At 47.6% G+C, this 72089-nt stretch overlaps 2 protein-coding genes across 2 annotated transcripts in view; both read left to right on the plus strand.

Annotated features, from left to right (window-relative positions):
* The first annotated feature begins 11247 nt into the window (after nt 1–11247).
* On the plus strand, nt 11248–53676 carry odad2 (outer dynein arm docking complex subunit 2). The gene is made up of 22 exons (XM_030349709.1): nt 11248–11352; nt 12174–12418; nt 13086–13243; nt 13906–14116; nt 14773–14879; nt 15769–15905; nt 16590–16709; nt 20690–20913; nt 21665–21790; nt 23070–23213; nt 23601–23736; nt 30416–30562; nt 30977–31186; nt 32317–32550; nt 32676–32786; nt 32912–33066; nt 38124–38304; nt 38659–38720; nt 41629–41743; nt 45815–46003; nt 46274–46495; nt 53524–53676. Exons 2-22 carry the CDS (start codon nt 12192–12194, stop codon nt 53635–53637), a joined length of 3330 nt encoding a protein of 1109 aa, XP_030205569.1. The 5' UTR covers nt 11248–11352; nt 12174–12191; the 3' UTR covers nt 53638–53676.
* Nucleotides 53677–61338: 7662 nt separating this feature from the next.
* The window catches only part of mkxa (mohawk homeobox a), a 26158-nt gene continuing 15407 nt past the window's right edge, over nt 61339–72089 (plus strand). Inside the window, exons 1-6 of the mRNA XM_030349530.1 lie at nt 61339–61660; nt 62413–62678; nt 64739–64898; nt 67707–67860; nt 70425–70508; nt 70800–71156. Of these exons, the coding sequence (XP_030205390.1) occupies nt 62506–62678; nt 64739–64898; nt 67707–67860; nt 70425–70508; nt 70800–71156 (928 nt within the window). The 5' untranslated portion in view covers nt 61339–61660; nt 62413–62505. The remainder of the gene's footprint in view (nt 61661–62412; nt 62679–64738; nt 64899–67706; nt 67861–70424; nt 70509–70799; nt 71157–72089) is intronic.

Consider the following 72089-nt stretch of genomic DNA (forward strand, 5'->3'; position numbering starts at 1 on the left):
GGGTCTCTCGCTCTCCCGACGCGCACACCACAATCACTCTGATTTACGGGGCTGAATTACAACGTCTGGACCAATATCCCGGTTGGCGCTTGACGACGTGATAGGTCCGGCCTCCGTCACCACATGACAAATTGCGTATGTCCTCGCCATGGCCATCGAGAGACAAGAAAAGGGGGGCAGGAAGGCAGGGAGAGGGAGCAAGACGAAGACGGGATCGAGACTCGTGCTGAGGCCCGAGATGTCTCATAAAGGGTCTTATTTCTGTTCTGGTCTCTCAAGACTCTCATTCAGTCTCTATGTCTCTCGCTCTCTTTCTTTTTGTCCCGACTTGTTCCACCGTGCGGCCGCTGCCTAGCCTTTCATGTGGCGACCCGGTCCATCAACGTGGCTTTACGGCAGGAGCCAGCCAGCCAGCCAGCCGGTCTGGTACCCGCTCTGTTATCCTCATCCCTGGTTACTGCCCTTCAGGGGTAAGACAGAGAGAGAGAGGGAGGGAGGGGTGCATCGTAGATTGACCCTGCTCTGGGGCCAAGGCGTTTCAGCCCACTCTCCGCCTGCTCATTAGTCCAGCCATTGCCTCATGTCTGCAAGGCAAAGGTTACCCTCGTACCTTGAGCTGGGTTCCTTAATCACTGGTGCTTTCAGAGCGAGCGAGAGAGAGAGAAAAAGCGAAACACTAAATGAAGGAAGGAAGGAAGGAAAGAAAGAAGGGGGGGAAAAATGTGGCTGAGTGGAGTGAGCGAAAGGTGACCAAGGGATGCCCTTGTGTTTTGTTTTGCACCCTGATGAGAATCCTAACAAGCCTAAGAGCCATGGGAAGGTCAGTCATCAACACGAGGTGGAGTTTGTGTACACACTGCTTGCAGGGGCGCGTAGGGTCAACTCCACGTGTGTGTGTGTGTGTGTGTGTGTGTGTGTGTGTGTGTGTGTTCGGATCAGAGTGTCCTCACTGGTTGGGATTCTGCTGACATGTTTGGAGGTAATGCAGGGCCACGGGCCGAGCCAGTGCACACCGTGTGTTTTCTTAAACTCTCGCTGTGCCCCTCCACCGGTGAGTCTCGCTGGCCCCACACCAGGGCTGTTTTAATTACACGTCTTGGGGCTGTCGTTTCAGAGTCAGGGGGGCTGAGGAGTTCACAACCCCCCACCCCCCGCTAGTGTGTGCTACAAATTAGCGCACGTCTCTCTCTCCGGTGCCATGGCTTCCTCAAGTTTTGACTAGCGAGCACTAAGAAAAACGATATGAAAACAAAAACGGCTCTCTAGAAACAACTTCTCACCAAAACCGGGTATCGCCGGGGCTGGGCTGTTTTTACAACAACGTTGCATTCTCTGTAACACACTGTGTTATCCCGACTTAATTCACATGGGGGCTTCGTCCCTTTATCGGGGGGAGAAAAACAACCAAGACATGGAAATGTAAGTAGCAGAATAGCTTTGCCTCCACTAAGCATACACACCTCAGGGGGAATGTGGCGGTGGCTCCAGCTGGGGGATGAGTGAGGGACCAGGAGCGCCGTAGTGAAAGTGAATATCCGTCGTTGTCAGGCAGCGACCCTTGTTTTTCTGCACGGCACCGGCCCTTCGCTAGACACGTTGACCCCGCATAATGACGGTAAGTGGATTACAAGAAGGCCCCCGGTCACTGGTCGTTAGCAATGAGTCCGCTAGAGTTACGTCCATGTGGCAGGGGGCCCCACCGCAAGGGACAGGGCCCCGCTGAAACCGTCCAGATACATGAGACCACGCTTTATCCGCTCAGAAAACCTCTGATGAGCTGAAGGATGTCTGCCACTGGGACCTACTAAAAAGTACTTAGTGCTTGATCAAAGATTGGTACAAGACATGGGTATTTCCTGGGTTGAAGGCCTTGTATAGAGTGGCGTGTAATGAATAAATTGTCAGCCCACAGCTTGTGTTTAAAGTTTTTTTGAATAATATTGAAGGTTTTTTTTTAGTTACATTAGGGTTACTGTGCTTTTCCAGCTTTGCACTTAAAACTGTAACTGGGTTTGCTATAGCAATTATCCCCAAGGAAACGCAGATATCATCTTTATTGCTGTTTTTTATTATACATGTGGTTATGTTGGTTTGTTGGAAATTACAGAACACGCATTCATAGTGGTTTTCTTGCTTTTTAAATCCCTTCCACCAAGTTTAATTTATTCTGTGTAACTAAGCACTCAGTAATCTTCTATGGTGTAACCTATTTGGCAGACGGAAGACGGCTATCTCTGTAAAAGGTGAGTTGCTAACGTGATGACTCATATGTACAGCCATGACGAGCAAGAATGTTTTACTCATCCCACTATACATTACATACTTTCAGAATCCTGGACAGGGAACCAATTCAACCTTCCTGGCCGTTGGCTGCTTATTAAATTGCAGACTGTAGATTTGCGGATTTAGATAATAAGCCGGATTTCCTGTGGCTTCACAAGCCTTCATACGGTTAGGATCTGATTCTCTTCAACCTTGCCTCTAAGCAAACAACTGACACAGACATAAATTGCTGTCTGGACAGCTAATGAGCATAGCATGCTAGCAGAACAGTCGACAGCTTTCTAGCATGTAAGGAAGGAACTATCCATTCCAGGACATCGTCATTTCCCAGCCCATCAAGGCCTTGCAAAAACCATGACGGCTTCAATTGCTATTCTTCTGTATTTTGTTATTTTACGCCAAAGAGCACTTGGCACGTCTGTGGATAAAGTGCATAGCGCTGACCTGCGCTAGGCCTGATCATGGTGAACCCTGACGCATCCTTTAACTTTTTCATAGAGCCGTTGATGTTATTTTCCACTGCCTTATTTTGGCAGGTGGTCATACTCCCCCTTGCATTGAATGTCACACACACACACACACACACACACACACACACACACACACACACACACACACACACACACACACACACACAGCGGCAAGGGTGTGTGCGTGTGGACGCTCAAACGCTCTCTGTTTTTAATAAGTCCAATAAGCTAATCAGACGCCCGGCCAGATGACCTGGCGAGTCAGCACGTCTGGGAAGTAGAGATGAACCACAGGATGAGTCAAGAAAGAGTGGTCAAGATTTAAAAACAACAAGAACCAGGGGCCACAAAGAGAGGGAAAAGGACAGAGAGAGTAGAAAGTAAAAGGGATGTGGCCGCAACACTGTTTGAAGTGTGTCACATCCCTCTACAAGGTGATATCATGTCCAATAAACAACCAGAGGCTTTGCTTGGACAAGTATCTGGTCTGCTGAGAAGATTATGGGTGGACAAGGCTGTACCAAACCCTGGCCAGGCTAGGTGGACCGCCGGATCCCAGGGGAAAGCAAGAGGTGAGCCATGGTTGGGGGTGGGTGGGTTCCAGTGGGGTATGGTCCGTTCCACACCACGCGTTAAACTGTCAAAGTGCTCATGACTCACATGAAGGGAGCCACGAGGCCCGGGCCCTAACACAAACAAACCATGAAGCTCCTCACCTTTGCCAACTCATAACAGTTAGTTTAACACTGAAGTGTGAGGGTTTTCGGAGCTCTTGAGGTGTCGGGCGAGACCGGGGCTTGCTGCTAGGGTCACGGTACAAGCACAGGGCTCTGAAAAAAGTAACGGTTAAAATCGACATATTGACAAAAAAAATTATCTCAAAACGCGAGGTGGGGAAGGAGCTGCTTTGGGGCCTCGTTAGTCCAAAGACGGCGAGTTGTTGCAGCAGTGAGCCCCCATGTGTTAGCAGGTGTTGATGAGTTAGGGGCATTACCTCGGCGGCCTGGAGAGCCCTCAGACTTGGCCATGACTCAACAGGTCTTAATGAGTGATGTTCCACAGGGGCAGCCCCCGCCGCTGACCCAGAGCCAGGAAGGCAGCGAGCCCCCCCCGCCCCCTACCTCCGCCGTCACCACCACCATCCCCACTTTAACTTTGCTTTAACCTACGTGGTGAAGGGTGGGAATGTCTACACCCAGACGGCTCTGCAGGGCCCCAAGAGAGTCTAGGGGCCCGGGCTGTGAAGACTGGCCCCAGACTCCTGCTTCCTCTCCTGGAAGCTGAGGGAACCGAGAGGAGGGAAGCACGCAGACGTGCAGACGGGAACAATTGGTGCTCGGCCCTTTGTGCAATGGGGACGACATGGTTAGGGTTGGAACGCCACCACGGCCGCCCTCCCAGCATTCACAGGGTTTGTGGAGCGGAGTCTTGAAAGTGCAGAGTTGACTTCTCCCGAGGGCAGCTGTCGGCTGGTTTAGGTACTGAGCAGGCTTCTGCTTGGTGTGTTTGGTCGTATCGCTTGGTTGATGGGATTTAAGAGGATCTAGACAAATCCGTGTCAGGGCATACACATGTGTATGTAGTATGTGTGTAATACGATGTGTAATCGTGTCCTCATTTGATTCCTGCTCCCCAGTTACCCCTAAAACCGTGTAGCTATTTCTACTGTATCTTTCCTTCCTAATCCCTTTTCCTGAAGGAGAAAAAAAGTTTAGAAACCTGTTGAATTATATGTACACTTTAATATCTTGGTGTTGGGTGCTCATTTGGCCAGACTCTTTGTAAGTGATACTTATTAAGATAAATAACATATAAGAAAATTGAAATTAATGGATTTCACTTGGTGCCGTCTCATTGCAGGATGCCAAAAAGGTTATGGCTGGGTTGAGTTATATTCCCTCTGTTAATTACTTCCCGTTTCATGGTTAAAAGGTCTTTACCACACAGGTGTAATAGGGTGAACACAGGTGTATCTCGTGATGCTAATTATGTGCTCTGGCATGCCTACAGACCCATAATTAGCTTAATGAGCTACACCTGTGTTCGCCCCTACTATAAGACCTCTGTGATAAAGAGCTATTCACGCACGTTTACTCGCTGTTTCAGAATGAATAAGAAAAAGGTTATGTAAAAAGAACAACTGTTAAATGTTAAGACGTGAATTGTTTGTATGTATCAGACATGAACAATGGTATGGCATATCAAAATAAATATGAAAAATAAAGTTTGATTTTAAATGAAGAAAGATGTAGCAGGCACAGAAAGTAACAAAAGACGAATGTGTCGATCGTTAATCAAGAGGAAAACCAGAGTCCTGCAGACAGGAGGAATCTGTAAAAAAGAACCGTCGCAAAGAACTTTATAAATTGCATTTGTCTGTTCACAGCGAAGCCATGTATTCTTGTGCACGTGTTGCTGTACAAAGACTCAATGTTTCCAAGGAGTTATCCTCCTCCCCTACCCCTCTACACCCCTCTCTCTCTCGCTCTCTCGCTCCCTCTCTATCTCCCTCTGACTGTGATGCTGCTACCTTGTGCCAAGTGCTGGAGTAGCCCCACCACAAGCTCTCAACTAGCATCTCAAGTGATGACGATGGGAAGAGAGAAGTGACCCCTATATACAGCGCAGTCTCTCTCTCTCTCTCTCTCTCTCTCTCTCTCTCTCTCTCTCTCTCTCTCTCTCTCTCTCTCTCTCTCACATATCTATAAATATATATAATCGTACATTCCCCTTCTATCTGCCTCCTGTCTCCAACTTGTTTGGTTTCAACCGTTGAATGTCCATCTTACCTTGCTTTCAACCCTCACCCCCCACATAGGCCCACTTAAGAATTTGAGCCCCTCTTTCTCTCTCTCTCTCTCTCTCTCTCTCCCTTCCCCCTTGCGGTTATTTTTCATCTTCCTGCCCTGTTTCCCATCTTCTCTGCTTTATTCCATCTCTTGCCGAGACCTTCTGTCATTCCTGTCCATGCAGAGATGAGTGTCCGTGTTTGTGTGCGTGTGTGTTTGCGTTTTGGAGTGTGTGCTCCGCCGAAGAGGTTTTTCTACAAAAGCAAAAGTCAAACTGCATTAGGGCTCTCTCTCTCCACGCGTGAGCAGTGGTGAGGCGGAGCCGAACACAGACAGCCCCACCGACCACAGTTTGAAAATAATAATTACACTGTTGGAGACGGAGCTCTAGGGGAGACAGGGAGCAGGGGTGGAGCTCTCTCCGCTCGATGGGGGAGTGAGGTGCTGGTATAGAAGGGATATGCTGCTATCTATGGCCAGACTTCATGGGGATGATGTGTGTTTGTGTGTGTGAGTGTTTAAAGTAGGAATCGGACTTCTCAGATCCTCATCAATCACTTGCTATGTCATGTAACACTTTCCAAGTAAAAGGAAATGGCTTAGACTGTTGACACTTTCACTGAACTAAAACAATTAAATGTTGTTTCTTTTTCTTTTGACAGCAAATCTTTGTAATGTGTAGCATTTTTAAACACATGGGGCATTCAAAAAAGGTCTGTGTGGATGTATATTTTTTCTACATTGCTTAGATTATGGGTTTCAAAATGTGTGTGCATTGGAATGTTGAAGTTTATTATATTCTATATGAGGTAGGGGATATATGTTCTGGTTACATGAGTATTTTCAGCATTCTGGGGGAATTCACAGAAACCCTTGTAAAATGCCTGCATGATTTTTGCAACAACATCCCAGACCCAGTGCTCACAGTAGCAACCCACATGGGCAAAACGTGTTCCAATGCATTTCGATCCTAGCTCTGTCACCCGTTTTCCCATAAATCCTCATGGCTATAAATCTTGTTTAACTTCTAAATTTGACAAGCACCACACATGCTCCAAAAAAAGCATTGGTGACCGGTTTTACCAACTTGAAATGCATACAGGCTATTTGGAGACCGCAATTGCAGGTTAAAGTCCATTTGAGGCCGGTGCACTGATGTTCATTGTTACAGAGAAAATACATTTTCAACAGTATCGGGTTTTGTTTGCGGAGGCCGTTTTAGAAATATATATATCATGTCATGTTAGTCTTAATTCCCAGATGGTCTTGTAATGAATACTTCGTTATACATGCAGTGTCAGGAGAGTTTGGCGCCGCTCATGGTACGAGACAACTTTATGTCGAAATAATGGTGCAGCCTTTGGGTGACCGTGATTGCCCAAATGTATATCTTCATTAATGCAATGAGATCACTTAAGAAAGTAAGCTTTTGCGTAGATGTTCTCCTTAAAGATTTCTTTGAATTTTTTGGCACTGCACTCTTTGCTTTACTTATCGCTGCTCGCAGACCGGGGAACCCGATTACTCACTTGTATTTGCCTAATCACAGAACTTACTGAGAATGACCAAATGCTCTGCCTGCTTCCTATAAACTGACATAGCTTAATCAGTTGCGGCTCCTCCGAGGACTCTCAGACATGACTACTGGATTCCCTCTCTCTCTCTCTCTCTCTCTCTCTCTCTCTCTCTCTCTCTCTCTCTCTCTCTCTCTCTCTCTCTCTCTCTCTCTCTCTCACTTCCTTAATGAAAACCCATGGGATGTTATGGTTTATGGCCAGGTGACATGCGGTCATAGTTTATGTTGTGTTGTCCAAGTTATTTTCTTGTATTGGTTTTATATATTAAAACGATTCCTATGAGTCTGTGACGGATCAGTTGCTGGCAGGTGCTCAGTACGATGACCAGTGTAACCCGTGTCTCTCTCCAGTCCATTTTACAATGTTTTTTCTTCTTCCGGCTCTAACCCAGCCCGACCATAAACGGAGCCAAACCATGTTTGACATGAAGCCTGCAATAACACCAGAGGTCTCTCTGGAGAAAGTGAATATGGTTGAAATGAAAATCAGCGGGAGATACACTCATAACCGGATTTCGTCTGAGAGAACTCGGGCACATAAAGAGCCAACTATAGTCCTCTGCATGGCTCCTCTTCACTGGTCCAGTGCTACTCACGCATGTTTCGGTGTGTAATATATGTTTTACTTCGGCTTGTTAATGGCGTGTTATACGCCTTCAGCGATTCACCCACCAGGGTGAATGGATGTGATTATAATGCTGGTGTTTCTGAAGGCCGTCTTGGCCTACATGTGTCTTCAGCATGTTGTCTTCCACACGGCCCCGTCGACGCTGTCACAACAGTGTCTGAGCGTCGGCATGGCTACGGCTTTTGTTTATTATGCAGTATTGAGTTCTCGTCCGACGGTATCTAAGACCCAGCAGATGCTGTGTGTGTCTGCGTGTGAGACCACAGAGCATGTGTTTGTTTTACTTCTGTAAAAGACCCCGGCAGTGTAGACTGTTTTATTTAAGTCGTTTTAACGAACAGCAATTAGGCTTACTAATGAGACCTCGGGTTAGATATATTAGGACCCTCATTCATCCTGCTTTCTCTTGCCTTTTCCTTCCGTCTACAATTTCCTCCAGACTTTCTTTTTTGGGTTTATTGCACGCAGGCCGTCCCTCTCACTCTGCTTCATTTTTATCTGCTCCCTCCCTATTTTCTGAAACACACACACACACACACACACACACACACACACACACACACACACACACACACACACACACACACACACACACACACACACAAAAACCTGCATACGTACACTTACTAAGAAACAGACACGCACACACACCTGCACACTCTTTCCTAGAGACATGCACACACAACCCCCCCCCCCCCCACACACACACACACACACACACACACACACACATCCCCCTATCAGGCGTTGCACTCTGTTATCCGATGCACTGGTGTGCTGGCTCTGTACCACCCCCTCCTCCCTCTCTTGCACTGTACCCCATTGCGGCTCTTTGGCTTCTCGGAGCTACTTAATTTAGACAGCTCCCTTCCCGCTGTTCCAAATAAAACACCTGGAAGCAAGCAGAGTCTAGGAGCCGCGTCAATTTGGCCCTGTGAAAACAACAACATCCAAAATGATCTCTCTTAAGATGAGATATCGCTTCCCGTCCTCCCTGGAGGGAGGCTTATTCGCAGATTTATTCACACACCACCGCATCCCTCCCCCCCAATCACCACACACCCCACACACACACATGCACACAACACACACACACGCGCACAAACGCACACACAAATGCATCACTGCTGACTTCTTTATACAATTCCTCCCCACCCCACACCACCACCACTCACACACACACAAGCACACACACACATACACACACACAATGCATCACTGCTGTCTTATTCACACACCAGCCCCCCAAAGCCCTCTTCTTTGCTCTTGGAACTAAATAATTCCACCTGCTGCGTCACCATTCAGTCCCGCGTCGAGGACGAGGCGACATCAACGTCGGACGGCGCCCCTGGGTGGCAGCGTGCAGGGGAGCGAGGCAAGGGGCGAGAGGCAGAAACCAGCCTTTTCATTGGCCGCGGGATATACTTCTACTCTCTCCGACCCTCTCTTACTTACGTGAGTGTTTGTCGTTCCAGTCAGTCAGAGGGGCCGCGCCACACGCAAGCAGCTGCCAAACAATATGTTAAAATGGCACCGGATTGATTTGCACAAATTGCAGCAGGATTCTTTCTGTCAGGGTTGAGGGGAAACGGGGGAGTTGGATTGGAATGTGTGTGTGTGTGTGTGTCAGTGCGTGTGACTGTGTTAGTGTGTGTGTGTATGTGTCATTGTGTGTGTGTGTGTGGTTGTGTGTGTGCGTGTGTGTGTCTGAAGGCTAAAGTGGCAGTGATGATGGTGGGCAGTTCAATTGAAATGAGAACATGTCTCAAGCCGGGGCTATAAATTATACGTCTGTGCCGAGTTTGACCTCTAGGGCGGCCGAAACCCCTTCACTCCCCCGTGTACTTTGGAGCGCCGTAACGGTTTTCTACAATTTTCTACTAGGACTCCATCTGCTGGGTCCAGACAACGCCTGCTAGACACCGGAGGCACCATTCAGGTCTCCACAACGCAGGGTTCAATTGGGATGGTGATCAACCATCAGAAAATGAAACGTTCTCAATTGCAACAGATAAAGTAAAGGGTCACACACAAGCAGACACACACACACGTCCCTTCCAGCCCATGAGTTTGCCATGATGTAACAATTGGACACATAGCCATTTCTTTCTGCACATACACACGGACACGCACGCACGCACACACACACACACACACACACACACACACACACACACACACACACACACACACACACACACACACACACACACACGAGCACACACACACACGAGCACAAGCACACACGAGCACAAGCACACTCTTAAGTGTATAGGATCATGTGCATCTTTTCCAGGATACTCTGATTTGAACCCAGGTGACAGCAGCGTTTCTCCTCCTCCTTCTATCTCTGGAGGAGGATTTCAGAAAACATTCCACCTCCATTTTCTGAATGGCCCTCTGAAAACATTTGCCCACACTTCTGCCCGCCACCTTTGCATGACTTCTACACTGCCTCAACCCCGCAGGCGTGACATCCAGAAGACCAGGAGACTCGATGAGTACGAACAAAGGGCCACCCTTCACACCCAGCCAGGTCCTGTCTCCTTCAGGATTACTGTCTGTTTTGTAAAGACAGTTCCTCAAAACTGAACTACTGAACTACAAACCCAACCCCTTAGTGTTCTTTCTATAGATCTGTCTGAGACTCCTTGAATTCTTAGAGATATTTTCTCATAAATGTTTTGAAGGTAATTTAGCTATCTATCAATCATAGATAATAATTGGACATGTACTGTATATATTTTATCTTTATTTGTATTGTTTTTTTTATATTATTATTATAAAGGATATGAATTGGAACCTTTGTTTCTCCACAAAAAGTTGATTTGCATTAGATTGATTAGGTTTGAACTGAATGAACTTATTTGCGTGTGTATGTCTAAACAGAGAAAATCCAAACCCAAATAGAGCATTTTCAGTACCCAATGTTTGTCTGTAAAAAGTTGCCAAACCAATAGTCAAAGAGGAAATATGCTCTCAAATATGTGGTCGTGCGGACACTCTAAAAGGAAAGCATAGTAGCTACAGTGATTTTGTTATTCAAACATTTTATTTGATACTATTTAGTTCTGGGGCATTTGGCTCCAGCAAGCCGCCTCCATGAATAGATTGCAACTTTATTTAATCACTGTATTGCAGAGATATATAAAAGCTAATATGTTTCATTTTCTATTACATGTTTTTTTATCTGATGAAAGCACGTCCAAATTATATCCCCCACGTCGTGGTGAGTCTCTTCGTGTCCTAGTTTTGGATTGTCGGTGCCGTTAAAGTATATATAATCTTTTACTACTTACGGCACCGACAATCCAAAACCAAAGTGGAATTTAGATGGAAAAAGTGTGTAGTTCAAAAGGTGAGCAGCTTTTACTACTTCGCCACCGAGAGAGTTTGTTATGTACGATCATTCAAAAACCCCATGTTATTTCCCATAGACATTTGACAGATGGAACTGGAGCCTCGGAGGCGGGACTTATTCTTCAGAGTTCTGTTGACTGTATCATAGCAACCGGTAGCGTTTGGTTTCTATAGCAACTACAGCCCAGCTGGTTGGTAGCATAGCTGTTAGCAGCATTTGCATCAAAGGACAACTTGAAATACCAGGTAACTTTAAATCAAAGATTACGTTCGTAATAACACTTTGTAGAGCAATGTGAGTTGGTTAAGACAAGATTCATACTTTTACACAGCCAATGCGTCTTTTACCGTCCCAAACTAAAGGTATAAATTAATGTCACACCGTTAGAGATTCACTAAAGACATTAACGTCCGTTAGTAATACAAAGTGTTTTGAATTCGTCGTTATCAAAACGTAAGTTTACCATCTAAATATCCAAAATGTGATGTATTATTACATAGGCCTTTATTAAAAAAACATGCTTAAACATTGCTTTGAGTTTAAATAGTCTAACTTCTCAGAGCCAGTCTTTGGTGAGTTATTATGAATGAACGTTAGCGGCTGTAGCACTAGTGAGGCAGACCTCGCGCCGTGGTGAACGCGACACGTCCAGAGGTCTCTGCCTCTGTTGCTCTGTCGGTCACTACTGCGTTCCTGTATAGAGGATGCTGCAGTTTCAAGACCGACGTCCTAGGACCGCATTTTTAGGGGGGGGTTAAATCTACTTTCTGTCCATGTACATTGTAGTTATAAAGGTTTGTTTCACACAGATACTACTGACACCGCAGCCTCCTCTATTGCAGTTAAAAACTTCTCCTGTTGGTTCTGTCTCACAAGATGGCTCCCAGTGTGACGTTACACATTTCCTATGCTTAGGGTACTTTAGGAATGTAATGGAAGAAACATATTCAAGCAAACCAATGATAACACATATAATAAGACTAACAATAATGCTTATTTTACTATGTAATTGTTGATTGGTTCTCATTTTGCTGTTATCATCCGCATGGCTCATTTGCGGTTCCAGAGAAGTCCAACCGATGCGATGGGGGCATCACTGACCAGGGCCGCTCAGTGGACCACGGCCAGCTCTGGTAGTACTGGCAAACTGGAGATCACTCCAATCAATGAGTCGTTGTTGAAAGACATCCTGCACTTTGTGGAGCAGTTTGGCCTCAGGCATCCACAGGAGGCAGCTCACGTGTTTGAAGAGCCACTGCAGTGGACTTGCACCTTAGTGGCATCTGATTTCAATACCGACTACGACATCAGGTTTGTCTAATCATCAGGCAGGCTGCAGGCACAAGTCTGCTTTCAGTATTATCGGTGTGTGCGCAGGCCCTGTTGTTAGTAGTTTGGTGTGTTTGGGCATGTGGTTTCTGAACTCAGTATACACTGTTTAGATGCACCGTATAACGTTTTTTTATGTTTTATTTTCAGTTGGTCGCTAGGTAACCAATTAATCGCATACCTACAAGTAGATTCATTCAATATAATATAATACAATGAATTATATGTTCTATAATTGTTAAATATTTAATAGAATAGATCCAATTATGTTCTAGGATGTTATTATGTTTATTATGATGTTATTGGAAAGAACATATTATATTATGTTCTTTCCAAACAGCACACACGCACACACACACAGCGATCTCCACACAAATAAGGTTGATAGCGTAACAGCAACTAGATACATTTTAGATTTGAATTACACGTTCTAAAATCATTCAATATTTAATAAAACATGATACAATGAATCGTATGTTCTATAATCATTACAATAAATCGAATAATCCAGTCTGTCCAAGGTTCGCACAGGCACACAAAGCCTCGGAACCCACAGATAACTGCCAACAGGGGATCGGAGCCATGCGGCCTTCGTCGCAGATCTCCACCACGCTCGTTTCACAATGCCGTGTTTCATCCCGTTTTCCAGCCATGCAGATGTACGGTCCCAGGAAAACGACGGCAAAGGTCACCCCCTGCTCCGCCTCTCCCCCCCGACCGTAGCAGTGGGGAGCTTCAGCCAGCTCTCTAAGCTGGTGCAGCTGGCCGGGGATAGGGGGCTGACGGAGGTCGTAGCCTGTCTGGAAGGTATGGCAAGAGGCAACCGCAAGGACCAGATTTGAATCCCATTTGCATCCCTAAGCAGGGCCGCCGCCAGCGTACTTCCATACAACCCACAGACTTAATTTGTTTGTCCTGCTCGTTATCCTGTGCTTCTATCCAATTACGCTGCCGTGAGATTATTTTTTGTTCTAATTGTTTGCAGAGATAAACTTGCCATAGGGGCACATGCCAAAGCCGGTTAGGTTGAGGATAGATATATTTGGCTAACCCAACATAATATGACTGGGAGGAGGGAGGGGAGGGAGGGGAGGAATGGTAGAACATGCGCCTCGTTGTCCCGATTGGCTGAGGAGGTTTTGAGGAAAGAGTTGGATGATTTAGTTTTAGAAACGGAAACGCCACATTATACAGAGGCTCTGGTGTGTCTTCCTCCGAGACCCCAATGTGATCCGTGTAATGCGCTATATAAATTTCATTTATTATTATTATTATTACCTGTTGTTTACTCTAGAGGAGCCTAATGTTCTTTTCCACACATTGAAGACCCTACACCACCTTTATTCTGGCTTGATGGGGGGGCGGAGACACACAAGGGAGTCATAAATAGAGCTTTTGGTTAATGTATAATAATAACAACAACAACTGCAAATAAAATGGCACTTGCAATTGGCATCCTATTTTAAAAGCAAACCGAGATCTGGTGGTGAAAGTCCTGGGTTCCAGCCTCGCCACGGTCCTGGAAGGAGGCGCAGACACGTCGGCGCCGGAGCTGGTGGAGAAGCTGAAGGCAGAGGGCCCAGAGCAGGCCCAGGACTCTGAGGTCAAGGTGCAGCTCTTCCTCCTGCTCCAACAGCTAGACAACCAGCTCATCAGCAAGGCCCTCACAGACTTCTCCAAGTGAGTGCCTTGTGCCCGGTTCCCAATGCCCAGGGCCCAGTGGCCAGTTGCCCAGGGCCCGGGACAACAGTGCCTTCCCGGCTGCACTAGGCACGGTTCCTTCCCAGACCAGAAGATCTGGAAAATTAGGAATTGTTTATTTCAGGCCAAGAGTTATGTTGTGTACTAAGACACAGGAGTTGAAAGAATGTTGGAGTGAAGATTATTCATTTTCTTGGTGAAATTGTAAATTGGTAGATTAATGTAGGATTGGATTGTTTTGATTTGGCTACATTTTAGGAAAGTCTGAATTCAACAAAACAAAGCGGAAAACATTCCTGTCATTTTGCTGGAATTCGTAACTTATGTCTGGGTACAGGTAAATGTCTGCATAATCATAAACTCTGCTTCTAATAAGGAAAGAAATAACAAAGACAAGAGTGAGTCACAAAAGGTTTTTGAAACTTTAACTTAAAGTAAACCCAAGTCGACAATCCACATCTTTTGAATCTTCCTGATCATACTGACCAGCTTCCACTCCGAGAGTGTGTGTTTGCTTCTGATTAAGTCAGGACAGCTACATGACAGATAAAACGAGGAGAAAAAATATATCCCTGTATGTTTTGTTTTGACATTTTTTTCTGTCTCGCTCTCGCTCTCTCGCTCTCCTGCCACAGAGAAGTGGGAGTCAGACCGTGGGCTGTGAAGAATGAGGTGGAGCTGTTGAAAGGCTTCTGCAGCGAGGGAAACAAGCGAGTGTTGAAGTCTGTTCGATACACATCAGGTTTGAATTAGCCCTGTGCGCGTGTGTGTGTGTGTGTTTGTGTGTGTGTGTGTGTGTGTGTGTGTGTGTGTGTGTGTGTGTGTGTGTGTGTGTGTGTGTGTGTGTGTGTGTGTGTGTGTGTGTGTGTGTGTGTCGCACTTACTCGTGAGAGAAGCAATCACTATTCGGGCTTTTACTCAATATTCCAGAAAAAAGAACTGCCCAGTCGCACTTTTGACAAGAAGGAAAAATAAAGGACCACCAATGTCATTACATTTGTCGGATTGGAGTTTCTCGACCCATGAATCAATTCAATATTAACATCTTAGCTGATTTGCAATAGCAGAATAGTTATTCGCTCAGGGCATTGGACCACACACACACAGCTCAGGTGATCAGAAGCAAGCCTTTCTATTATTGAGAGAAATCAAAAAAAGCCTTCTATACTCCAAATCTGAAATACCAGGGCAACCGTGAAATATGACTGTGTCGTGATGCGGCCCTGATTTTTCGAAGGTGATTTATGCGGGGAAATGAAATCACGGCAGCTCTAAACTGGACTCTTGTATGTAGGCCCGGGACTGTACAGGAGGGGTGATCTGTCAATGTCCTTGGCAGAACCTGAGTTTTGCCATGACGGCTGCACTTATTGAACTCATTTGACGTATTATATCTATCAACGACAACTAGAAACCCAGGCAATAGTTCCATCCAGTCCCAACACACATACATTGAACAGACGCGGAGAGACACCCAGACAGAAAACCCAGACACCCAAAACACTATGTGAGGGACAAATCCCTCTTTGACCCGAATTCTAGAAACACAAGATAAACCAACGGAATAGGACTGTGAAGTATCTTTCCGAGAAGCATGACTCCCTTATCGTGATGATTTCTTCTATGCACAGATTATGAATTTTCCAATGGCTGTCGCAGCCCGCCGTGGAGGCAGGTGCACGGGGAGATTTGTTACCTGGTGGTGGAGCCCTGCGATAAGGATCCTCTCCACGTCACCTGCAGCAAGGCCGGAGTCTTCCTCAACCAGGTAAGACAGGAGATTTGGTTTTGATTTAAGATAAAAAAACAAACGTCATCGGGACACTGAATCATTTTAATTGCACATAAATGCTGAACTTGTGTTTGGAATATGCCTTGGATTGGGATAACTTAGTGTATAAGGGCAGGCTTTTTCACATGCCAGGATGGTATGATGCTATCGGGCCTGACACTGCCAAATTAAAACCCACCAGGCAATATAGTAACATATTAAGTCATATTTGGTTTGACAAGTACACATTCTCTCTCAATGTGTACCTGATGTGAGAGGCCATGTTGTGAGCTGTGGCAATCTTCCATTCTTCCAAAAGGGATATGTTGACAAACCGCATAGTTCCACATTGTTACAGTTCTAACAGTTCTTCACCTGTAGTGGTTCAGCCGAGGACACAAAACACTTATTGGTTTCCAAAAGGGTTACATTTTGACACAACACCACCTCAGGCTTCTCATGAAAATATTGTAGCGGTTTCACCTGTTTGGGTGAACAGACGTTTCTTCTTTCCTAGCTCTTAGTGGTTATTATAGTTCTCTTTTGAGTTCTCTCGCTGAGAATTCTGCGAAGGGACATGTGGGCTACATTAACGGAGGTTTGTTGTGTTGCAGAGATGATTTGAATGGATCTGACCACGTCTCTCCCTCTCTCTCTACCTCACTCTCCCGTGTTGACCAGGGTTTAAAACAGGCGGCGGAGACGGAGGACATCTACACCAAGACGAGTGACACATACGCAGACCTGTCGATGCTGCTGAAGAGCCGCTCCCCTCACTTTGCTGAGAACTTCAACAGTCAGGTAACGGAGTCTCACGGTAGACAAGGATACAGTTTCTCTCTCCCTCTCCCTCTCTGTCCGTCTATCTCTCTGTCTCTCTGTCTTTCTGTCTCTCTCTCTGTGTCTCTCTCTCTCTCTCTCTCTCTCTCTCTCACTCTCTCACTCTCTCACTCACTCTCTCGCTCACTCTCTCTCTCGCTGTCTCTCACTGTCATGTATTTTTCTAAGCGGTTGACGTTTGGCTCCAGCGAGCATGGAAGATGGCTCTGTTGAATAACCTCTTTGTTCCATACATAAGCGAGACTTCCAAACTCTCTAGACCTCTGATATACATTGATTCCATGAGTCATGCGAATATGTACGTGTGTGTGTGTGTGTGTGTGTGTGTGTGTGTGTGTGTGTGTGTGTGTGTGTGTGTGTGTGTGTGTGTGTGTGTGTGTGTGTGTGTGTGTGTGTGTGTGTGAATGTGTGCATGTGTGGGTGGGCGGGTGAAATCAGTGTTTGCACGTTGTTTCTCACCAGTGAGCTAGTGTCTGGATGTGTGCTGAAGAAAAAAAAAAAGCTTTCCGACGATTCCTCCTCAAGTCACATACCCCCCTCCCCATCTCCACCACTACTTTGTTCAACGCAAAAAATACACAGAGAAACATACATTCACACACACACACACACACACACACACACACACACACACACACACACACACACACACACACACACACACACACACACACACACACACACACACAAACACATAAACAGACATGCTGCCATGTGCAAAGACACTGAAATGCGGTTGATTCATTCAGTGGTGCTATTTCCTGCCCGAGCGATTCAATGACATAACAAATCAGCTGCCTAATTTCTGCCAGCTGTACTTGAAACCAAAACATAAATAAAGTATCTGTTAATCATTTGAAAATATGAACATGTTATTTCTCTTGCGTGCCGCAGTGTTTGTTGGAAGGCCGAGGCTCGACCCGAGCTCATCAACTGAGAGCGGGAAGCGGTGGCTTTTCAGCTGCCTTTCACAACAAGAACAGAAGCTTCTTCTATTTCTTGGCTTTTGGATGTCTCTGTGTCTACATATCATTTTCATCTCATCATCCTTTTAACCAAATCGTCTGTGGGGTGATGTCATACTACCAATATTTTGCTGTTTGCAGCTTTATAGATACTGAAGGTACGATTTAAGAATCGTATAGAGAAAGCTAGAGCAGAAAAGATCCCTTGCTCCCTACATTTCTCTGCCATTGAGAAAGGTTGCAATTCGCCCACCTGTGATTGACGGGAAAGATTGATTCCCCTAACCAATCACAGATGAGATGACCTGATTGGTCAGAAATGGGCCAGGAGCCGTTTTCAAGCTATAGGCTCTTACAAAGGGCACATAAAAAAAAAAAAGAGATATTCTCACAGCGCATTTCACTCACTAATGGCTGACGGATGGCTGTGCCATTTCTAACAAATTTCACTCAAGTAATAGCTCCTAAATCTTACCTACAGCACCTTTAAACGGCCATTACTTTCTAACCATTTAAAATAATAACATCATACTGGTCCCCATATGCTCTACTCAATGGGAAATGGGTTTCTATGATATGTGTCAAATTGTGGTCAGCCTGTGTGATTTCTTTACAGTAGGTGATAGAACACAGTGTGCCAGAGAGTGCCAGGGGCGGGTTTTGAGTGGCGGGCGGGCTGAGTGAAGGATTTTTACTAAGCCAGCGATTGGTGCCAAGCTTGAGAGAGAGTGAGAGAGAGCGAGAGGGAGCGAAAGAGAGAGAGAGAGACGTCCAGGCTTTTATGTTTTACGAGTCCGGTGTGAAGAGTGATGCCATGAAGCCCAGTCCTTTAAAGATGATGGACAGAGGCAGTAAAATAAACACTGTGGAGGAGTTTGCTCAGGGATAAATCATGGAAAGTGCCCATCTCCTCCGCTCCTTTGATGTGTCCATGGCTACACTCCGGAGTGGGCGTGCCCCAAAACATGCTCCTAACACTGCGCTTCATGCTTATTACAGGTTTAATAATTTATTTCTTAGCTCAAACATGACACATTTCCATGATGGGACAATCTTTTTAAAATTATTTTATCACTTTTGTAGTTCAGAATGGCCGAGACGTAAAGAGCACAGAAAGAAAGGCATACATTATTGCCTAGATCGTGCATCGCTGAGGCGTGAAATCGTTGCAGGTGCTACTTGATGGAGTAGAAGCTGCTTTGTGATTTGAGTTATTATTCAAGACGGTTTGGTTAGCAGGACCTGTCTGTCAGAAATGCAATCCTGCGAGGATCGGTTTGCGGTTCTCTGATTGCAAAGCAGCAGGTCCCCCCCCCCCCCCCCGGTGCTCAGCCAAAGAAAACACACCTAATCTCCCAAAGATATCTGTGTTTTCCAATGCGAGGAAGCACTTTTAAAAACTTTATTAGGACAGACAGGCTCAATCAAGCGACGTTCGGGCAGAAAGTTAAATGAATATGGTCTGCCTTTCTTATTCCCGTCATCGCCGCTCAGCCGAGATTGTTTGCGCCTTGCCACAGACAGCCACTTTATGGCGGGATGGCTGCAGATTTGCCGTGCAGTTCTTTCCGACCCACAGCTGTGGATCAGGTCATTAGATATAAGGCTGCCCGGGACACATGTAAATATTTAGACGCTGCTTTTTTTTTTCTCCCTTTTTGGTTCAGTAGCGGATGGAAAAATAAATTTAAACAAATGAGAAAAATGAATAAAGTGATGGATGATTGAATGTGGCCTGTGATGAAAATACTTGTTACTGAGAACCATGTGCAGAGCTGTGGGCGTGCCTCGCCGCGCCGCCCCTCTGCGCGCACACACCAGTGCCTGCTGGCTCCATCGGTGTGTTGCCGAAGCTGCGGGAGAGAGGCACCTGTGATGGGGAGCGTTGCTGCGGAGGGCCCGGAGCACATGGCCGATGTCCATTTAATCTATAATGGAGTTAAAGAAGTCTGGATGCTTTAATACGAATCAGAACGTGGTGCTTTTAAGGCGAATAAATTGGCCTGTGTGTTGCCAACAGCGGCACTTTATGTTATATGAAAAACAAGCCTTTTTGGAGAAGTGACGTGGCGTGCCTTGGCTACACCAACACCGAGAACTGAGTCCCGTCCATCAATGACAGTCCGAGCTATTTTGCGCCTAGCAGGTGTCTCTGATTTAAAAACCTCCATGCCTCCAAACCATTGACGTGCATCTCATTGGCCAACACATGCAGGTTGTAAAGTCAGACAGAGAGACCTTCAAACTACCATTTAGAGCCCCCCCCCTCTCCTCAAAAAAAAACAACCGCGCTGATTAACAATGACACAACCGCTCCACTCCAGCCGTGCCAAGCCGTGAGGTATTCGGGTGGAGGATTGCTAAGGAACAATACCCTTTTCTTGATAGCGTGTGGGCCAATTAACTGAGGGGTACCTCTCCTGTTCAAAAAAACTAAAAACTCTAGGAATATGTTTTTTGTTACAATGGGCTTTTTATTCCCATGGTCTCATACGGGCTGAGTCGCTACACAGGCTCTGGGGCCGAGGCGACTGCGCAGAAGAGGGGACTGCTGTTAACGGGATGTCCCTGGTGCTTTTCTTCTTTCCACCAACCCTGATTAGTTCTTATTTGGCTACAAAGGGACCAGCCCTCCTTTTCGTCCATATAGCTGTGTTTTATTCATCAGAAAAATTAATAACAGAAAATAAAGAAAAGGGAAAAAAGGGGCAATATGAGAGATGGCGGCTGGAAAGATATTCCTCTGGAACTGTGGAACAAATACTTAGTTTACAGAACAATTATTCAGAGTTAGTTTTGCTTTCAGTCTTCGAAATACACAAGCCCACGTCTATTTAAACTCTATAACAGACTCAATTTATTGTGTGTGTGTCCCACTGCTAGCATTCAGTGCTAATAAGAGGTTCACTACTTCTTCGTCTCTCTCTCTTCCTCCCTCCCTCTCTCTCTTTTCTTTCTTTGCCTGGTTTTCAACAGGATTCTGCAGTTCAAGAAAGGCTTCCATCAACACAAAAGGTCCAACATGTGGAACCGGTTGGTGCGGAGGAACAAGGCCAACCCCAGAGGTCTTGCAAGCATCAGGAGAAGAATGCGCCCAAGATGGCGAGACGGCAAGAGCACGCGGTGAACACGACGAGCAGCAAGAAGAAATTGGAACCATCCCTCAAATGGAAGAATCTCGGCCTCACGGCTCCCTTTGAGTAGGTGATAACCCCCCTCCCCGCTCACAAGATGTTGTACAGGCTGCTATGTGGGGCTTTGTCAACCGCCCCCCCCCTCCCCGCCTTCCTTCCACAGACACACAAACACACAAAGACGCACACTCCAACAGACAGACACACACACACTCTGCGGTTGTAGGGCCTGGGCGTAAGGCCGGGGTGATGGCGGAGTCAGCCACGTGCGCTCTGTCGGGTCTGCCCCACGCACGCGCCAACACTCACACATTATACAGAGACGGTTGTACGGATAATGAATTTCGAGGCTAGAGCGCACATATTCCTGATTATACGACGATCTCGGGTAAATGGCCGCGTTTCGCAGCGTGGAAAGCCTCTCTCTGCTCAATTACAGACACACACACAGACACACACACACACACACACACACACACACACACACACACACACACACACACACACACACACACACACACACACACAAACGCATTTCGGAGAAGTCTATAGGAAAGAAAAAAGGATCCCCAAAATGATCTGTCACATATGTTTTCTGATTGATAAAATAGATTTAACTGGGCCTGAGCTGTTGCAGCTGTACCTTGTGATAACTGTCCCCATTTTGAGAGTGAGAGAGAAACTGGCTCGCGATAAAAGAATCTTGGTTTTGCGAAAGAAAATGCCCGCTGCGAAGCATTAAATAATGAATATGTTAGAAAACGAGGCAATTTTCCAAATAGGAGCGGGCATAATGACTCTCATTATGTCTGTACAGCGAAGCGCAGCAGAGGAAACCCAGTAAGAGCACTGGGAGGGAGAGGGCCGGCGAGACGCAGGAGAAGATCCTGAGATCCACCAAGGGCAACTTCTCCGTGGCCTCCCTACCCGGGCACCAGAAAACGTGAGCGTATTCCTCTAAATGTCTCCGTCCCCTCAACCCCCACAGTTCTTCCTGATTTGGATTGAAGCAGGGTTTGAACTTTGCCCTCTTGCAAATGTAGTCGCTTTCCCATGATAAAATCACCCAAAAGGCCGTGGCTTCTTTCACAAGCTATTGAATGCACATATCATCTCGGAATAGCGCGGTGCGCATATAGAACACATAGTACTGGGCAACCAGCACACTGCTTCCTGCTTCCTGCCCTCTGGCAGCCTAGCCCTGCCAGCTGTCCCCATAACTACCCCTGCCAAGGTGCTTATATACCCGGCCACTTTGTGGCCACAGGTGGACCGGATCGATCGGAGACACCTCCATGCGATAGCGTGCATTTCGCTTGCGCTGCCTTTGAATCTGAAGTGGGGTTCATGGCTGAGCGGGGATGGTCGGAGGGCTGTGTTCTCTGAGGAGGACTCAACCCCTGCGCACGCCACGCAGCAGGCCGGCCTAGGGCCGATTAGAAACCTCTGGCCTTCCCTGACGAGGGACGAACCGGAATAACCTGTGCATGCTATCCGTGCGTTCAGCAGAAAAGCCTTCTTTTTTTTCCCCCCCCCCACGCAACAACGTTTGAACTCATACCAGATTTTATTGCACTGCGGTGCCCCGTTTGGGGGAGGGGGGGGGGGTGGGGAGGTTCGGTCACCCGAGTGGCCCCGGCGACTTTAAAAGGCCATCTGCGTTTCTGTTTGCATGTACAGCGGTGGTGAACGGAGACCCCCCCCCCCCCACCACCACCCCCTCATCCATCTCTCTTTGTATCGTAATGATGACTCCAGTCCGCCTGTTGCTTCATTTGAATCCTTATATATCCCTGCTGCATAGGCTCTGGGGGAACTTGACCCTTGAATTTTTGCTAAGAAGCTTTAATGGGGAGGGAGGGGGGGGGGGGGGCAGAGGGTTGTCCTTTGTGTAGGTAGACCAAGCTGGTTCTTCCATTAAAACAAAAGAAAAACAGGAAAAGAGATTGGGTGAGTCAGGACGCTGACAAATAGTGTTTTGGTGATCCGTCCAATCATGCATTATTGCTTTCCATATCTATGACTGACTCTGTTCCTTCGGAGCGGCTCCAGTATAGCCTCTGGCTCTGCTCCTATGCTCCTCGGACCTACCGATAACCCTCCCCCCTTCTTTAAGAGGAAGCAAAAAGAAAAGTCTCTTAGGAAACCTACCGCAAATCATTCAATAATGAAAATAGCTCCTAAAATAGGAACCTTTATGACTCATTTCTGCGTCATTACAGTGAAGCAGAGCAGAAGAAACCCAGTAAGGGATCTGGAAAGGGGAGGGCGGGCGAGACGCAGGAGAAGATGCTGAGGTCGGAGAGCAAGAGGAAGGCCAACTTCTCCTTGGCCTCCCTACCGGCGCACCAGTCCTCCCAGAGAAGGTGAGCTCCTTCCTGGTTGCCCTGATAAATGTAAATGTAAATGTAAATGGACTGCATTTATATAGCGCTTTTCTAACCATTGGCCACTCAAAGCGCTTTACAATATTGCCTCACATTCACCATTCACGCACACATTCACGCACCGACGGCGGAGTCAACCATGCAAGGCGACAGCCAGCTCGTCGGGAGCTAACAGTCAGGGTTAGGTGCCTTGCTCAAGGACACCTCGACACTCAGCTAGGAGGAGCCGGGGATCGAACCAACAACCTTCAGGTTACCAGCCAACCCGCTCTACCTCCTGAGCTACTGCCGCCCTATGATACTCTGGCTTCATTATCCTCCATTATAAAGCTTTGTTATAACCCCCCCCACCCACCCTGTTCACAGTAAGACGGAGGAGCTCTTCAGCGAGAGCTCCTCGGAGAGCGAGGAAGACGAGGAGCAGCCAGACCGCCGGCCCAAGAGCAACATGGACCTTCCCTCCGAATACTGGCAGATCCAGAAACTGGTCAAGTACCTCAAGGTACGAGAGAACGGAGAATTACAAGGAACAACAACAGCGCTTTTGTGTGTAAAGTGTTAGTCGGCTAAATGACAGGAAACAGGCGAACTCTGCTCTTTTTCTCCTGTTTCGTGCAGGAATTTTCTACTGACCCCCGGGTCGAATATTCCGAGGTATTTTCCTTCCAAAGGGCCATTGGCTAAGTCTAATGTCAAGTGAAGCATTCTGGGGCAATCAGTGTAAAACCCAATGAGCTAAATAAAACGGCACCGGTGAACATCACTCCTGAGCGCTCCCTTGCACACAACCGGTTACATACAGCGTCAGTGTACATGGCGCTGGGGTGCGGTGAGCGAGGGGTCAATGGGGACCGTCCACGCCAGAGGGAACACACTGTGAAGCTGGAAAGGGCCATGGAGCTCTGGTGCAGCGCTGCATCGTAGGATGCTTTTATATTTGAAGCGATTGGCTCCGGTTTCTGACACCGGCACAGTTAGGTTTTGTTTTTTAGGGTTTGTGCAAGGGGCGAGGGGCGGGGTGGGGGGGGGGGAATGGGGATTGCTGTCCGACGATGGCAGCTGTGCAATAGGTTTGCCCCGAGAGCACGGAAGCATAGGAATGAAGCGCGCCTGTGATAGGTCTGACAGGGCATCTGGTGAATATTAATGTGTCAAAACATGGCAGGGGCACGAAACGAAAACAACACACATGCAAAAGACAAAAAGAAGAGAAATGCCAGTGACCCAGACTGATCGGAAATAGCTTGAGGACGCCTGACTTCCGAGAAGACTCCGCCCAATCTGTCGGACCAGACAACAAAACTTATGGAGAACATGATGCAACTTCTCACCTCGCTGGGCTTAGTGGCACACTTTAAGCGTTCCCCTCCATGTTCAGTAATGAGCTCAAATGATGCAACGCAAATTCAGCGCCTTTAATTTGAAGTGAAAAAGAAAACAACTAGACTTTTGCATGCAGAAAAGTGTGGTTTTGCAAGGAAAAATATCATTAATGACACTGCCAAGGTACACTTGTAGTTCAACTCTGAAGTAGATTAAGCAATTTAGGCTTAGTAAAAAATGGCAGGAAAATGTGCACTTTAAAAGGCTTTCAGGCTTTCCCCAAAAAGCACAAATGAACATTAACAATAATACAAAAGATAACACTGCTTTCACTTTGCTCTATCTCAGTGGAATTGTTATGCGATACTTCTAGGAGTGTGTTTCTATGTCTTTTAACATGTGTGTGTGTGTGTGTCTATGTGTGTGTCTCTGAATATATATGTGTGTGGGTGTGTCTGTGAATCAATATATGTTTGTGTGTGCATGGGTCTGTGAATGTCAATGGGTATGAGTGTTTGTGTGTGTGTGTGTGTTTCTGACTGTGTGTGTGTGTGTGTGTGTGTCTATGAATGTGGGTATGTGTGTGTGTGTCTGTGCGCGTCTGTGAATGTGTGGCTGTGTGTGTCTGAATCTATGTGTGTGTGAGTGGGTGTGTTTGTGTGTGTGTGTGTGTGTGTGTGTGTGTGTGTGTGTGTGTGTGTGTGTGTGTGTGTGTGTGTGTGTGTGTGTGTGTGTGTGTGTGTCTCCCCAATGAGACGAGTCGCTGTGCAGAAGGAACCAGCACGTGGCACCGTTATTCCCTGGGTTTGTCCAGTAGTCGTTTATATAATATCGCTTCCGTCAGAAACCCAAGCCAGACGAGAGCCAAGACAAATATCTGGTTTATTTTAGGCGCACATCGCAGCCTTTTTTATTGTATTTTTTTTGCTGCTTCTTTTTGTCCCACCGCGGTATAAGATGAACCTATCTGCTGCTGAAAGCTGAAGTGACACACTGCTTCTGGTATTTCTTTGTGTTTCAAAAATATTTACAGAAGGATATTTGCACAGGGGTTGGATATCTTAATATAAGGCATTTAGTATTCAAGCAATTTGGGGGTTTTGCCTTTAACATGACTTCATGGCTTTGACATAAGTGTGTGTGTGGTGTGTCTGTGTGTGTGTCTGTGGGAGTGTGTGTTTGGTTATTTTTTCTGTCGGGGGGGGGGGGGGTTGTTGTGAGCGTGTGCTTGTGCGTGTGCGTTGAGGTAGGTTTGACCAGCCTGAAACAAACAGCTGATTAGGTGAATTAGGTTTACATACCTAGTTATTTTGCAACATGAGCAGTGTGTCATAGAATATAGTGTTTTACCAGCTGGGAACAGTTAGCCTGCTGTGTCCCGTGATATGCTAGGTTTGATCAGAGACAGATGAGTGTACACCTACACACAAGAATTTTTCATATTTAAGTTTATTTTCATTGGATAAATGGGGGAATACTATAAATGCCAATACAAAATGTAGGATTTGTTTCTAAAGTACATTTATTTCCATTAAGTATTTCTAATGTAAGTACTTTCACATTTTCATCCAGCATTTTAAGCAGACAATCACGCATCACAATCATAGAGAACAGGAAATCACAGGCTTTTTCTAATTAAATGGTGTGAACACCATGTTGTTGCCAAAAGCCATCACATGTTGTTTGTTTAACGTTAAGCAAACTTCAGGGGAGAAAGATCCAGAAGTGGATAAGAAGGCCTCGTTTCCTCCTTGCCCCAAATGCATTGGTGTGTGTGTGTGTGTGTGTGTGTGTGTGTGTGTGTGTGTGTGTGTGTGTTTGTGTGTGTGTGTGTGTGTGTGTGTGTGTGTGTGTGTGTGTGTGTGTGTGTGTGTGTGTGTGTGTGTGTGTGTGTGTGTGTGTGTGTGTGTGTGTGTGTGTGTGTGTGTGTGTCGGTGTCGGTGTGTGTGTGTGTGTGTGTGTGCCCACCCAAATTATGTTTCTCTCCCTCTGCTGGCCAGACTCAGTACTACCACCACCACCACAGGCTCCTCTGGGGAGAGCCTAATTGCTGCTAATTGCTATACTAAACGTAATACAGCCTCCCTGTGTGAGTGAGCCCGTGTCGGCAGATTTTCTTCCTCCCAGAGGTGAGTCTGTGGCTAATTACTAAACAGTGAACATCCGTGAGACCGTAGTTGTACACGCAGAGCCGCAGTCTAAAGTCTAACCCTAGTAATGCTTTTATGAGGTGTTTAACGTGGATACTTCACAGCCGTCCCCCCATCCTCCCTCACTCCCCCCTCCCTCCCCCCTCCGTGCAGTCTCCCCTATAAGCCTCACCGCTTGCTTAGCACGTATCGCCCAGGATCGTCAGACGGCGGCGGCTTTCTGAAGCGTTGGTGTTTTATTTAATAGCGTCTCCTATTTCAAATACCGGATCCAGCAGCGACCGCAAAGCATTTCATCCAACATCTCCCCCCCCCCCCCGGTCTCTCCTATCCAGCGACCATATAGCAGAGCAAGGTAATGTTTGCACTTCTCATTCCCAACCCTCGAGTTCTCTTCACATCTTGCTACCGAGACGGTAGCAAATGATGGCAAAGAACACCCCCCCCCCCCCCCCCTCCCAGCCTCTTGCATCCTGCTGCAGTCGACGGCTGTCAACAAAGGGCCCCCCCATCACGTACCGAGGTCCATAAAGCACAGGCCCCTGCACCACTCCACCGGTCAGGGGGCCCGCCGTGGTGCAGTAACTTGTTGCTGCAGTGCTACACGCACTGCAGCAGACTGGGCACACACACATACACGCACATGCTAAAAGACACGTTTACACACATACACACACACACATGAACACACACACACACACACACACACACACACACACACACACACACACACAAACACACAAAGCCCACACACACAGATATTCACACAGACACACATAAACGCACGTGCTTACCGACACCTTTATACACACACACACACACACACACACACACACACACACAGACACACAGACACACACACACATAGACACTTATGCGCATGCACTTACACATTAACGCACCATCCAGACAGCTCCAACCGTCATCCACAAGGTCAAAAGGGTATCTCTGAAAGTCACTTTAAACTCATCCCTGTTGTCCCTCCCCAGCTTGTTTTAGTGCTATGAGTTATGGATCCCGCTGCAGCTCCATTAGGGGAGTCTGCTAGGCTTTAGGGATGCAGTCAGAACACTCAGCCAGGCCTTAAGAAGTAGGGAGGGTGAATCAGGTTAAAGCATGCAGATGCTCGTCATTTTAAGTTCCCAGTCTTCATAATTTTTTTTTTGCCATTATTCAATTTTTTATTTTGCCCTTGTGTTGTTCTCTCCCTATTTTGGATCAGTTTGCAGCTTTCCAGTTTATTCTGTTCTAAGCTCTATTAAGTAATGTTCCCATTCTAAGCGCACTTATTTTTGTCCAACACTTGACTCAATTGACCCAATAATGCTGTAATAAAGTCCATTGCTACACACCACCTCTGTGGCTGCCACACTCCAACTAGGGGACCTTTATTGGGCTCCTCCAGACAGGGACGCACGGGGTGGGGTTGGATATCCGGTTCATTGTAAGTTCTGCATATAACGACATATGACCCGGTGCTCCATGTTGCCATGCAGGAGTTCTCTTCCTGAGCGTGTGTAGCGTTGGCTGGTTCAACCTGTGCACACCGATTCCTCAATGTGCAACAGGTGTGCAGCCTCAGCCAGCCCCAGAGTCCAATCTGACTCAAACAGGAGAGGCTGCTGAAACCAGCCATCATCCACACGCACTCCCTCAGAGGCAAACAGGCCTGGCAGAACAGTGTACTATTTATGAGAGTCGCTCCAAAGTAAAGCATATAACCATGAGGTCGAGCGGTTGCTTCCATCGGTTCCACTCTGAGCATCTCCCTCTGCCAGGGAGAGAGTCAAAGACCCCCCCTCCACCCCATCTTTGCACGTTTAAAACACTGTCAGATGTTGTCAATGTTTTCAAGAATGTCGACAATACTTCAAGACCAAAGTTCTAACCCAAATGGAAGCATATGATCTGTTTTCTGTTCTCTCTGCGATCCGCTTCTAAACATAGCTTCTCCTTCTCCCTGTTTTTTTTGCTGCTGGTGGTGGTGGTGATGGTGGTGGTGGTTGTGAGGGGTGGGGGGTGTTGTTTTTACAAGGTACCAAGCTGGACCGGCCAATTCCTTTGAAGACAGGCAGGCAGAGGAGACAAAGGAAGCTGTAGATTCACTGCTGTTAATGGGCGAATGGTTTGCATTTGGCGCTGGCGATATGGGGAACACATGTGCCCTTCTATCCTCGATGTGTCAGAATGCTCCATTTTTGTTTTTGTTTTGTTCACTCTAGGAATGGAAGAAGGGGTCGCACGATCAAAACCAACTGGGGTCCGTGGGTTTTCCTCCATCGATGGCCTTATTGGGGTGTGGTATAATGACAGGGCCACATTTCTGCACTTTCTGTACGTGAAAAGACACAGGCACAGCGTATTTTGTGGTCCAAATCATGCATTTCTTTCCCCGACGTGACAGGGGTGTAGAGCTAGGAAGCGGCTTTGAACCTGAAAAGCGTTCCTTCAAAATTCCCTCGTTCTTTAAAGTCTATCTCTGCTAGTATTGGAATGATCGAGGGGGGAAAAAAAAGGATTGCGGTTTTTCCACATAGCAGCTGATTTCTGGGCCCACGTTGGCCTATCGCGTATCAAAGCCTGTCTCGGGAACTGTTGTATATTCCAGTGTGAGGTATAAACATCTGCTGCCGTCTGCCCTTCGCAGATCAAACCGTTGTATATTCACAAGGTTTTTATATTGGAACTATGTATAATACAGACTAAATATAGCACTATTACAAGAAAAAGAGGAAAAAGTCTGCAGTACAGTACAGTGCTTGGAATACCACCATGACCTAACCCTAAGATTGTTATGTGCAGTGCCATAGGGCTGTCAGTGCTTCACCACAACTGGAACTCGACGGGGATCTATGCAGTGCTGAAATTGTCAAACAGCGACAAGACACAAACACTACATTTAGCACGAGCGCGCCAAGAAAAGCCGGGATTAGTTCCAGTGCAACTCATTTGAGGGGTTTGGTCTCATGTTGCTTGCTTGTTTTGAATCGTACAAGTATTTTTTTTTTGTTGAAGTTGGGTGCACATTTGGGTTAAGCAGCACCTAATCAGTTACATCTCCTTGTTCCATGTCTAATGTACCAAGGGGCTTTAGGAGTGCATTTCTGAACCCTCTCCGCCAAAACCACTTGTTGACCTAATAGTGCTTTTCTTACCAAGTCTAAAATATATTTTGCCTATTTGTATATAGCAACTGTCAAAACAAGATCCCCTAAAATTGTTACTTCAAATCCTTTTTCAAGTTGTTTTTTCTTTCTTTGTGGCGGCGGCCGGGGCAGGGGGAGGGGGCAGTCGGGGCGGTGGGGGGAGGGGGGGTTTGTAGCTCATTCTCATCTTGGGTCATTGTCTAAGCACGGGGTTCCAGGCCTCCGCTGGGCGCGGCGGCCATAAGCACTGCTCTGTTCCCTTAGTAAATCGCTTCTTTCCCCCATCAGTGTTTACCACCACAAAGCTAAACACACACCAGGCTGCGGTACAAACAAATATAACCCCGAGCTGTAGTGGAAGGAAGGAGATGGGGGGGAGGTTGGGGGGGGGGGGGGAGAGGTGGGTTGTTGTCTTTCTTGTTCTCCCCCTACTTTAAATGTCTGTTTAATGTCTCTCTCTCTCTCTCTCTCTCTCTCTCTCTCTCTCTCTCTCTCTCTCTCTCTCTCTCTCTCTCTCTCTACTTCCCATTCATCTGTGCTTGGCATTCATATTATCTCCCAGCGTGGCGACCAGACGGCCACTGTGATTGCTCTGTGCTGCATGATGGACTTCAACTTGGCGCAGGAGACGTGCCAAATGGCCATCCGGGACGTAGGTGGCCTGGAGGTGCTCATTAACTTGCTGGACACAGAAGAAATCAGATGCCAAGTGAGTCGCTGTGCCAACGGTGTGGGCCCTACCGTGTTCCCGCAGTGCTCAAACAGAGCCGGCCCTGTGTGGCAGGGTTTGAGAGAGAGAGACACACACACACACACAGGGTAGCAATTATTCTCAGATAGACCTAATAACATGTGTGGGTGCTTTCTAACCTGCTTTTATGAAGAATTTTTTGATCTCTCTATTTATAGTGGGGATGTGGGGGAATGTCGAACCAGCGGATAGTGCTCTAATTCAGCAAGGCAGATGTGTGAAATCAGACTGTCATTTGGCATTGCCTAAACCTTAATATTACGACGGGTGCATTTCATTATCGCATTAAACGGATCGTTTTGATGTACGTGCGTGCACGTGTGTGTGTGGGCGCGTGTGTGCTTGTGCTTGTGCTTGTTTTGCCTGTGGTAGATCGGTTCGCTGAAGATCCTGAGGAAGATCAGCCAGAACTCCCAGATTCGCCGCGCCATCGCGGACCTGGGTGGCCTCCAGACCATGGTGAAGATCCTGGACTCCCCCGTGGTGGAGCTCAAGGCCCTGGCCGCTGAGACCATCGCCAACGTGGCCCGGTTCCGAAGGGCCCGCCGGACCGTTAGGCAGTACGGAGGCATCAAGAGGCTGGTGAGAAGCTGCTGGAATGAAGACACACACACACACACACACACACACACACACACACACACACACACACACACACACACACACGTCACACGTCACACGTCACACACACACACACACACACACACACACACACACACACACACACTTTTACAAACACAAAGGGAACTCAGGTTCAGTATGTGGAACAATGGAGGACAAATGGAGTGTCTGTTAGTCATTAAACGGTATAGACCACCAGTGGGGGAATCTTTAAAACATGGCCCACTGGAGAGGCTGTCTTGACAATGGAAGTAGGCCAAATCAAAGTGGTATGTAGTATTTATCACACACTTCCTCTCGTCAATAATCGTAAACAGCTTACTGTGTGCATAGATGTGCAGGTCGGAATCAACCGACCAATCACGTCGCGGTTTTAGTCTAATATCGATACCAAGCAAACTGATGCCTGATTCCAACCCCTTTGGTTGGGTCTAACGAAAAACAGTAGACCCACCCAATCATGCCCCTGCTGTAATCAAGTGGAAAGACCCCACCCTCGTGTCTGACTAAACACCGGAGCCGGCCACGGGGGTGAAACAGATAGAAGATCGCCGACATCCCGTGACCTGCGTTCCTGTTTATTGACAGAGGGTGATTAAAGCCCCCCGTGCCTTGTATTTTTTCCCCCGAGCCCCCCTGAACATCGGATGTTCTCCGCGGAGGGTTGATTAATTTCACGCTCGGCTCCAGGTCTGACTTCAAACTGCACGGTGTGTAGCGGCCTGGCCTGCTCTGTCTCACCGGAGCGCAGGAGCTGTTGATTAAATGGCACTTACTGATGTCAGAGATGGTCATCGCACACAGGGCATTTTTTTTCGTTCTGCGGGCCCAACGTCAACATCTTCCCCCGGCTGCTTTCCACTCCCGAGCGTCCCCGGCTTTTAGATTCTCTCCGGCCCGTCGGTGGTGGTGATTGAGTTTTAATGATCTCCTTCCCGTCATGGCCGGCAACTTTGCTATTCTCATCTGGCGACCACTGCCATTATCCCCCTGTGCAACGGCCAATAGAATCAAAGTCCTTGAAGCTCATTCAAGCCCTCATCCCCCTCCACCGTGGGTGTGCTATGCCTCTCCATCTCACCCGTGATCAGGTGGAGCTGCTGGACTGCGCCCCCGACGCGGCCACCCTCAGCGAGGAGCAGGAGAAGGAGGTGGAGGCGGCGCGCTGCGGGGCCCTGGCGCTGTGGAGCTGCAGCAAGAGCACCCGCAACAAGGAGGCCATCCGGCAGGCGGGAGGGGTGCCGCTGCTGGCCCGGCTGCTCAAGTCCCCCCACGAGAACCTGCTCATCCCCGTGGTGGGCACCCTGCAGGAGTGTGCCTCAGAGGTGGGTGTCCGCTGTCGTCAAGGTGCAGCGAAAACCACAAGAGTAATGTCGTTTGGTTTAAGATGAACAAAGGGATTGGGGATGATTGATGGTCGGTTTCATGTCTCTCGTTCACTGTCTTACAGGGCAGCTACAGGGTTGCAATTCACAGCGAGGGCATGGTGAAGGACCTGGTGACTAACCTGAACAGGGACAATGAGGAGCTCCAGATGCACTGTGCCAGCGCCATCTTCAAGGTAGCTGTTTTTGGTTTGGCAGATCGGCCTCTCTGCTGACGATCCTGCACCATCGTCATTTGTCGAGGTGGTCTTCTGATCCACGTAGAGGCTTAGTCACTAAATGCTGTTCATTCCTTTTCCAGTGTGCCGAGGAAAAGCAAACCCGGGACCTGGTGCGTCAGTACCAGGGCCTGAAGCCACTGGTGTCCCTGCTGAGCAAGGCCGACAACAAACAGCTGCTGGCCGCCACCACTGGGGCCATCTGGAAGTGTTCCATCAGCATCGAGAACGTGGCTAAGTAGGGGATCCTTTGGAGTTCCATGGGCCTTATGTTATTATGCTGTTCATTAAGTGCCCACACATCGTGCACACACACACACACACACACACACACACACACACACACACACACACACACACACACACACACACACACACACACACACGCGCACACACACACACACACACACACGCACACACACACACACACACACACGCACGCACGCACACGCACGCACGCACGCACGCACGCACGCACGCACGCACGCACGCACGCGTGCACGCGCACGTGGACATACACACATTCACAAACTCCCCAGATGCTGTGTTGCAAAATGTGCTTTCTTATGCACATACAAGCATGCAAATACAAACACACTGTCTCTCTGTCCCATTCTCTCTCCCCCCCACCTCTCTCTCCCTCTCTCTTGCTCTCGCTCTCTCGTAAGCGGATGTAGTAAATGGACTTGTAGTAGCAACGAGTGCACTTTTGACATGCTTGAGGTATTGAATTACCTCTGGTTCTATGATGTATAACCGTGTGTGTGGGTTGTAATTAGTGGTTACGGATAAGTCTGACTATGACAAATCCCTTGAGCAAGAGCAGCAATCACACATGCCTCAGTTCGGGGTAAGAGTTGATACCAATTAGCAATTTCAATAAGCATCTACCTTACATTTCCCAACAATTTTTGGACAAAGTCCTTGCTAAGTTGGGTTCGCGGTCCGCCTAGTTAATGAGGCGAATAATGGTGTACGTAGATGATGATGTATTTCAACCTGCACTCTATAACATTTGAGTGCAGCCATCGACATAGTATTGGTAATTGGTCAGTGATTATTTATAATTATTTCAAAATAAAAGCCTCGACCTAACTATGGTTATTTCAAATGTAGAGGCTCCACTCTAAGATCCCTCGCAAGTATCGCGAAACAGACGCCTCCCTTTTCCATTCACCATTCTCACAGACGCAATTGATTCAGAGTTATCGGTGGATGGATTTTATCCTTCGTTTCAAATCATTTCAAACAAACGTCATGGCACAAAGAAACTTTTAAGGCCTTAGTCAAATCTTTTGCGGTGCAATGATCGCATGTGTTGCTTTTCCTGGATCTCACATTGGTTCAGATACTAGCTGTCTGAATGTTTCCATTCTCGAGATGTTTTCATATCTCCCTCTCATTCTGGACCACGTTTTCTGGTGTCTGGTGGAAGTGGTTATCCGCGGCTCAATGTTACTTTTTGAACATGCAGTGATCCGGCTGCAATCATTTACAAAACGCTTTGCCGGTGACTTGTGTTCTTTGTCGACATTAACACAATGACAAGGTTTCAAACTGCTGACTCGATAGGGTTTAGCTTTCTGCCGGTTGAGGAGAGGCTGGAGACACAACCACACGTCCAAGGAGTGTCAAATGAAACGCTGTAAGAATCAATCTGTGATCGCTTGATTGTTGTCTCTGAGGCGAAGCAGGTTGACGGAGACTATAAGGATTTCATGTATGGCCTAGATTTAAAAGTGTCACTCACCCCAGTCGCTTTAACAGCGAGCAGTTCTAGGGCAGTCCCCTGTTTTTCTTTTTCTTTTTTCCCATTATTTTCCCTCAGCATTAAGTAGGGCTTACAGACTGCGCCCTGGCAGTCCAATGTCTTTCCATTGGTGCTCATGTTGAGAAACCTTTTAACAGCCTTTGTTTTCTTATTCAGTGCGAGACGTGGTAAGATATTAGGCACACATAATGATTCAATACCAAGATAACTTCCTAATAAATTTAAGCAAATTTTCGAGAAACAAGCCAATATACTGATAAAACATTGTCTGTGAATCTATTTTGTCTTTGTCTGCGATTTATCTTTTTTAAGGTAGGATTATGTGGAAAGATCTCCCTTCAAATGCAGAAACGGTGGGATGATTCAAATTGCAGTGGAATTCTAAAAGTAACAAAAGGCTTGGTCGGGTTCACACAAATCTTTCGACACCTCGTATATCATAAATGACACGATGATATCCTACATTTAGAGAGTCTTAGTTAAGGCCGCCCAATTGAAATAAAGCGCTGTGTTGCCACATTAAATTAAGCGAGGATTTCATTCAGTTGCATGCCAGTAAAATAAAAAAAACTAGGTGAACATATAACCATCCCTATGATCATTTCATGAAGGAAAGTAAAAAAAGAAGAGGGAACGACTACATTATTTTACAAGCGTAGCAGAGTACTCATAAACTCACACAGAAACCTAAATGGTCCAAGCAGAAAATGAAAATGCAGCTTTCACACCATCCGGCCGGCTGGCTCTCTCACCATGTTTGCAAATCCAATTCAGTTGCTAACAAAAGACACGGTAAATAGCAACAAAAATAACTTGAGACTGGAAAGCCCTCTGAGTGCAGCTTGGCATGGCCATAAAACAAGTTAACTGCACGGGCCGTGACTAATATGGCACCTTAGTACACTTGCTCCCAGTTCGGGCTTCATGCCTTCGTGTAATTACTCATAACAGTGTTGCCATGCATGCAAAAAATAGGAGCACTCAATAAATGAAATAATATCAGGAATGATGATAATGATACCGCTCACCACATGTAAACCACAAGCGGGCACACATCATTTACGATCATCAAACGGCTCTAAAGGTTGCCCTCCCTCTCATTACGGTTAATAATGCACTTAACGTAGACGCAAACGTGAGAGAAAAACAAAGGGCCCATAGCAGGCGATACGCAAGGCGCAGCAGTTTGGATCCTGGGAGCCGGATATCGGCGTTGTTGAGATTTTGGCCACGTCTACTCGTGTAAATGATGTGATTCAAGTTATTATGGGGTTTTTTTTTAGGGGGGGAGGTCAGAGGCTTGTTTAAATCGCTTGAAAAGTATGGAGGTCAGCTGAAAGGCTTTCGATAAAATGGCCGAGCCATTACTGTCAAAAGAGGGAAAGTGTGCTAATGGCAGCGGAGAGGTTGTTCGTGGAGAGCTACTGCCGAGCGTGTGCCCGTTTCAGAATCAATCACAGGCCCTGCGCAGTTTCTAGATGAAAATCCTTTCGGAATATATTTCACTCGGCAGTGGGTTTCTTTATTTTTTTTCTCCGTCATTTTCTGCATCGAGCAAGTCCAACGAAACAGACCTTTGTGCTGCTGTTGCACACAGCGCATACATTGTGCGTGAGGGATCTTCAAGGGTGGTGTGCACATTTCTTGGATTAGAGAGGGAGACTTCTGCTTCTGATTCGGAGGCATGCATGTGTTAGCCATTTGCCTGATTAATGAAGCATCGGAATGGGAGGTGATTGATGGCCAGAAATGTAATTGCATTCATAATTTAAACGTGTTTGTTTTAGGTGCCCATCGCCCTAACGCTGGTGATTTCCAAAAGGACTCCCGATATTACAGATAGAGGCTGACCTGTGCCAAAGTTATGTGGACTTTGGGGAAAACACATTTGTCAAAGCCCTGTTAGGAAACGTTTACACATTGTTACGTGGGAATTAAAAAAAAATAGATTTATGGGGGAATCAACATGTGGCCGGGGGTGTTACGGACACACACACACACACAAACGCACTACGAGACGGCTGAACAAAAGAGTGACGGAACAACTGTGCAATGGAAAACCACCAACTGCCATGTGTCAGAGCATCATTGCCAAGACAATAATTACTTGGTGAGGTCAAGATGGCGTTTGTTTTATTTTGTCAAATCCCAGCCATGCCACTCCATCCCACCTTGGTTCCTGGCCTCGCAACGGACAAACCTCAATCTCTCATCAATCCAAAGCTATTCTCTACCCTGCTCTTCTCTCCCGAGTACAATGAGATGAAAAGTGTCCCTGACGCTCGCTAATACACAACTGAAAGTCTTCTGGCTCCCTGCTTACGGCCCGTGATTACTACGTTGTGTTGGCGGGTCCCGGGGGAGACTCCACCCACCCTGTTTAGGAATACCCAGAGGCCTCCTGTTTTTTTTGTTTCCCAGGGCTGGCCAACCAGAAGGGCCTGTTGGCATAAAAGACAGCACGCAAGCTTCCTGCACCACCGCATGCATTCGTTACTGTTACTGCGGATGAATGAGAGCAGGGAGAAGGGAGAAAAAAGAAGGGGAAGACAATCAATCATAGACGTCTGCTGCACAGGAGCCCCACTGTGGTTCTTGTGTCTGCTGACATGCTTTAATAAGGCCTCCAGTCGCGCGGTGCCCCGGCGCTTTTGCTGTAAAGGCCGCCTTCAAGCAGCTTTCCGCCGCGCTCTTCCACGCCATCGCGTAATTACCACACTCGGGATCGGCCTAACATAAACACCCGTCACCCCGCAGTCCATTTATCACACGTTAAACTAACGATTACAAGATAACTGTACTGTGCAGCCTATTGCGGATGACACTTAGGCGCTGGTGATATAGAATGAACCATTGTTTCTCTGTTTTTGGCAGGGGATTGAAAGGTTGTTAGCTTAGCCAGGGGCAGCGTTCATTAGCGCAATTTTTTTTTTTGTGCGAATATTCCTGTGTTTCAGTGGCAGCCGACCGCAACCGAGCGGCCTTGGACATCCATGATAGCCATACGGCCCCGTGTGGCCAGCAACCGAGGCTGCAAATATAAAGAGCCCGAGTACATGCCCTTAGAACTCGCCCAGTGGTTTGTTGGGGTTTTCTGTGACCACATTTTATCCATTTTAAAAATGTTTACTGAAGTTTACTACTCTATTGCACTGGCATGCAGCACCAGGTCCCGAGCCGCCCAAAATCCCATCGATGAACTTTTCCAAGCCACAGCAAAATTCATTCAGTCATGCAAAGCATATGCTTAGGGGGGCCCTGAGCAACCGTGGGAAAACGGCTTCTCTTTACCGGGTCAAGAGATCTGTGTACCCCAGGACGGTCGTTGGAAAACACAGCCTGTGAGAGTACTTTGGCATGTTGGCACTAGGCAATCTGATGCTGTTCTGGTTGCTTAGGTCTTCAGTCTTTTCAGTCTCTTATAATCCTGTGTTCTCGTTGCTCTTGTTTTGTGGGTTTCTCAATGAGCTGGGTGACGTGATAACTAAGGACTGAGCCCCACCCCTCCCTGGTGCCTCCTGCAGGTTCCAGGAGTACCAGACACTGGATATCTTGGTGGGCCTGCTGACGGACCAGCCAGAGGAGGTGCTGGTCAACGTGGTGGGGGCTCTGGGGGAGTGTGCCCAGGGCGCTGCCAACAGGGTCACCATCCGCAAGAGTGGCGGCATCCAGCCTCTGGTGAACCTGCTCACGGGAACCAACCAGGCAGGCTCACGTCCACCGCCACATCTTCTGTTGCTCTATAGCGGACAATACTGTACACTACATTCACCTCCTTCAAGACATTTTTGTTTGTCAACCTTTGTACCCTTCTTCTTTGTCCTTTTTTTAATACAGATTGATGTCAGATTAATGTTGACTTTTCAATGTTTGAAAAAATATATCCATATATTTCATTGGCATGGAAGTGTGCAAAAAATAAGTGGCTTTGTGTTTGCCTCACCTGCTGTGTCTCTCTCAATTGTGTATTTTCCCTGTACCACTTCCTTCTCTTACTTTCTCTTTCTCTCTCTCGGGTTCTCTCCATCTGTCTATGTATGTCTCTACCACCTGTCCTAGGCACTGCTTGTGAACGTGACCAGGGCGGTGGGGGCCTGCGCTGCAGATCTAGATACCATGGCGTAAGTGTCCTCCTATACATAATCCAGCCATCTCTTCATTGCTCTCCAGTGGTTGTCAAAAACGCTAGATGGCTCCTGTCCTTTGTTTTTACCGAATTGGTTTCAAACTTTGCCCTACAGCTGCCCCCATGAGGTCACTTGTTAATGCGACAGAATCCAAAGACTGCTCATCAACCCGTCATGGCCGTTTGTGTGAAGCGTTCACCTGGGAAATCAACAGGCGATGACACACCTTTCATACGCCGCCTAATGACGGAGTGCAAAGGCGCCGTTTATTGTACCTGCTGTGTTAAACAGAGCTTGTGGTTCGAATCCCTGACGTTTTACTGTGGTCTGCAGCCCACTGTCGCTGGTCAGGCAAATATATACCTTCTGCGAGACCTGTCCAAGAACCTCGAGGCTAGAACAAAAACACTGTCCGTGTTTGGGTTGTTCTGTGTTCGCCGCGCCTGGTAACAGCGGTTGAACCCTGGCTGAAATGTCCTAGTTTTAACATGTAGCACTACACACACTCTACATCACTATTTCAGACCTGCCAGACATGGACACAAATAAAGCTATTTTAGGAAAAATGTTGGTCAGCTCTGATTGTATTTACAAGGAAGCAGCAAGTGAAGGGGTGCAAGACAAACAATGAGGGCATGGTTGAGAATATGAGGCCAGTTCAGAGTTTAACAGCCAGGCTGAACACGGGGCGGCCCTGCCGTCGCCGGGCAGAGTTTCTCATGTTCTATCATGCCACACGTATATATTTAGGTCAGGTCTTGTAATCTTTTATCACTCACACTTAGTCCGTAGACAGAAAGTCATTATTGCCACAGGCACTTTTTGTGTGTCTTGCGGCTGTGGTTTATTTTCAGACACATATGTGTACAGTAGTTGGCCGAGCAATTAACATAGCTCATGTTTGATAACTTCCTGGTCCAGACCGACACTGCCCGAGGTGTTTGCGTGTTTTTATTTTCTTTCGCAGCTTCCCAGTGATGGAGCACACTCGCTGGCTGGCCGGCCAACAGTGTGTCGGTAGTCTGGTTATTCGGAGGCCGATGATGTTATGTGTATATCTTTAATGTTGCCTCACAATCCCACGCCGCAAGAGATCAGCGCTGTTACGTATGGCTTTATCTTGCCAACAGAGAGCCATTACTCAAGTAGCGGTGTGTTTTTAACAGCAATTATTCTCTCATCATCATTCTGACGCTGGTCATCCAAAACTACCAAAAGCCAAAAACACACCCCTGACTGCAGTTTTCCATATAAAACATGGGTTGTTGTTTTGCTCCCCTGCCCCTCTCTTTTTTTTGGTATTCTCAAACGGGTAAGCAGCTCGATCAGTCACAAGACGTATTGCTACCGCGCTGGAATCCCATGTAGCAACGCGAAAAAACATGCGTTGTTCGATTCCTTGAGGACTCTGCGATGCGCACTTCAAACTCCATCTCTGTCAGCTGCGTCTTTCAGGTTTTGGGGTTGTTGTTTTCTCCCTCTAACGCATTTCGTAACTGCCAGGAGCGTCCCTGAACCGTTTTGGCAGATGATGCAACGCTGGGTTCTTGGTCTTGGGGTCTGGTTGTAAAGCAAACCCATGAAGAGAATCATCTCTAGCCCCCTTCTCCTCCGCCCCCCCCCCCCCCCCCCCCCCCCCCCCCCCCCCCCCCCCGCCCGCCTCCAGACTGATTTATGCGTAAACAGCAGACAAACGGCAAGGGGAGTCAGGGGGAGGGCGGACGCCTCGGCGATGAAGGTTCGCTCGTTGCCAGTCACGGAGACACCGTGATTAGGGAGTGTTTAAGCAATTATGACGGCGTTTCAATGTGGGCCTTGTTGGTGGACGAGCACATGGGGAACGCGTTGCATGTTATTTATACCACAGACAGACGGCCGCACTGTGGCGTAACCCCCCGCCCCCCCCCCCCCCCCAGCCCCCTAGATTCCCAGAGCCCTGGCTGCAGCCGGCCTCCACGGCCATCATGTATGCAGCATGAAATACAGCTCACGGTTAAGTAAACTCCACTCGGGCCGCATGAAATATAGAGGGACCTGTCTCTGGCTGTGTTTGATTTGGAAAGAGATCCACCTTCTTCTTTTTGCAGTTGTATTTTTTTATTTTTCGCTACTAGGAGAGGGGGGGGGTTTGGGGGGGGTCGGTGATATGCGAGTCAAAAAACAAGCCGCCCCTAGTACACACGGCGAGTTTGTCTCTGATTCTATTTATAAAATCGCCAGCTTGATTTATGCACTCATGTACGAGGTACTACGCACAGATGTTTACCTGCTGACCTCTGCCCCCTTCCCGAAAAAACACTGAGGTTTATCATGGGGGGTGGGCAATGTGTGTGTATGTGTGCATGAACGGTGGGGGTTTGAGTGAAGAGACAATGGTTGCGTTTTTGCGTCTGGAGAGCACAAGGACAGGGAACTGAAGGCAGCTTGTGATGGAGAGCTTTTTATGGACGGCTCCTTTCATCACGCTCTGCGGGCAGGGGGAGGTTAGCGCAGGGGTCCAGAAACACGTGGGATCAAAAAGAGCTGGAAAACAGGGAGCGAGCGGGCACTTCCTGTACCGAGTGTTGGAATATGATCAATGAAGGGGTCAGGGCGTATTTAATCACGACGTGCCAACGGTTGAATGTTTTTAACATACTTGACCTCTTCATTCCCCTCTTCCTTCCGTTCTTCGTCTCTCTCTCTCTCTCTCTCTCTCTCTCTCTCTCTCTCTCTCTCTCTCTCTCTCTCTCTCTCTCTCTCTCTCTCTCTCACTTTGTGACTGTCTCTTCATCTCAATCTCTCTCTTTGTGGGTGTCTCTCTCTCTCTCGATCTCTCTCTCTCTCTCGCTCTCTCTCTTGCTCTCTCTCTCTCTCCCTCTTACTTCGATCTCCATGTGTGTGTCTCTCTTCCTCTCCCCAGGATCATCGACAAACTGGACGGCGTGCGTCTCCTCTGGTCCCTGCTGAAGAACCCTGGGGTGGAGGTGCAGGCCAGCGCTGCCTGGGCCATCTGCCCGTGCATCCAGAACACAAAGGTACGGCCGGAAGGGGGGGGGGGGGGGGGGGGGGGGGGGGGGGGGATAGAACAGCCAGGGCAGAAATGTTTTAGTCGTTTGTTCCCTGATTTTCCACGGCACTCGCTCATCTGTAATTGAAATCTGCCCATGGGAGCAGTGCAGAGAGAGAGAACGTTTAAAAGCACACAGATAAACGATTAATCTTCCGCAGGATCCGTGTTGTTTTTTTAAGCGAGGGGGAAAAACATCAGGCCGGTGGGTGGGAGGTCCGTGGGGGTGCGTTGGGGGGAGGGGGTCATTGTGGGGGGGGGGGGTCCGGGGGAGCGTTGGGTATCAGGGTGTTCCGGCCTCCCAGTCGCTGAACAGAAGCTGTACTTGTACCCCTGAAGAAGCTCCCCGGTGTGTTCCACGCTCTCCATCTTCAGGAGGGGGTGGGGGCCGGCAGAGTGTGTCAGCGGGGGGCTTACATGAACCCGGGGCCCAACAGAAAAAACAAGGGGCACCGCACAGCGTTCTGCACTGGGGGGGGGGCGAGCGAAGCAGCAGACTGCAGGGAGAGAGAGAGGAGAGACTCTAATATCCTGTGGCGGGGCTTTCGGTGTCGGAGCTGCGGATCCGTGCTCAGCATGCTGCGGAGTACGTAGGCTCTGCGGGCTTTTTGCAAAGCGCAGGGCTAACACGCTGGGACTCCTTTTGAAACATTTTAAAACGCCCATGCCTGCTCCACATGTTGACGAGAGCGTTTCTCCAGTTCAAAACATGACCGCTACTGTTCTCGTGCTTTCGCCGGCCACGTACGCTGGGTGGATCCGATTAAAGATCAACGTTGATTAGGTAATTTCAGACCACACTCGTTCATAAGGGACTTTTTGCACAACTGTTATGACCCCACTGTTGGAGTGGATAATTTCCATACAACCCGCGTCACATGTGCCACGAGGCTTCACGTTACCCAGCAGCACTGGTCGTCCATCAAGAGGTATTCCAGGTACATGTCATCGGCTCTTTGATGCACATGGTGCTCGCCTAGCGTCCAAGTACAAAGGGAATGTTGTTTCTATTAGATTAGCGCGGTGATTAGGGTAAACAGTGTGTCAGAGGGACAATCTGGTCAGGGTTATGCGGATAAATTGGGCCCAGGCAGGTGTTGGAGAATGGGGGAGGGGGGCAGGGGGGTGGAGAGGTCTGAGGTCTGTGGCAGAACAACGCATGGCAGGCCAATGAAGGGCGCGGAGGGAGCCGGGGCCCACCGTAGAACGCTAACAAAGTTTGACACTGTTTGTCTGGACGTCATCGTGCCAATTTTTCGGGGGTAGAAGCACACGAACATGCCCTTTGGGTGATTCCTCCTCTTCCTCCTCCTCCTCCGAGAGAGAGAGCGCGAGAGAGAGAGCAAGAGAGAGACGGAGAGAGAGAGAGAGAGAGTAAGAGAGAGACAGGAGCTCGATGGCAAGTGCTGAGCAACATGATACAGCTGCCTCGGCCCGGTAGTTATTTAGATAAAAAATCCCCCCATGTGGTTCCGTTTAGAGCGTCCACCCCTAGAGTCACGAGCGAGACGGCGCTATAAATGCATCTGCTGGACGCTTCTTATTGTTGGCCTCGGCCAGGCACAGCCTTCACACACACACACACACACACACACACACACACACACACACACACACACTGACCCAGTAGCTCGGCATGTCCAGCCAGCTCGGCCGCCGCCACGACCGTTTGTTCTGGTCCCGGCCAAGCGTAGTGGTGGGCCCGCCAGCCGCTGCAGGCGTATTCCCCCTTGGTTCCCCAACCAAACGTCAGCGTAATGAAACACGCTATTAGGGTGTATCACTAGCCCGGCCAGAGTCCTAATGACCCAACCCGATGAAAGGCACCGGACGTCTAGTTTACTTTCACCCGACCTTGGGAGCTCCGTTTTGCAACCGATGCCTCGGTGTTATAACCACCGGTGGGTGGTAGGTGCTAGCCCATGGACGACTAACTCTGTAGGTTGTCTCCCGGGTTTCTATATCTTGAGAGACATACCGCTGTGTGGAATGCATCCCATCCTAAACATTTCATGCAAGGATAACATGAGAAGGACTAGCAGAAACCAATAGGAGAGTGACAGAGCATCCCTCTACCGTGAAGAGACTGGTAATGGAGTGGGATGGAGGGGGGGGGGGGGTATCCAGGCTTTGAAAGAGATACTGGCTCGCCTGTCGCAGCTGGTGGCTTGGGATGGCTTCCTCTGTCGCTGGGAGTCCCGGCCCCACTCATCATCAGTATTCCTCAGGAAGGGCTTCCTGTGTTCCTGGTTGTGGCTGGGTGGGGGGGGGGGGGGGGCGGATGGACGGGTGGGTGGCTGGGTGTCTGTCCCTTGGGTGAAGCGCCTGGCTACAGGCCTATTGCCCTAAACCAATCACACACACACACATGCGCACATGCACACGCACGCTCAAATACACACACACATACAGACACTCGCGCACAAACACACGCACACACACGCACACATACACACACACACACATTCATGCAAGCACACGCACTCACACACACAGACATACGCACGCACTCAGACACACGCACACATACGCACACATACACACACACACACACACACACACACACATTCACTCACGCACACGCACTCACACACACACACACACATGCACACAAACATATGCACGCACACAGACACACGCACACATACACACACACACACACATGCACACATACACACACACACACCCACACACACATTCACGCACGCACACGCACGCAATCACACACACACACACACACATGCACACATACACACACACATGCACGCACGCACACACCGAGTGCACCCCATGGCACTGCATCACGGGGCCATTAGAGAGGCCGCGCCCTGGCCTGATCTCAGCCCGGGCTCTGTGTCTGGGGAGAAAACGGCCCTGCAACGAGTTCTACCAAGAAAAGGATCCGCAGAGCAAAAGAAAACACACATCAGACGCCCAAATTTGTTATTGTACGAAATCTCAGAGGATGAGTGGCTGCTTCCTTTCTCATGATATGGATCATGAGGAGGACATATATAGCGTACATGAATTGGAATCTATTTCGATGTCCTGTACAGCCGTGTGTTATCCATCAGTGCTGGACACTTAGATTGATGTTGAAATGTACCCAAATTAGGCTCGCTTTGTGATTTGTATTCAGTCATCCGTAATTGCATGCCTTCCAGGGATATTTGTTCTCGTTCTATTTCCATAGCCTCAACATTACAGCCTTCACCCACCTAGATGTCTCCCTCCCCTTGGCCCGTTGTGATTTTTAATCAGCGGGCCAATGGGCCAAGCCGTGCTCGCTCTGCCCATGTGGTTCTCCTCCGGATGCCTCCGCCGGTCTCTCAGCGTGGACGGTCAACACCCCCCATAAGTGGCTGGGCCGACGGTGATGCCAGCGCCCAGCCAGGGCCCTCTGGTGCCACGGAGCCAGAGGGCTGCTCTGCCGCCGCTCTGCCTGCTGCTTTAACCTTGGGAACAAAGCCCCAGAAGGCCCCCCGCCAAGCCCTAATGTTATGTTTCCCTCCTCTGCGCTCATGACAAAGCGACATGGACAGGAAGCGACGTTGACAGAAACGTCAACAGCTCGCGCCGTCCATCCAGACAGGATGAGAAATTCGCGTTCCAGGCCGTCGTCATATTTACCGGGCGATGTTTTGCTGGCGCTTTGAAGGAAATCCACAGCATTCTTCTTGGTTTTGGCCTTTTATAGACGGATCATGATGGATCAGCGACACATGCCCGGCGATAAATATAAGCTGGAGCAGTCCCTGTCTGGCATGCTGACGACCCTTTTTCCATCAAGTGTGTAACGCAATACCGCGTCACGGAGCAGTGTTTCACCTCTGCTTTGCATCTGCATTGATTGGACTTTGATTGTTTCCGAGGCTGATGAAATGACTTTTCCTATCCCTTATTGTCTTTTGTTCTGCTTGACTCCTGCCAACCTCCTCGCCTTACCCATAATAGAATCCCTTCTTTCCTTTCTTTGGTGCTCTTTGTTTCACATGTGAGCAAGTGCACCGTCTGATAACCCAACCCCTTTGGACTCCAGTACGCAGGGGAAATGGTGCGCTCCTTCGTCGGCGGCATGGAACTGATTGTCAATCTGCTGAAGTCAACAAACAAAGAAGTGCTGGCGAGCGCCTGCGCTGCCATCACCAAGATCGCCATAGACAAGGAGAACCTGGCAGTGATCACAGACTACGGGGTCGTCCCCATGCTGGCCAACCTGACGAACACAGTGAGTGCACCGCAGCCACCTCCAAACGGCAGACACACACAACAAGCAACCGCCAAACCAAACGTATACAATGTCCCTTTTGTAGACAATCAAGCAACCTTTTCTCTAGGGCTAGCCAGGCTAATGAGCAGAGGCATGATGGATGAGGGTCTCTTGCAGAGATCTAGAGAGGCAATACCCACCGCAGCACTGGCTATTTCCTCTGACAGCCTAGCCTTCAGTGGTCCGGGGGTTCCAATGCTTAATTTAGTTTTCCCTCCCCACACACAGACCGATGACAGGCTCCGTCGCCACCTGGCCGAGGCCATCGCCGGCTGCTGCATGTGGGTGAGCAACATCGAGTCGTTCGGGGAGGTGAGGGCCGTGGCCCCCCTAGTGCGCTACCTCAAGTCCCAGGACCGCGCCGTGCACCGGGCCACGGCCGAGGCGCTGTTCCAGCTGTCCAAGAGCCCCAACAACTGCATCACCATGCACGAGAGCGGAGTGGTGAAGGTAAGGAGCGGTCACGACGTGCCCCCGTTCAGGGGGTGTTAGTTATGCTACTGCTTTGCTACTGTTGGGCTGCTTTGGACGCGGCCAAGGTAGTCAATTCACAAACAAACAGGTTTTCATCCGCTTTTTTGTTTGTTTTGTTGTAGATCAGTCGCAAGGCACTTGTTTCGTTTTCTGCGTTGTGTTGATTTAGGACTGAGTCCGTCATTGTTGTGCTGAGGGAAGTGACTTAGAAGGGAGCAACCCCCCCCCCCCCCCCCCCCCCCCCCCCCCCCCCCCCCCCCCCCCCTTTTATAGCGACGTGTGACTAAAACGCTGGCTAATAAAACGTTGAAAGGCTGTGACTATTTTCAGAGCCTTTGACCGGCGGAGCAGAAACAAAGCAGTGTTTTATTCGGTGGCGGAAACATGACTCCAGTTTCTGGCCGTCATGGGAGTTCAGCAAAGCAAACAGGCCCAGTGTGTGCGAAGTGCCGTTTCCACCGCTAGAACCTAGATGCCATCGCAGCACAAGTCAAAGGGCTGTAGCTGGGGGTAACCGTTGCTAAGGGCCGATCCTGGACGTCTGGGTGCAATGCAGCGATGATGTGTTTCAGAGGCCAAGGAGTGCTTTGGTCATTGGTCATGCTTTTATTTTGTATGTGTTTCGTTTTTTAGGTTTTTTTTTGCAGCTGCAGTGAGCTTATCTTCACGGTTACGATTTTGATACTGATAATCTAAAAGTAATTATCCATAAATAAAAACATTGTTTGTTTGTTTTTGCCTCAGAGCTGTTCTTTATCTTTGTACATGAGAGAGATGCAGAGACAACAGTCTTATTCTCAAATTTGTTTGTGCGCCCAACATTTTTACATGAAAACACTTTTTGTGGTATTTTTCTTTTTTAGTCCCCTTCCATAACAACTGTGAAATAATGATGCAGGGTTCTTTTGTCATCGCAGCCAAATATTTGTTCCCATGTTCATTCAACTGTGTACTTAAGCTCAATCCACTGTTAAAATCCAAGTGGTTCAACACCAGCCATAATTGGTAGCTGGACCCAACATTGGGTGTTCCAGAAAGGCAAACCAATTTGCAAAAGTCATGCAGCCCATTGTCTTTTGTAGTGTGCACCATGACAAGAACTGGAGAAGTTGTCCTTCCCCGTTTTAATCTACTTGTTCCCACAGGCGTGTTTGTGTGTGTGTGTGGGTGTGTGTGTGTGTGTGTGTGTGTGTGTGTGTGTGTGTGTGTGTGTGTGTGTGTGTGTGTGTGTGTGTGTGTGTGTGTGCGTGTGTGTCCATTCACACTGCATACCACCCTTTCGAATACGACTCTCTTGTTCTGCCCTTATTAACGTGCCAGTTCACCACACCTGCATAACGTATTTTGGGACTTTTAAAGAGCCTAATTGCCACAGAACTGATTTGCGCTCTTTTCATTTGTTTCCTAATCTCAAACCTGGAAACTAAACACAAGTTGGCTCATGGTTCGGCCTGGCCCCTCTCCTCCAGTCTGGAGGGAGAGAGAGAGCGACTCAGACAGACAGATGGACGGACTGATGTTTACCTCCTCAGCGGGGTGGGATTAGGACCTGTCAATCTCTCTTTGAGGGAAATGGTTCACAGTACAATATTTCTGTTCATTTGGTGATATACGGGCCGATGTCACGACAGAGAATGACCAAGATCTCCTACCGTCCAGAATGGGCTGCAAACGTGTTCAACCAGGACCGATGCAGGCCGCAGCCGGTAAGCAGCGTCTTATTTACTGCCGGGCCTAAAACCTTCTACTACCTCGGGTATTATTGCAGCAATATTTCAAGGAGCCTTACAGTGCCATTGAGGAGCTCTCAAAACATGTCCACCCGCAAGCAGGGTATGATTTTGAGCAATCTCTTGCAGCAAATGAACTCTGTCTCTCCCGCTGCCAGATTTAGTTCAGTAAGTACCTTTCCTCACTACCATACTTAATGGTGTATGGCCGGGTCCCCTAAGAGTCTCGGAGGAAATTAAGCATAGAAAAGAAAGTATTTCACACTGGAAAACACATCAGTGACCTGTCTGAGGTTTTACTTTATTTTATTTATTTTTGCCATTTCCATGGTCTTGAAAATGTTGCTCATGCACATTGTCAATCATAAAGAAATATAAAAATAAATATTTGTAGTGTTGAATTGATGTAAAGTATTATAAAGAGTTTTACTGTAATTACAGATCGGAATCAGCTGATATCAGCTGTTGTTGCTGATATTTGTGCTGTTTTGTTTTGCTCCAAACTCAGAAAGTAACAGATTCATCTGGAGCAACAATGACCACCCCATACTTTCAATAATAAAATAGTGAAAAACAAAGACTTTCAGGTACAGATAATGCATAGTAGGTATATTCCTTACCTGATCTGTTTTACCGAATCTCTTTGACTCTTGTCTTTAACAGTCATCTTCTGGATAGAGCAAAGTAAGAAAAACATACGTGGATATACTCTACTATACTAAACCAAGGATTTGTATTGGGGACATGTAACATCTCATTCATTCCCCGTTCTCACCGTCATGTTGTGTATACAAGCGACTGAGGGCACCCACACCTGTTTTGTTCCTCCCTTGTTCCACTCAATGCTTTGGGAGCTCCCTCTTGTTTTTGCTTGGCGGAAATCTCTTGGACCCATGAGAGCTAGCCTTGTTCTGAATGGGAGTTTAGGGATTTCTTGGCTACTTGGACGGAGAGTGTGCAGCCCCCTACCCACCACATACCCCCTCTCCCCCTTTTCCATTGATGAATTGCCTGCCCGGTTCGATTTAACATCCACGCTTGATATCTCACAGTTTTATAAGGATGTGCTTCATTTTCGCCTGTGTACAAAACCAACACATGGCTCTACCTCGCTTCCCCAGGACCGAGGAGTGTTTGCAGAAACTATAAATTCTCCCAGACAGTTTCAGCCAGCTCATTGTATTAAAGGGACCCTTTCATACGAAGGAACATTGTGTTGTAAATTGGTGAAAATTGCAAAATGCAATTATTGGTAATTTCCAAGTACAAGCATTCCATGTTGGAGCGGTTGCCAGCCCAGGATATGTTCATTCTTTTAACTTAATGAAGGAAAAAATGCTTGGAGCTCTGAGCACATTGCTACCCCAGTGCCGATTCAAAGATTCAAAGTCTCACTATTGGATTTTCTTCATGGATTCCTCCCTTGCATGACAAACAGTAGGCCCAGAGAGCAAAAGATTGGGCAATAATGCTTTTTGCGATGGCGAGGTCTAAACTGAGTTGGGTCAGGCGGCATCCAAATAATAAAAACACGTCGGTCCAGTGTTCTTTCCTTATTTAGATTTATTAGTCATAGCCCTTTTGTTTAGCAGGAGTTTGTCTCAGCTTGTGGATGTGGCGATGGTGCAGACTATTTAGGCTATCTGCACTGTTTTGACTACAGTGTTCTCGAGAGGCATCGGGCGTGATGCTGCAAAGGCCCTCTGTCTGAATGAGCCGGAGCCTCATTCGTAAGCCTAATACTTTGACATTTTAAATCAGCGTTTGATGAAGTGCAGCTTTTGCTCTCTACTGGCTAAGGTGCCAGGTAGAAGTTTATTTCTATCTCTCCGATTTTTCACCCGCCGCTTATGAAGCCGTGTGCAATTATAGATTTTCCAAAACCAGGGAGAAATTGACCGTCAGCCATGGTGAGATGACACCAATGGGCCCAATGAAATTCACCGTAGGTCCTACACAGACCTTAATACAGCCAATCATAAAAGCTCCCCAACACGGTAGTGGGTGACCTGAGCCACCCCAAACCAACAATTACCCCACAGTACCCCACACCCCGGCAGTTGCTGGGTATTTATTTCACACCCTGATTTTCCATCTTCCTGTATTGCTCCTTAAATCTTTTTCTTCCTGTGAAAGAGCAGTTGGTGTACGTAAATGTTCTCTGGCCCAACGGAGGCAGCAGGGAATGTTGTTTGCCTCGGTTTCCCATAGTTACTTCACCTTTAGCCTCAGCTAAACGCCGTTGTCCGTCAAGTGCCGTTTGCCTACTCATGGGAGCCTGAAACATATAAAATGGAAGGGGTACGAGGTGCACCAGAAGAGCCATAATAGCTGTCAGGCCATGGCAATGCGAGGGAATGGGGGGGGGGGGGGGGGGTTAGGGGGAGGTTAGGGGGTTTAAACCAGAACTCCTGCAGGGAGCTGCAGCAGAACTTGTTGCACTTAACAATGTCACGCCTCTGTGCACGATGTGATTTGTGTACACGCATACCGCAACACGTTTGGCCCCTTCCAGAATGCTCCCTACTCCCTTCTCCTTTCCGGACACCTTCCAAAAATCAGCCGGGGGGGAAGCGTGCTCCCTGGCTCTCCCCTCGGAGGTCAGGACTCACCGGAGCTCTCCTACGGATCTCAGACTCGCGATTCATTTCTCCAGCGTGAGGCAAGTGTTCGTGTTACCGCAGTCAGGGAATATCTAACAAGCAGCGTATTATATTCTTCGAGATCCCAGCTGGGAGGAGGGAAAACGGCACAGACAGAGAGACACACTTATCTTAGCCGGGCAGCGCGCTTCCAGAGAGAACTTATTTGGCTGCGTTTGAATAACATGCTATGAGGTTGGCAAAAAAATAAAAAAAAGTGCAGCCCTCTGGCACTTTGCAGGCATCCTCTCCTCTTACAAGCATTGCTTGTTTGAGCGAACTGCATGTTTTTCGGGAGCCTGTGGATGTAAGTTTACTTTAGGAGGCTTTTTTGCAATGCTATTTAAAAACCCCTATGAGAAAAAAAAAAACGAAAAATCCATTGGTAAATGTTTTGCATACACTCCATGACCTTAGTGCACAGGGAAGAGCTGGGACTTGTTGGCCCACACAGTCCATTCTTTTTCACAGAAATGATACAATTATAATCAAGGGGAGCGATCTTATTTTCTCAGCTTTCTGTGGGTTCACCGTACATTAGGCCCGCCGGCCCGGTCCGTGCTCCTGTGCGCAGAAGGGGTTGCTTCGCCTCGTCCTTCATCTGTTTTCTTTTCTACTATTTATCTTCCAGCAGAAAATTCCGGGAATGTCTCCTCTCTCCGCTTCCGTGGCTCGGGCGCTAACCACACAAATGTGCACAGCAGCCCCTGTAAGCCCTGCATGTAACACGGAGGGACGGGGGTCAAGGGTCCTCTGGGCGTCTCGGCCTCCGACATGCGTTATGAACGTAATGATAACACGAGACAGGGGGGGGGGGGGGTCAAACCAAACCAAAAAGCTGTTTGGTTTGCTGGTGTCCTAAGACAATCTGGGTTTGGTTTTATTTTGTCTCTTTCTTTTTTCTCTTTGTATTCAAGGAGACATGACACGAAGAAACAGCAGATGTCTCCCAGCGCCTCGTTAGGCGATGACAATTCATAGCAGGAGTTGCATTGTCTGTTTTGTTAACATGGCAGAGACCAAGGAATCTCATTACTTCATCCTCCTCTGGATGGATGTCTGGTGTCAGCTGTGCAACAGAGACGGGGCCGTGGGGTGAGGGGTCGCCACGAGGGAGCGCGGATTGGCGAGAGACAGATCACAGGGAATCACTGCCAGCCTAACCTCCATAGAAATGACATTTGTTCTCTTTGGTTTTAAAGGGGGATCGGCTGTGGTCCCACGTTCGCGTGTTTGCTCTGTCACTTGTAGGATGGCAAACGATTTGTCATTTCGGCACCGATATACCAAATGCAACACATTTCAGATGCTGCTCACAACATGACCGCAAATCCTGCTGCAACATGCGATTGTTAGTCAAGACACCCTCTTCATTCTTTCTCAAAATTTGTTTGAGGCCTTGAGACTTCCAAAGTGGCACAATTTGCCATACATTAAGCATATTTACAGTACAAGATGATATTTAGGACTCCTAACTTAAGTGCTTACTTTACGGATTTAAATTGGCCTTTGGTTGATTATTGACGTAAACACGAAAGTACCCACTATAATTGCAAGTGTGTCCCAGGAAATCTCAATGGCTCACCATTGGGATTTCACGAAAGGGGAACACATTGAACAGATTTAGATTCAGCCATTGCAGCACAGTGTTTGTGCTCTAATTTACTCTTCTTTTTTTTTGTTTGCCCTCCCCAACTGCCCGCAAACCAAATGCAGCCATTTACCTCAAGATAAACACACACACACATACACACACACATGCACACACAAACAACAGTGTACCAGCCAACGCGTTTTGTCCTTGTGCTGCATCACATGAAGACCGGCGAGCATCCCCGTGTAGATAGAGATCGCAGTGCGTAGCTTCTCTAAACCATCTCAAGCAGTCCAATGAAATTGATATAAATAATGAACCTACTGCGCTACACATTCCGTCAGCTGAATAAGAACACGTAAGGCTGTTCTGCAATGAGATCAAACACCTCCGCTGTTACACTGGGGGGCGGTAATGGTGGGATATGAGCGGACCTCTGGAGTGCTGGAACAGGCGGTACGTGTGGCACGGATGGTGCTCCAGTTTTGAATGTCGAGCCTGCCCCGTTTTGGCTTTCATCTTAACCAACTTACAAGAGCATGTGTGCTCACAGCTGTAACCCCTTTTCCCCAGGCATGGTTGGAGAGGTTGAAATGGGACACACACACACACACACATACATCATACATTCACCAACACACACACACACACACAATATGTGCACCGGCACGTACACGTTATGCCCCGTTATGCACTGTAAAGACATTGGCTACACTTTTTAACAAGGGGGTCATTTGATTAGAGCAATCAAGGTTAATGCAATAATATAATAAACTTTGTGTTTGATGAACAGACCGACCTCATAATCACTTCCATGATGTGCGTGGAAGGCAGAAATTTTACACCGCCAACTTCCCCCTCCCTGTGTGAAGATTTATTTCATTTTATTATTTTGAATGTTTTTCCAAACGTGGTGCGACTGGAGGAACAGGGAGCGTGTCTGGTGTCTGCGGCTCTCTGTCGCGGCCGTGGCAGCTCACGGTTCTGTTTCTGATAACGCCGCCCTGCCAACACTCTCTCTCTCCCCCCCCCTCACAGCCCCTGCTGGTGATGATTGGCTCCACGGACGACGTGCTCCAAGAGGCCGCCGCCGGATGCCTGGGCAACATCCGTCGACTGTTCCTGGCCTACGACAAAGCACGCTACGGTTAACCCCCCACCGACCCCCACCATCCCACCACCCCCACCCCCCGGGCGACGGCGAGCCACACCCGGGACAGTGAGGCGGTCAGGGGGGTTTGGGGTGGAGGAGTGGGGAGTGGGACGGGGGGGGGGGGGGGCGGGGAGCAGGGGTTGCTGGCTGATTATTGAACAAATAAATCCGCCCCAGATCCCCGTTCCGTCTGAAGCCCCGAGCAGCTTTCTTTCAGTCCGTCTTATTTTGGGCCGCCGGAGTGTTTCAAGTCAAATATTGTGACACGCGATGAGCGCGTATTTATGTTTCTTCTGCTTCCGTCGGGGGGCTGGGGGCTTTTATCTGAAGCGCCGCGCACACGTCAATTATTTCATCAGTCTCTTATACAAACAATTTCTTGGAAACCATCTTCTTCTGCTCCTTCTACTTCACCCCCTCCTCCTCCTCCTCCTCTTTCTTTGCTGTCTGTCTCCTTCTTGGAGCTTTTGGACGGTGAAAATAAATACATAACTTTTCAGTTTGCTCCGGTGCCAAATCCCTTCTGCGCTTTTCGAAGAGCAGTATCGGTTCAGGGCATGTTCTCTGCGGTCAACATTCTCTGATGCAATTTGCTAAATCCAAACAAGATCTGAATCTTTTTTTTTTTTTTTAAGGTTCGCTTATTGCTTCCTCTTCCACATCTACCTCTTGGAACAGCAGACAATGAATACGAGTGGTTTGGTTTCGATATGCTCATAGGCAACTCAAACGAGTTACGTCGCTCAACCTAACAGCCCATTGTTTGCGTGTTGACACAGGGAATCTACACTGATTGGGATCGTATGAATTGTTTGAAGTCAAAATTGATCATTTCAAAGCATATTAAAAAATATATATATTCTTCTTGGTTACAATATATATAATATTAGCTACATTCTCATTTTGGCTATAGGGTGCAAATAATATTTTATGTTCCTATTTTGTTTATTCAGGACCAACTCTGGATTTTCCCAGTAGTCATAAACAATATATCAAGATTTTGAGGAAGAATTGAGCACTGTTTCCTTTTTTGTTTTGGAAAGCATTAACTGTTCTGTTTTCAATTGTAACTTATAAAGGATATTAATAGTTGTTCTCTCTGTTTACAATAGACATTTCCATGAATGTCATCTAATCATGACTCTGTGCATGTGTTTTTTACATTTGTGTGTATGCGTGTGTGTGGATGCGTGTGTGTGTGTGTGTGTGTGGGTGTGTGTGTGTGTGTACTTGTGTGTGTATGTGCGCATGTATTTGTTATTTCATATAGGAGTGCAGCTGAGCAGAGTGTGTCTAGACAATGCCTTTTGTCCACTTTATTTGTTAAGTCAAAACAGCCCACGTCGGGCTCCGCTGTTTCACGGCAGATTGCCCCAGAGGCTGCTGGTCCTAACCACTGTCAGCAGCACCGTCACCCCCTTTTGTATCTCTGCATGTGTTGCCTGCTTCTCAGATTCCACTGTCCTGGTCCCAATTAGCCTAGCGGCTTAGCACTCAGCCACACAGAGAATGCCACAGCATCTCGACAGGACTTTCATCATTACCATCGACCACGTGCTAATATCAAAACATTATTAGCAAATAAGCAAATCGTCCAAACAGCTGCTGGTACCAGAGGGTCAAAGTGAGGGCACTGATAGAGCCGTACGGATGAGGAAACCTCAGCGAGATGACTAATAAATAGAGAAATATACTGGCTCGCTCAAAAACAGCCGTCTAGCTAGAGCTCAAAGGCAGCCACTGTCTCCAGACTGCTCTGAGCTAAGAAATCCATTATGATTAATGGCCATTTAATTCTGCGAAACATGTTTTATGGCCACAAAAACATGCCGTACGTCAAAACAGATTTTTAGGGAAATCTTTCAATGAAAAGCATTTGGTAAGCCTAACAAGCAAAGGAAAGCCGTTATCATAATTAGCTTCTCGTCTCTGTTTAATCTCTTTCTGGTTCTATCCCTCTGGCCTCTGTCAGCATTTTTATTTCACTTTCTGCATCCTCGCGACTCCTCACGTCTTCCCCTTGTGTTTGTTTTGCAGTGGTTTGATCCGTGACCGTATGGGGGCACATATTAATAACCTGTTGACTTAACGATCCGACAAACGACGTACCGCTCCGTCAAAGTGTGACCTATACGCAATGCGCTACTGCACGCCATGTTTTCGCTGTCGGTCACCCAGGCTCAGAGGCTCCGTCCGCGGGCTTCATACCCTGGTCTTCATCCACCCAGCTTACAGAGAGAGAGACATATCCTTCTCCGTAATGGCTTCCCGGTGTACGTAGCTGTTGCGCCACACTTGATTTACAGTTGGAAAGAAAGCCGTCTGCTTGTTGTCACGAGGAACTGCTGCTACACTTCACTCACCCAGTCCCTGCGTGGCTTCTCGGGACGGCCTGTGCCTCGTGGAAGTGGCGAGTGGGGTGTTTTTTTTCAGAGGAGACTAACCCTAACCCTCTGGCCCATCGGTCATGAAGCCACAGTTGAGCCGCAATCCCTCCTGAGAAGGAAAACTGCCACTTTATTTCCTTGCCCGGGTCGGGACAGGGGACATTATTCATTGGGAAATAAGAGGTTGTGTCTCCACGCCTCGGCAGCGACGGCAATTACATCCGACTGCGTCCTTTCTAGTTTGCGTCAGACTTCCAGAAGCTTCCCTCAGGCTCAAGGGAGGGGATGGAAATGGTTGAGGGATATCCCCGGGTTGTGTTTTCGTCGGGAGTCGTGTAGACCTTGGCATCTGGCTACCACTCCTATGTACGGTATAGGAAATGGTATAGCTCTCCCCATTGACCCGACCTTCAACCCAGCGTGCAGACACCGCGTTGATGGACGCGCCCTGGCTCTTAATTACGCATTTTAAGAAGATTTATGAATGGAAATGTGGTATTCCCTGCATTTCCTTGTCCAGAGTGAGGTGGACAAAATAACACGATTTATATCACTTGTTTCTTTTTATGGACAGTCACCACTTCAATAAACCGGCTGGAGTATCATGATACTGGCTCAATTGTTCAAAAGCTTTGCCTGTTGTTTGAGGTATTATGTTTTATTATTAAAGATCCCACCGATCCCAAGCCGCCCTGTGGAAACTTTAAATAAAGGAGACTAATAAACAGTAAAAATCTGCTGCCAAATATTATAAGTGGCTCTGTGCCCCCTTCACCCCCTCCACCCCCCTGTGTCCAAGTCCATTTTTTTACACAAAAATCACAAGCTGTTGCACAGGAGTAGCCTCAAGTCTCAACCTGCCTCTATTGGTCTGCCTGTGATGCTGCCATTATAAACATGCGTGTTCACAAGGGCCCCACAGAGTCCCGTCCAAACAGAAAGCGGAGCCGGGGACCCTGTACACGGGGGCCAGGGGCTGAACACAGCGTCTCTTCTCCCGACTGCAAATTAGTTTAATATCATTAGGCCCTTGCTCACACAACCAGGGTCTGTGGGTGTGATGGCCGCGTGGAGCGAGGTGCCCGCTGCTACTCCCTGCTACAGCACCCCCGCCTGACCCCAAATAGCATGACCCGTCGTACTATTAAATATTGTTTATGACTATTTAATATGAAATATTCTATGTAATATTTAGTACACTTATTTTAAAGGCTCTCGGAGCTCCTAATGAATTTTGACGTTATCATCTATCGAGTGAGCAAGCACCACAAGGTGTAGTATCAAGTTTTTTGTGAGGTAAGAGTAGTGTCTGCATATAGCTCTCAGGTTATTAATATTACCTATATTGGTCTTGACAGCCGTGGTTATGTCCAGGGCTCACAAAGCTCTGTGGCTGTCTTGGTTCTTTTTGGGAAGAAGTTTTTTACCTGCAGGAACCACAGAGTGGAGAAAGCACTATTATAAGAACCTGAGACGTACAGAGGATTGATGGTGTTGCCTTCAAACGAAAAGGGGGAAGCTGGTGTTTCCTTCCGTAAACGTATGAATTCAGTTGCAGAATAAATAGAGCTTTTCTCCCACACTCTGACTGAGTGAAACCAGCGGAATGTGATGGATGGTTGTTAAATGTTGGGGCTAATTTCAAAGTGCGATAGACCTCAGCCACTCGTCATTCTTAAAAACTCAGCCTTGGCGTGAAATTTAGGGTATGAGGTCATCTGAGATGTATTCTTCCAGAAGTGACAGTACTTTTTAAGCCAGATTATGGGCTTTACTTTTAACATATGCGTATGGCATATAGGGGGAGGAATTCGAATACCCATGCATTTGCAGAGAAGACCTTATAATAGGAGTCTTGGAAGTCTGAGAAAACTCATAAATACAGTCCTTCACACGTTGGACAGGGATGACTTGGCTCGGGCTCTCTCTCCTCACAGCTGCGAGCCATACGACCGGCCTATGTGTTTCTCTCCGATGTGTTGTGAACCAACCTGAGACATTCCACAGAGAAATGATCTGACCCCGGTCGTTTACCTTGGGATCATTTCGCCAGTCAGATCGTGGCTCCGTGCACCCAAGAGAATGAGACGTGATGCAACGCAGGAGAGCGGTGCCAAATTAACAAATCATCAGCGAGGCCCGTAAAAGTAAAAAAGCTGATGGCGTGCTGGTACCACTGACAGGTGCGAGATCCAGTTTCTCTCTCTGCATAATAGGAGAAATATGAAAGTGATCGACAGCTAAATTGTTCCAATTGGGATTTTCCAGCTCATCATGGAGTGACATCACCAATCTCTACCCCTCAGCTTGGCTGTTTTTACTCCCGCTATGAGTCTGACATTAAAAAATATCCTTTTCCTTATACGCAACCAGCCCTACCCCTCCACCCCTCCCCGCCTTTCGCTGCAACCGTCAGTCCTGGTCCAGCCTTGCGCCGTCTGTCTGTTTGACTGAGCGCTCCCAAATACTTCAGAGCTTCGCAAACCATCTGCTCGCAAAAAGAAAAATACCTGAAAAGTCATCGGCCACAGATTGCCCAGGCAGAGGTATAGAGGCGATGACACATGGTTAACTGAAACACTTTGCAGAGGGGTTTTCACGCTGGCATAACAAATGACCGATTCAACGTTGCCTATTTGTTATTCTTCCTTGTGAGTGAGCTGCTTTTGGATGGAATATTTTACACAAAAGAAAACTGTGTCTGATTTAGCGCGACTTGGACCCGCATTGCATGAAAACATAGCGTCAACTTTTAAATTGAAACAGTGTCCAGCGACCGTTGTATTCATCAGGGCCATTCTAATAACTGGATGTGAACACTGCCATCTGGATAATGTAGTCCGTGCCATTAAGAAGTCATCTGTGTGCATCAAGTAGTCATCTGTGTATTCTGGGGAAGACATATTTAGACGGACAAGAGTTAAAAGAATTCAAAAGTGCTCCAAGTTACAATTACGCTCCACTGTAATTTCTCCTAGCAGCTTTTAATGGCAATCCTGCCTCCGTTTTGATTACTCAAAGTAGTAGGCCTAATGCAAGTTTATAGTTTCTGATTAGTGTCATAAATGTTTAAAACCCTTGTTTAAAAAGTAGAAAATGGCAGAACTAGTGGATTCGCTGCTCGGCTACAATATCTGCTCACATTTTCCAGCAAATCATTCAAACAAATATGTCTGTGGCTTTAAAAGGGCCCTGCAATATAATTCAGACTTGGTTTACTGGGCAAATGATATCCAACTCTGGTGTGAAAATGTCAGTTAAAATATGAGGTAGAATTACAGTTATGGAGACTTGGGCTGAGGAACTCATTTAGAGTGTAATTGTTCAAAGGGTTGACCAAACATTTCAAGTCAAGTAATAGCCCCGTTTTTGGAGAAGTGCTTTGATTATACCCTTAGGCAAATTGGGCGTGTTCCTTGCATGCATTTGATGATGACAGCTCCAAAGTAGGTATATTGTAGCTGAAACAAAATGTAATTGACTGTATTTGTGGACCACACAGGAATGAGCTCACAATGAATATATTCAGAGCATTTCTTCCAAGTCTATACTTCCACTTCTGTCCTCCTGGGTTCTGATTGAAAGCACAACTGCTCCTTGACATGTTCTCGGCGTTGTTTGTTTTAGACGAGGCCATCGCTTTTTCCAGGAGAAAACAAACAAACAAAGAGAGCACTAATAAATAAAACCCCAGTTACACATCGCTGTCAGGCTCCGTCCGTCTCAGAGTTGGAAAAAGTCCACGGAGAGGGGCGGAGGATGGATGAATGAATGCCTCAAATATTTACACATGTTTTTGGTGAAAAGTATTTCTCACTGTTAATCATCCAAACAAATCACACAGTTCCCCCCTAAAACTTCTCAAACTGAATTAGAGGATAATGGAGTAAAAAAAAAAATAAGGTACGAATTCTTTGTAGAAATGCAATCGAACATACTGTGTGTTGAAAGACTCAGAATGTTGGGGGGGTACCAGGATTCAAGGGCTTAGTGTGTTTATTCCACGCTTATCCGCAGGCTTGGTGTAAGCAGTTTTAAAAAAAAAAAGGAACGATTAGACTTCTAACAATTGTAGTAGAGTTTACAACACAAAGCCCTGTTTAAAATGAGTCAACATCTCTGTATTTTGTAGAAAGCCATTGCCTTTGCATGTGGTCTGTGTATCAGATATCCCCCGTCCCTGCTAATACAATATGAAAAGCAGGGCCCCTTCTGATAAACGAGCTCCTTAAATCACTGGTGGTTAAACCCCATGTTGGCCAGGAGATAGTCTGAGAGGAAGATATTGGAAGCAGCTCAAAGTGGAGCCTTGAGTTTTCAGGGGGGAAGAGATGGCCTCAGATTAATAGGAGGTTTCAGACCGGTCTCTCTATGGCAGCCTACAGGATGTGAGTGGTTGTGTTTTGTGGTCCCTTGTGTTTTGATAACAGCTACAAGTTCAAGCAAGGTAACGTATAGGTTCAACTCGGGCTACGGGCACAAATTTGGATATCACACATAACTTTGAGCAAATAAACTCTCACCCAAACTTAATTCAAGTGATTACACGACCGCCTGGGACATGATGGGTCTGCACTGGTCGTTAGTTAAAGAAACGTTCCCTATTAAATGAAAATAAACACAAATAAACAATAATTACATGGATCCCTAAACCTTCATATGGCCTTGGCTGCTTAGTCACGTCCCTTCGAATCACTACCCTGGATAAACCCAAGCGGAACACACAGCAGTCCATGACTCACAGAGCCATGCATGCAACAGCTAGGCTAATTATACTAGTTTTGAAGGGTTTCTTTAGAGGTAACCGGTGGTGACATCCTGTAAAATGAAGTCCTTTTTCTGAATGTCACCAAACCGCGGCAGACTATGCTTGTTTAAATTCTAATCTCAAAGCGAAAGGAATCTTGGATTGAATACCAGGTCTGGCATACTGCAGAGCCCTCATGAGGGGTAATTTACTCAAGTGTGCTAAAACTTTGAAAATAAATACAGTGGGTGGCTTAATTCAGGCAATAAAAAAAAAAAGTCCAGCCACATGGCCGAGGAACGACTTTCCCAAGGTTGAGAATAAAACTACCTGCTCCTGTAATGCATCACCACTTATGGTAATTACCGAGATTATCCTGTTTGATCAAGGACAGACGAGTTAAATGCTCTGAAGGGCTATCAAGGCACTTTTGTGACAAAGTGATTGTCACAGGGTACCTCGGGTCTCACGGGCATCCACATCCAAAACAAACTTCAAGAAGTGACCCCCCCCCCCCCCTCGGGGGGTGAACAGCAGACAGATCGAAATAGTCCAGGCATGATCTTCTAACTGAACACAAGCGAGCGGCAGGACTGCATGGATCCTTGTTGCCGCCCCCTTCCTTTCCTACGTGCCCGGCCGCGGAACGAGCATAACGCATTCCCTTTATGTTCGCAGGCTACGGCTGCGTTCTAGGAAACATGAGACGGGTGAGTTATACAGAGTCCGGGGCGCCGAGCGGCGGGCCGCTGAATAAAGCTGAGAGGCAGCGGCGGTTCGTGTGGTTTCAGCTCAGGAACTTAAAACGTGAACATGTGAGCAGGGAATGGGCGACTGGACTCGGGATTATACACGACACAGAGACACACAGGGAGGGGAGCTGAGCAGGTAATGACCGAGTTTTCAAAGATGGTTTATTGTGGTATTTTTGTTTATGTGTTGAATTGGGTATTTTTTTTATGGGATGCGATGCAGTTGTTTGTGTTTCGTGTGACATGATGGCAGTGTTTGGCAGGTCTGGACATAGGGATGGCACCGTGTTAGGGCTATAACTTTACCGGGACTAGACGTTATGCTGACCCATCGTTTATTTACTGGTGCATTGTAAATAATATGCCTCGATGGACATTGAAGTTGAATGGACACCTTTAAATAGATGGATTTTTTTTTTCATCTTTTAGATTTGTTTTAGGGAAATTAAGAGAAAATGCATTTAGAATATTCTACGGTGGATCGTGTAGAATTATTATATTGAGGATAAATTAGTGATCCCATCAGCATTCGGTTGAGGTGAATCATTTCAGACTCGTCAAACGCGTTTTAAGAAGGATGACACCTTGACAGAAGAGTAAATTCATCTTTACTCTTCTATGGTTTATTTACTTCCCATTCTGGCTTTAGCCAAGACGGATCATACTGTTGAGCATTACTTAACAAGTACTCATTCATCATATTTGATACCAGTTCATCTTTCTTCATTCTGCAAATTTGAAAAAGATGCAACGACTCGAATGCGTAAGGCTGCTGCATCCACATTACGCAGGACATGTAATTTAAGCCACAGCGCGAATAGAAGCTTGATAAGTATATCCAGACAATTGTATTTGCATAATAAAATATAATGTACATTTGTTCCACAGGAGAGACGCGAGGATACTGTGCGAGCTCCAATCAACGCCATCCAAAAGGAGGTTTATTGTGCAGTGACCACGGGGGAATATACCTCGGCGAAGATGAATACCATTGTTTTTAACAAGTTGAGCAGCCAGGTCCTGTTCGAGGAGAAGGCAAAGGAGGCTGAGATGAGCAGCAGAAACTATTTAGAAGTCATGGACGGGCAACATCCAGACCTTCTTTCCAGTAGCCAAGCCATGAAAGACAACGCTGCCAGACACAGGAGAGCTGGGTATGTCAACCATCATATCTACACTTATTTATCAAATGCTATGACTTATTTTTTTTGTCCGCCTTTGAAAGTTTGGAAACTTCCGTTGAGAATTAGGTAGAATCAATTAGACAACCTACAAGTTATTATATGGCCCTCAACGATTTACCTCAATTATGCGTAATTGCGCGTTTACGCATAAAGGAATCGGTAATAACAAATGTATGCCTGGCAAATTAATTAGACATGAAACAAAGTAAGTTATATTTTAGCTTAATTCAATAGGCAGTCGGATGTGTATACTTAATGGACTATATAGGCCGAATTAGGAGATTCTTCAATGTGGAATAAGCCATTGGCTAGGGCAAATTGCAGCAATGTAACCTAATCTGATTGTTGTTCAATTACATGGGCCCAAAACGAGAAATGTATGTGAAACAATTTCTCCTCTGGTCTTTATTAAGCCTTTCAGTTGGTGTTCAACTGAAATTAATAAGTAGTTCAGCTCGTGTTCAGTAGCGTGTTTAAAATACATAGTTTACAGCCTCCATCTGGTTCCAATAAATAAATGTGCCCTTCGACTCACCGTGTGGTCTAGTCAATCACCTTTTTTCCCAAATCAAAAAAACAAGTCCTACATTTAACATACATATAGTGCGTTTGCACCAGTAGGCCGCCTGTGTATATTTAATGTCTATTTGCAAACAATGCTGTATAACGAATAAGCCTTTAACCTATGATCATTATCCTACACACGCACGGATAATTGGCTACAGTCTTGTGTGGAGGACTGAGTTTGCGGCTGGGAGAGTGCATGTTGCTTTGAAGTGTGTGTGTGTGTGTGTGTGTGTGTGTGTGTGTGTGTGTGTGTGTGTGTGTGTGTGTGTGTGTGTGTGTGTGTGTGTGTGTGTGTGTGTGTGTGTGTGTGTGTGTTTGCGTATGCGTGTTTGCGTATGCGTGAGCCCTTTATTTTTGTGTTACTTTGGAGGAGATTCAAGGATGTTTGGCGGCTGTAGAAAACAGCAAATAATTCCACCTAGTTGTCTACGTGCTGCGTGTGTGTGTGACAACCAGGCATATAGCCTAGAATGTTCAGAACAAAAAGTACTAATGTTCTTTAGGGTGTTCATAAAGATCGAGATTACAAGGAAAATATTTGTAGAACACAGACCTCAGTCGGCCCTGAGATTGGAAGAAAATGTGTTACATCTGCGGCAAAGTTTAGGGCGAGATAAAGTAGAGAATACGCAGGCTGCAGCGCCATAGTGACATCTACAGGTTCAAGAAAACCTGAAGCTGTCTGCAGGTGAGATTGATTCAGAAAATATTTCAGAACAATGTTGACCAATCAAAGAGAGGCACGCATACTGGTAAAACAAAACATATAAATAAATCTTGTGTTCATAATTTATTTTTACATTTTAAAATCCCAATCTAATCCTTGGAACGTTGTTTTTTGGCCTATATGTAATTTTCCTCCAGAAACACTTCCAAAAACAGTTCTTGAGTGAGTGTATTAAAAACAAAGAAACTGATTTCTTCTCGAAAACATGTTTGTTTGTTTGGTTGCGACATCAACTTGTGGTTGCAGGGAACTCTATAAAATGTAGCGACCATTTCCAACCTCTCTTTCCTTCACGATACACTTTAATTGCACATTGTTTATTTCAAGAGGGCTTTTGCTCACGAATTTGCACACACTCATTACATTTAGTAATGTAAGCCTAGTTGTTGGGAAAGTTTGACGTTGATTGTTGTGTTTTCTTTTACATAGTTGAGCACTGCAGTTATTCAAATACAGATGTTACCGTTGAATACGTCACCTGAAGCGATGCTGTGCTAAAATGATAAAAATGTTACTAGATTTTGGTATGTGACACACAACACACTACCAAAACACTTTCACTGAGACTTACGTTTTATTCCCAATGTTTTCCCATTTAGGAGGGGACCCAAATTCGGTGTGACGTGAAAAGTCCTAAAAAAACATGGCACACACACGGCCAATAGTGAATGTGTCTCGTTCTTGTCGATCAGGGCCTAGGCTTACTATTCCTGACCCATTCGTTCCTCCAATGCAGGGGTCGTCCAAACGGCGGAAAGGTGCGACATAAACGTCAGGCTCTTCAGGACATGGCCCGTCCACTGAAGCAGTGGCTATACAAGCACAGAGACAACCCTTATCCCACCAAGACGGAGAAGATACTGCTGGCTCTCGGCTCGCAAATGACCCTGGTACAGGTGAGGACCTTGGCCTATGAACCATCCCTCTCTGCTTTCAAAGCAGGCTGACCCCGCTAGAGGGTTGAGTTTTTTCCACAACAAATACACACAGTGAGATCTTTTAATCATTGATTGGAATTATTGGTTTTTGTCCCCTTTCATGTTGATATGTTTATACGACCGTACAATTTGACCTTTTCAAAATCCTAACTGCATATTTATTGAACAGTAGTCTGTTGGATTTTAATCCGCATTGATGTATCCTTTTAGATTACAATTTACATCTTGTTTCTCTTTCACTCTCTTTCATGCTTTCACAATCTCAAAATACAAAGTTCAACAGTGTGTCCGCATGAGTCTGTAAGACTGTGCGCGTGCATGTGTCTACATCTGTGTGTGTTTGCACAAGTCTGTCAGTTTGGTGTCAAGTGCGTGTGTCTGGGAGCCAGTCAGTGTGTGTGTGTGTCTGTGTGAGTCACAGTCAGTATGATTGTGTGTTTGTTTGTGTTTGTCTGGCACGTGCAGCTGCATTGAAACGGTATCATCTGTCTGACAAGGTCAGCAATATGGCCTGGAACTCTATGGAGGTCTATTTGCAGCCCTGGGCCACACAGCCTAATGTGGTTCTCATTTGGGGCCTAATGAAGCTGTTTGTCTTGGTGAGGGACAGACCCAGGAGTACTGGCCTCTCACACACACCGCACACACACACACACACACACACACACACACACACACGCACGCACGCGCGCACACAAACACAGGCGCGCACACACACACACACACAAACACAGGCGCGCACACACAGACGCACGCACACACACACACACACACATACACACACACACACACACACACACACACACACACACACACACACACACACACACACACACACACACACACACACACAGGGGAGACACACACACACATACACGCAGATACAGACAACACACCAACCCCATACTCACAGCGGCAGGTCTCGATACGGTTCAAGTTTCACCATTTCCAAGCGAATCAAAGATTTGCCTAATTTCATTACACATTCATACAAACAAATAGACAAAGTCATCTTCATTGTTGGCCTTCACAGTCAAATCTAATCACAACCACAAGGAAAAAATAATCTGAACTTTTGTACGTCATAAAAAAATCCTTTTTCTTTTGGCCTTATTATTGTATTTCTAGCTAATCAATGTAGAGCGCTCCCCACTTCACTCCCCTTCCACCCTGGGCCCTCTCCCCCACCCTGGGCCCTCTCCCCCACCCGGGGCCCTCTCCCCCCTGCAGAGGGGTCATCCATGCCCTCCTGGCTGACGTTGTTGCTCTTGTCTGGGAGCCGTCGTCTCTGTCTCCTCCACGCTACATGTGGCGCTGATGAGCCGTCCCTACGCCCCCCCCCCCCCCCCTTCTCGCCCTCCATTCACATTGAGCCCTGAGCTCGCTCGCCCCCTCCCCCCCGTGCCATGCCAAGGCACGACCCAGTGAGCTCAGAGGCTCCAGACAACGGGAGACGGTCTCGGAGAGAGAGGAACTCTGCGCTGTATTGCAGCGCAGTGAGGGGGTCACTGGAGGGGAATAAGTGTTCCAGCATGAACCTGCTCCACTCACGTTCACGCACGCACGCACGCACGCACGCACGCACGCACGCACGCACGCACGCACACACAAACCGCTCAGTTCTCCTACCTTCCCCCGCCCTAACTTCATAAGTCGCTTGGAGCCTATTGAGCGTGACACGTTATTGTAGTAGAACATCTAAATGGTCCGCCCTGCCGGCGAAACAGACACAGGTGGTGACTCAAGTGGCCATTTTTTTTTTCTTCTTCATTGCAACTCGATAAAACTAACTCTTGGAGTGGAGAAACATTTTGTTGGGGAGTTTGACCGTCTAGCAAACCGGGCTTAAGGGTGCGAAGCGAAACAGCAACTTGAGCAACTTAATATTATAAAGATCATTTTTCTCTCTCGCTCTCTGACTTTCTCTCTTTCGGGGTCCGTGAACACTTGCGAGAAGGTCCTAAGTTCACAAAGTAAAAGCTCTATTTTTGTAATTTTGTTTGTTTTTCAGATGATTTAATTCATTAGTTGTACTACCTCTGTATTGTGATAATCACAAAAATCCAGATGGTTGTCTCAAAGTGCTGGCAACAGACTTTTATTTTCTTAACTCCAGCAGTTCCAACTCTGTCCCTCGGTGTAATTGAAGGCAGAGAGCAGACGCATATTTCTTTTCATTCTTTCAGAGAGGAGAGTCTCCACTTTGGCATTGAATGTTGAGGTGTTGCGAAGGAAAATATTGACGGATGTGTCTGCTGGCACCCAATTACCTCTCTCTCTCCCTCGCTTATCTTCCTCTATCTCACTGTATATCCGTCCCTATCTCTTTCAGACTTTTTACACTGACAAATTATTATGTGTGTTTATTTTACAGATTTTTTCTTACTAAAATTGTCCCCCCCCCCCCCCCTTTCTCTCTCTTTCTCTCTTTTTCTCTCTCTTTCTCTTTTTCTCTCTTTTTCTCTCTTTTTCTCTCTCTCTCTCTGTATCTCTCCCTCTCTCTCTCCCCCTCTCCCCCTCTCCCCCTCTCTCTCTCTCTCTCTCTCTCTCTCTCTCTCTCTCTCTCTCTCTCTCTCTCTCTCTCTCTCTCTCTCTCTCTCTCTCTCTCCCTCTCTCTCTCCCCCTCTCCCCCTCTCTCTCTCTCTCTCTCTCTCTCTCTCTCTCTCTCTCCCTCTCTCTCTCCCCCTCTCCCCCTCTCTCTCTCTCTATCTCTCCCTCTCTCTCTCCCCCTCTCCCCCTCTCCCCCTCTCCATGTCTCTCGCCCAGGTCTCCAACTGGTTCGCCAACGCGCGGCGGCGTCTGAAGAACACGGTGCGGCAGCCCGACCTGAGCTGGGCGCTGCGCATCAAGCTGTACAACAAGTACGTGCAGGGCAACGCCGAGAGGCTCAGCGTCAGCAGCGAGGACAGCTGCTCGGAAGGTGAGACAACCCCCCCCCCAAACCCTATCACTACCGCCGTCACCACCGCCATTACCCCCCCCTCGCTAGGGCCTGACGTGCGCCTCTCAAAAAGTATAACCTTGTGTCGAGGCGACGCAGCAGCAAGGGCTGTGATTAGTTCGCTAACGTGAAACCGACTCAGATCCAAAACAGGGTCAGGTCTGCGTGGAAGCGACTTCGTGGTCATTGCGTCGCGTCAACGTTGAACCACAACCGAACCTCAAAATCGGCCGAGTAACGGGAATGTCGTCGCGAAGGAAGGGTTCTGCGACCAAACCTTTTTCGCCTCGACATTCCCGTTTCTCGGCCGATTTTCAGTTTACAGTTCTTTAAAACGATGAGTAGAACAAGAAGTATCGTGTGTGGCCGCAGAACCAGAAGAAAGGACCGTGATTGCCAACGTAAAGTTGGGCGACTGCATTAACCCCCGCAGACAACGTTCAGCATGTTTACAATATGAAGGGGCATGAATCTATTATTTTGTTTTTTATTCTTTAATACAATAACACAAGTATAAATCAATTGTCTCTTGGACACAGTGGTTGTGAAGGTGGATAGTGTCTTTGCCTCTCAGCTCCAAGACCTTCCTCGAATCCTCATGGTACCCCGGTCTCCCTGACCACCCACTTCCAAAGACAAGCCTTTTGGGCTGTAGTCGGAGAGCCCAAAATGATCGACAGGTGTGGACGGTGTGTCTAATGCCGTACCAGCCTGGCGTCCAATTTAGAGGGTCTGTCCTTAAACAATCCAGCTGGGATAGGCCCAACAATTTCCCCCAAAAAAATGGATGGAAGGATTTTGTTTAGCTCTTACTTCTATGTTTCGAAGAAACATTTGTTTTCTTGTTTTTCTTGCCAGTTTTGCCCACATGGCATAGATGTTCCCATGTAATATATAACCGTGAAAACCATAAATCAATCTCGTGTCGAACGAGGCAATTGCTTTATCCTCTCGGAATGGAGTCAGATGACTCATAACCATGTTATGTACAGTACACGCCGCACAAGGCACGCTACACTCTCCCTTATTAGTCCCAGCAGGATGCTTTGCTATGCATCGCAATGCTCAGGGTCCAAAAACAAAGCATGTGTACGTGTCTGTGTGTGTGTGTCTGTGTGTGTTTGTGTTTCCCAGGCCAGCGACGCTGTGGGCCCGCCGAGCATTTGACACGCTGTCATTAAGATACCCCACCAGAGTAGACTCTCTCTCTCTCTCTCCCTCTCCCTCTCCCTCTCAGCCCGCAATCGAGAATGAGTGTCTGACTGTCAGCCATGCATTTTATTACAAAAGCGCACTCACTCACGCATACTCATGTCTCACTGATGACTCACACACACACACACACAAAAACAAAGACACACAAGCACACACACTCACACACATCATAATGATAGTGGGACATGCTCACGCCAACCCATTGTAGGGCACACAGAAAGACATGAACACACGGTGACATTGTGAGAGCAAATAAACACAGAACAGCGTTCCATAATTTCGACTACAAAAGGTATCAATTAAAAAGGACCCAAAGAAGCCCGAAACAGGGGAGCCAGAAGACAGCAGGAGGATGTCTCTTCGTGGTCCCTCATTAAGCTCTCAGTGGCGCAGCGAGAGGCGGTGTGGCCGCGCGGTGGAATGCGCCGGTGGTGTCTGCATTGTGTTTACCTCCACCGCCCGCACCACCGCTGGGCTCTATCTCCCAGGCTCCTCTCTCCCGCTGTCACATTATGGTCAGTGGCATTCACACCCCCCCCAACCCAAAGACCGGCTCCCTCTTCTGGCCCGTGGGCCAGAAAAGCGGGGCCCCGGCCATTATGTTCATAAGCCTTCTGGCTTTTGTTCTGGATGCTATTTACAGGGGCCCCGCGTGACTGACCCCCACGGACCCCAGGCCAACATTCCTCCGGCTGTCCTGAAATGGACCTTCCCTACCCGCCCTGCGCGAAGGGTCTTGCTTTGTGAACCCCCCCCCCACCCCCCCGCGGAGCTGGGGTCGCACGGCAGCTTAGCACGAATAAAACATTCTGTTTGTTTAGCACCTAGTAAATGAGCAGATATAGGGCCGAATTATAGCCATGAATAAGCTTTCGGCTTTTTTTATTTGGTTTATTGGATCGTGACAAGGACTGGAGAGTGAGTGGGGGGGGGGGGGGGGTTAGGGTCTGGGCGGGGCGTGGTATATGCTTACCCTCGAAGGATACATGCTAACTCTCCCCATGTGTTTCGGATACCTGAAAGCCGTAATTGTAATCCAGTGGGTTGCCAAGTTTTGAGTCGGACCTTAATTGCGCCCCTAGCGTCTTGGCAGAGGGATGCTATCAGGGGGCTCGAGGTTAGCCTCTTGATCGGCCTCCGTCTGCCGCAAGGCTGCCTTCCGTTATTTATTTAATTATTTACTCATTCATTCTTTTATTTTATTTATTTATTATTTGTTAACATCTGTACCTTCCCCCCTCAGCGTGGCAGTCTCATCATGTTAACATCTGTCCCTTCCCCCCTCAGCGTGGCAGTCTCATCATGTTTCCCTGGTATTCTTCCAACAGGTGGCGTAGAAACGATTCGTTTCTGCCCAGGGATTGCAGTGGGTCATCCGCTACAGTTTCGTAACCGGTCTCAGATAGACACCGGTAATGACCCCCCCATCCCATCCTATACCCCCCCCCCCCCCCCCCCCACACACACTCTTTTAAGGCAGTCCTATCAGCTTGCCCCTGGTTTGAAGTGCGAGTGAAGTTTTAATGTTAGGTTCCAAGTTAAAAACATCAACATAATCATTTCGTTTCTGGAAACTCCTTTTTGTTTAAGAAGCTCTGTAATGCAACCCAAAATCCCCCCAAAACATAAATGTTGAACCTTTTTCTTCTACCGTGAACTGTCCCCGGAATAACACGCCGCATTTTGTCCCCTTCCCCTCCCAGACGGCGACAACCCCCAGCGGACGGCGAACGGCGTGGGCGTGGGCGAGCACGGCCAGCCCATGTACCAGAGCGTCATCAAGAAGGAGGGCTCCTCCGGCGTGGTGGGCGTGGCCATGGACATGGGGGCGGGGCTGCGGTCGGCGGCGGAGCCCGACGACTACGTGTCCCCGCCCAAGTACAAGAGCAGCCTGCTGCACCGCTACCTGAACGACTCGCTGCGGCACGTGATGGTGGCCAACGCCGTGATGGACGCGCGGCGGCGGAACCACTCGGGCTCCTTCAGCTCCAACGAGTACGACGACGAGCTGCTGTCGCCCTCGTCCTCCGAGGCCGAGGCCAACTTCGTCTACCGGGCAGGTGAGGAAGACGCTGGTGGCCGCCGACTGGCTCTCTGTTTCTCAGTTGTTGTTTTTTTTTTATAATTCTGTGCTTTATTATAGAGTGAGATGATATACCTGTGTTTAACCAGGGAGAAATCACATTGAGATAGATATCTCTTTTATAAGTGAGCCCTGGCCAAGGTAGCAGCACACAACGAACATAGGACGGACAACGGTAGTCAATAGAGACCGATAGAGAGGAAGGTATGGGAGATGAGAGGGGAGGACATGCAGCAAATGACCAAGGGCCGGATTCACACCCTGGTCGCTGCTGCGATCAGGGCTGGGCCTATATGGTAGGCACTCTGCCCGGTGGGCATTCCGGGCGCCCCAGTTTCAAGGTTTTTTGAGTTTCGAAACTGTGTCACAAGGATGTGGATGAACAAAAAAAAGAATTAAAGCCGACCCACAGAGAAAGGAAGTCAGGCACACATCACAACCGTCCCGAGAGATGCCAAACACCCACGTTTTTTTAAGTGTTTTTTTTTTTTGTCCTTATTGGGCATCAAGAAACCCTTAAAACCCAATCCTCTCTCGGCTGCTGTTCTCTGTTGTTTTGGTTCGCCCGGCCCCCGTCGATTCTGGTTTAATTTCCTGCCTCTGTGCGTCTCCCCGTATCGTGTCATTCCACCGCTGTCTCCGCTTACACCGTGCTCCGCTACTTCTGCTCCCGCTTAAGACTCCACTCCCGTACCACCGCACTTCAAAGATGCAGAACCCCCCCCCCCCCACACACACACACACACACTCCAAAAGAAAGACTCCCCAGCTCTTATAACTCGGTTATTATTAGACGCAAGCGAGGAACCCGCAACATTCTCCGCAAAACACATTGCAAACACACAGGGCGGTGCGCACACACACACACACACAAACACACACACACACACACGCACCGCGGGGGGTCGCG

Source organism: Gadus morhua, chromosome 23 (assembly GCF_902167405.1).
Source record: "Gadus morhua chromosome 23, gadMor3.0, whole genome shotgun sequence".
NCBI lineage: Eukaryota > Metazoa > Chordata > Actinopteri > Gadiformes > Gadidae > Gadus > Gadus morhua.

Bases quoted from the DNA above. Each gene is read 5' to 3' on its own strand.
- odad2 (XM_030349709.1), top strand. From the start codon at position 12,192: ATGGGGGCATCACTGACCAGGGCCGCTCAGTGGACCACGGCCAGCTCT. The intron at 16,710-20,689 runs GTAACGGAGTCT...GGTTTTCAACAG, and splicing joins CTGAGAACTTCAACAGTCAG to GATTCTGCAGTTCAAGAAAG. The intron at 21,791-23,069 runs GTGAGCGTATTC...GCGTCATTACAG, and splicing joins CTACCCGGGCACCAGAAAAC to TGAAGCAGAGCAGAAGAAAC.